This window comes from Hyla sarda, chromosome 9 (assembly GCF_029499605.1).
Source record: "Hyla sarda isolate aHylSar1 chromosome 9, aHylSar1.hap1, whole genome shotgun sequence".
In the NCBI taxonomy this organism is placed as follows: Eukaryota; Metazoa; Chordata; class Amphibia; order Anura; family Hylidae; genus Hyla; species Hyla sarda.
In genome coordinates this window covers 153,582,170-153,654,258 of record NC_079197.1, presented here as the reverse complement: position 1 = coordinate 153,654,258, position 72,089 = coordinate 153,582,170, and the positions used below count along the sequence as shown (strand labels likewise).

General features: G+C 44.1%; 2 protein-coding genes across 5 annotated transcripts in view; one reads left to right on the top strand and one right to left on the bottom strand.

Annotated features, from left to right (window-relative positions):
• Positions 1 to 3,602, top strand: part of LOC130291167 (SLAIN motif-containing protein-like) — a 45,529-nt gene extending 41,927 nt beyond the window's left edge. For all 3 annotated transcript variants that reach the window (XM_056539653.1, XM_056539652.1, XM_056539651.1), the window contains one exon: positions 1,366 to 3,602. In XM_056539653.1, the coding sequence (XP_056395628.1) occupies positions 1,366 to 1,429 (64 nt within the window). In that variant the 3' untranslated portion in view covers positions 1,430 to 3,602. The remainder of the gene's footprint in view (positions 1 to 1,365) is intronic.
• Positions 3,603 to 14,905: 11,303 nt separating this feature from the next.
• Positions 14,906 to 66,969, bottom strand: VAMP7 (vesicle associated membrane protein 7). Of its 2 annotated transcripts, XM_056539857.1 has the most exons (9): positions 66,842 to 66,946; positions 46,991 to 47,116; positions 39,646 to 39,799; positions 32,301 to 32,358; positions 30,724 to 30,861; positions 26,032 to 26,122; positions 23,572 to 23,639; positions 17,795 to 17,887; positions 14,906 to 15,978 (listed from the first exon to the last, which is right to left on the bottom strand). In XM_056539857.1, the coding sequence occupies exons 3-9, from the start codon at positions 39,789 to 39,791 to the stop codon at positions 15,910 to 15,912; spliced, it is 663 nt and encodes a 220-aa protein (XP_056395832.1). In that variant the 5' UTR covers positions 39,792 to 39,799; positions 46,991 to 47,116; positions 66,842 to 66,946; the 3' UTR covers positions 14,906 to 15,909. The 2 variants fall into 2 exon arrangements, with proteins under 2 accessions (XP_056395832.1, XP_056395831.1); XM_056539856.1 differs by lacking the exon at positions 46,991 to 47,116 and having other exon boundaries at positions 14,910 to 15,978; positions 66,842 to 66,969.
• Between the last annotated feature and the right edge of the window lie 5,120 nt (positions 66,970 to 72,089).

The window sequence follows — 72,089 nt, the reverse complement described above, 5'->3', positions numbered from 1 at the left end:
CATGTTTCACTACCGAAGTAGCTTTATCAAGAGGCAAGCGGGTGCCTTCAGCTGTTGCAAAACTTCATACATACGCGGCGCAAATGCGTCAAAATCGTTAGAGCAGTCTTTTGTAACTAGGGTGCCTCCAGCTGTTGCAAAACTGCAACTCCCAGCATGCCCGGACAGCCGAAGGCTGTCCGAACATGCTGAGAGTTGTAGTTTTGCAAAAGCTGGAGGCCCCCCGATTTGAAAACGTTGCTTTATAGAGGCAGAGAACTCTCTCCCTGCCTCTACTGACAAGTCTTCCTCTCAGCCTCTGGGGATTTCGACGCATACGCTGTGTGTCTGATGGGGTCAGAGACTGCATTTGCGCCGTCATCCTCACTGGTGGCGCATGCGCAGACAAAACATGCAGGGCTGCAGTTGGAGGCGTGTCCTGTGTGTCAATCAATGTCACATGACTTTTTAGGGAGGGGGAATCAAGACTCAATAAATAATGAAGGTATGTTTGGCATGGGGGTATTCCAGCTATAGATATCTTATCCCCTATCCAAAGGATACAGGGTTTAAGATGTCTGAGCGCTGGGGGGGGGGGGGGGGGGGGCCTGCCACTGGGGTAGGGGGATAATATGTCTATGGCTGGAATACCCCTTAAAGGGCTTGACTATGTATCATGGAAGGAGGTCGACTATAGCATCCACCTCATTCTGCATTACTCCCTGCAGACAAACATATCAGTCCCCATCTTGTTTCTTTTTGGGGGAATGCGGGTGCAGCAGGGGGACCCCTTAGTGGTGGTCAGCGCCGGCCTTCAGCATGTGTAGACAGTAGTCAGTTTCTGAAGATCTTGTTAGGAACAGATGTTACCGAAGTAGCTTTATCAAGAGGCAAGCGTGCACGCTTGCCTCTTGATAAAGCTACTTCGGTAGTGAAACATGTCGAGGGGGGCCGTGTAAAAGTTTTCAAATCTAGTGCCATCGTCCTACATTCTCCAAGTGTAGGGGTGTTTCTGCAGGCACCCCATATTGGAAAACGAATTGAACATACTCTATAGACCGGCTGGTCAGGATTGTCCTTTACATACAGGACTGTATGGCACCTGTATATTTTAAACTAATTTAGTGTGCAAATGAAATAAATATTGCACTTTTAATAATCACCTATATTATTTAGGTGTATGGGGAGAAACGTGTTTTTTTTTTTTTGTTTTTTTTTTTTTTTTTTTTTTGGGTTACCTGTTGATGACCTATAAGAAAATGGTTTAGTAATTTACCCTCCATATATCGGTCTCATTAACGTGTAAAATACGTGTAAACATACCCTCAAATAGTTTACGTTCACCTTCTACTTACTACTTCTGATTTCTTCTTTTTTGTAATACAGATCCCAAAATCCCTCAAGGACACATCCTCCGGACGACGACTCGTGGAAAGACGGTTGCTATTAAATCGCCCCAAAGATGAGCTTTCTTTACTGTTTTGACAGGTCCAGCGGGCTGGACCTAATATTTTAAAGGGGGTAAAAAAGAAATAAAAAAAGAAGAGACCCTTAACCTGTTTGCCGGATCTGAAGACCCTTTTTGCGTCTTTGCTACAGTTTACGTTTCAGGTTTTCGTTTTTCAGACTTTAAAAAAAAAAAAAAAAAAGACGAAAAAAATGAACATCCTGCTGTTTCTGTATTTTGTTGCTTGTTGTAGGAGAGGAGTCCGTTTCACCTTGACGCGGAGCCAATGGTTTTAGAAGGACAAAACAAAACGGATTTACGTTGTTGGACATTTTTGCACTATTGCTGTTGAGGTTCCGTGTGCACATGTTGAAGGCGGCCATCTTGAAAATGTTAATTTCTCGCCCCGCGCAAATCTTCTGTTTTTGCCATCTGAGTGGAGAGGGTTGGATGTTAGTGCTTACATGCTTACACTCCGTTTACATCTGTTCAAAAAGGAAAAAAACTCTTGGCATGTCATTGTCTTGTCAAAAATTTTGATTGCTCAGGGTCTGGGTACTGAGACCCCCACCAATTGCTAAAATGAATAGGGATAAGTGCTTGGCTAAGTGTTTCAGTCCTTGTCTCTCTTCTTGCTGCAGGAGATAGATTGACTATATAGTAAGTCTTTTCTCCTGTGACAAGGAGGCAGAGAGCGAGAGAAACGCTTAGTTTAGTGTTTCTCCCTGATCGTTCTTGCAATCAGTAAGGGTCTCAGCACCCAGACCCCGCCCAATCAAAATTTTTGACATTTTTTATCTGTAACATATATATTTTAAACATGTTTAAGTACATCTGAAACCGCTACTATAGCCTATCAGGGGGTTGGTCTCCCCATGCCAAACAAACCTTTTATTATCTCTGCGCGTGTCAAAATCTCTAGAGCAGCGTTTCCCAACCAGGGTGCCTTCAGCTGTTGTTAAACTTCATGCACGCAACGCATGCTTCAAAATCGTTAGAGCAGTGTTTTGTAACCAGGGTGCCTCCAGCTGTTGAAAAACTACAACTCCCAGCATGCCCGGACAGCCTTCGGCTGTCCGGGCATGCTGGGAGTTGTAGTTTTGCAACAGCTGGAGGCACCTTGATTTGAAAACGTTGCTTTATAGAGGCAGAGAACTCTCTCCCTGCCTCTAGTGACAAGTCTTCCTCTCAGCCTCTAGGGATTTCGACGCATATGCTGTGAGTATGATGGGGTCAGAGACTGCACTTGCACCGCCGTCCTCACTGGTGGCGCATGCGCAGACAAAACACGCAGGGTTGCAGTTGGAGGCGTGTCCTGTGTCAATCAACGTCACATGACTTATTAGGGAGGGGGAATCAAGACTCAACAATAAATAATAAAGGTATGTTTGGCATGGGGGTATTCCAGCTGTAGACATCTTTTCCCCTATTCAAAGGATAAGGGATAAGATGATCGCGGAGGGGGGGGGGGGGGCTGCCACTGGGGTAGGGGGATAAGATGTCTATGGCCGGAATACCCCTTTATGGGCTTGACTATGTATCATGGAAGGAGGTCGACTATAGTATCCACCTCATTCTGCATTACTCCCTGCAGACAAACATATCAGTCCCCACCTTGTTTCTTTTTTGGGGGGAATGCGGGTGCAGCAGGGGACCCCTTAGTGGTGGTCAGCGCCGGCCTTTAGCATGTGTAGACAGTAGTCAGTTTCTGAAGATCATGTTGTTAGGAACAGATGTTATGTAGATCGTCTGAACATTTTTATACAGTTTTCAGTTTTTTTTGCCCATTCAGGGAACTCGAAACATTTTTGTAAATTTTTTTTTTTTCTATTTCAAAGCAGAGATGTTTGTTTTTGTTGTTTCTTCATCTGCAAGTTTTTAAGGTTGTAGACCTGAAACGGTTCAATGTGTGAATACGTGTATATACATAGATCTATTCCAATATGAAGAAGTCACTGGAAAAAAAACAACAACAAAAAAACATTCCTTTGCCACAAGGACTGGCTTGAGCTGCGATCACAAATGACTGTGCACAATATTTGTGTGGTTATATAAAGTGGGGTGGTTAGTTGCGTTGTGTAGATGAGACTATGTTTTGTGGAACGTCACCTTTTTTTTGATTTCCTGCTCGACATCCTCTCAGTAAATGGAGAAATGTTACATGGCGTCGTGTGGTTACTGCTGGACTGTGCGCTCAGAGAAACACTCCAAATATACATGTATTAAAGGGGTACTCCGCTGCTCAGCGTTTGGAACAAACTGTTCTGAACGTGGGAGCTTGTGACATCATAGCCCCGCCCCCTCAGGACGTCACGCCCCACCCCCTCAATGCAAGTCTATGGGAGGGGGCGTGACATCCGTCACGCCCCCTCCCATAGACTTGCATTGAGGGGGTGGTGTCATGAGGGGCGGGGCTATGATGTCACCCACCCCCGCTTTGAGTATAGTTAGGCCCAGTTCACACTACAGCGATCCTACCCGGAATTTTCACACAGAAATGCTACTTGTACCGAGCAGCAAAATCCCATTGAGATCTAGAATCTGCGCAAAATTTCCTCGTGGAAATTCCTTAATGTGAACGAACCCTTACGTGGGCACTGTCATTAATTATTATTATTTTTTTTGCATAAATAAGATTTGACAAATACTTCCTTAAAACAAATGTCATCTTAGGTAATTTTCATGGCCACTAGGGGTCTCTCTTCTGGTCCAGACTGCATTCCATCTACTCAAAAGCACAGACTTTGGTCTCCTGCTGGACTGGCAGGAGACCAAGCTCAAGACGTGCTGTCTGGCCATAGGCAGTGAATAGCACTCGCTCTCTCTGCCTGTGTATAAAACAGCTATTCAACTGCCTATGGTCAGACAGCACTTCCTGAGTTTGGTCTCCTGCCATTCCAGCAGGAGACCAAAGTCTGTGCTTTTGAGTAGAGATGAGCGAATTTACAGTAAATTCGATTCGTCACGAAAAGGTGCTCCGGTGGGCTGGAAAAGGTGGATACAGTCCTAGGAAAGAGTCTCCTAGGACTGTATCCACCTTTTCCAGCCCACGGGAGCACCTGAAAGCTGAACTAATTTATGCAGGAAAAGTCATCAACTGCCGAGCCGAGAAGTTCGTGACGAATCGAATTTACTGTAAATTCGCTCACCTACTTTTGAGCAGATGGAATGCAGTCTGGACCAGAAGGGAGACCTCTAGTGGCCAGATATAGAAGGCAATGGAAGTGACATAAAAAATACTTTTACTCCCTGTAACAGAGAAAAAATTACAAATCTTATTTTACCTGCTGTATCATATGTAAAATAATAATTTTAATGACCGTGCCCATTTAAGCTAATGGCAGCAGATTTACCAGTAAGCCCATGTAGAACCTCCAATCACAATGACAAAGTAACAAGTTTGGCCTTACTACATTCTGAACATGGACTGTACAGATAGTGTAGTCTGTGACATCCTTACTTTGAGGCCTTATACTGAATCCCAAAAAGTGGATGTCCACCCCTGAAATCAAAACGGGTTCATAATGTTCACATGTACTGTATACACTGCAGATCAATTTACACAAAATCATCATGACATGAAGATGTTAAAAGCTATTATACAGAATATTAATAAATATTGTGAAGGAATAGAAAAACAGAGCACCAGGATAATAGCACCACACCTGTCTTCAAGTGGTTTATGGTACTGCAGCTCTGTTCCATTGAATTGAAATAAATGAGTTGTAATACCACAAACAACCTGACAGGACAGGGTGGTGCTGTTTTTGGAAGAAATACTGCTGAGGCCAGAGCAAGCAAAAAAGACTAAAAACAAAATAACCTATACATGGCAACAAAGAACGGCAAACCATGCTATATAAGTGACCTATGTATGTTACAGGGGTACTCCGGTGGAAAACTTGTCCACAGTGCTCTCTGCTGACACCTGATGCCCGTATCAGGAACTGTCCAGAGCAGGAGAAAATCCCCATAGCAAACCTATGCTGCTCTGGACAGTTCCTGATACAGGCATCAGGTGTCAGCAGAGAACACTGTGGACAAGACAAAAAAGAAATTCAAAAAGAAAAGAATTTCCACTGTATCATACATCTGCAAAAAAGTACTGGAAGAGTAAAGATTTTTTTAATAGAAGTAATTTACAAATCTGTTTAACTTTCTGGCACCAGTTCATTTAAAAAAAATTTTTTTTTCCACTGGAGTACCCCTTTAAGCAACAAGACTTAAAAGGGTACTCCACCCCTAGACATCTTATCCCCTATCCAAAGGATGGGGGACAAGATGTCTGATCGGGGGGGAGACCCCTGCAATTTTGGCTGTGGCACCCCAGACACTTTGTACTGGATGAATGGCGATGCGGGTTGGAGGCTTGTGACATCACGGCCACACACCCTCAATGCAAGTCCATGGAAGGTAGCGTGACTGCTGCCCTTCCCCTCCCATAGACTTTTTCATTGAGGGGGTGTGGCCGTGACATCAGAGCCTCCAGCGCTAGGAAGGAATGCTGGGTGCAGCAGGGAGATTGTGGGGGTCCCCTGTGCTCTCCCTGTTGCACCCAGTTTTGGTTTAGAGATCAGACATCTTCTCCCCTATTCTTTGGATAGGAGATAAGAGGTCTAGGGGTGGAGTACCCCTTTAAGCAATTTTACAGAACACAACTTACTACTTGATTAATAATTGCAAAGCTTCGATTGCTTGGCAGAATGCAGGGGCTTGATGGCGGTCCGGGCATTCTGGGGCCCCCTGGTTGGGAAGCGCTGGTCTATATGCTGCATACAGATGTAAGATGTCTGGACATTTTGAAGCCATGGGGGGGGAAGTTTTGTCTAGAAAGAAATTGAATTTTTGTGCAAATATTTGAAGAAAAAAATGCCGACTGGCGTAGTTTTATACATTTCTAAAATAATTTCTCACCATTTTTCTAAAAGGAGAAAATTAAACTAATTTTCTAGTCGGCCAGAAAACAGGTAAATATTATGTGATTGAGAAGACAATTTAATGGTCACCTTCAGGATCACAAACAGTTAATATGTTGTACATGTTGGGGAGAACAGGTAAATCTGGTGTCCCCTATAGCCAGCTGCTCCAGTAGGAATCTGTCCATAAATCAGTTTGAAATGAACTTGGCGCCAATTATAATGAAATCTTATTGGACAGGCCAACAACAATCGTTAATGTTTCGGTCCTATCCAGGCCTTCATCAGAACGGTACCGGACTGCTGCGGAAGGTAACATGCTGCGGAGATGAAATGGTCAGGTGATGTGCTGCTAGCGAGACAGGGCACAACTTCGGAAATGGCAGGAATTTTCGTGGCGCTGACTGGAATAGAAACAATCCAGTACGGTGGCTAGAAACAAACCTCTTTATTGAACAAGATGCAATGTGTTTTGCTGCGCTTGCGCAGTGAAGCATGTTGCATTTTGTTCAGTAAAGAGTGAAGTAAAACGCGTTGCATCTTCAGTAAAAAGCGCAGCGAAACGTGTTGCATCTTGTTCAGTAAAGAGTGCAGCGAAATGTGTTGCATCTTATTCAATAAAGAGCGCATTTTGCACAGAGAAACGCATTGCATATTGTTCAATAGAGCGCAGCTTGCGCGGCAAAACGCATTGCATCTTGTTCAATAAAGAGCGCAGTGAAACGCGTTGCATCTTGTTCAATAGAGGTTTGTTTCTAGCCACTGTACCTGGATTGTTTCTGTTCCAGTCAGCTCCTGCCACTTCTGAAGTTGCGCTCTGCGTCCCAAGTCTCATCAGGAGGGCTGCAGACGGAACCCGACTACTTCTATTACTCACCTGCTGACGCTGTCCATTGTTGTGTATGTTGGTACATAGCTGGAGTGGGTAAGTGACCACCTGTATCCCCTCCTCTGCATTTCTTATAATCCAGCGCGTGTGATCCTCCACATGAGGCGCCTTTGTCTTTTGTTTCTGTGCTGCTAGAAGTGATAATGACCTGAGAGGCTCTTGTGACTACGGTCACTACCACTTCTAGCAGCACGTTACCTCCGCAGCAGTCTGGTACTGTTCTGATGAAGGTCCGGATAGGACTGAAACGTTAACTATTGTTGGACTGTTGGTCCCTCAACATACGATGGTTTCAATATACAATGGGCTCTGAGAACACATGTTGAATACCGCCTCAACTTATGATGCATCTGAAAGCCGAGGCCATCCTGGAAAACAGTTCTCTGGTAGTGCTGACGGCTGCAGCTTGGCTGTTTGATCTGCTGTTATGCTGTTCAGGCCGTCAGTGCGCCGCCCCTGCATCCAATTACTGATGTCTGTGGCGCCCTCGTCACTACGCCACCTCGGCGTCCAATCCCTGCTGCCCTCGTCACTACGCCACCTCGGCATCCAATCCCCGCTGCCCTCGTCACTACGCCACCTCGGCATCCAATCCCCGCTGCCCTCGTCACTACGCCACCTCGGCGTCCAATTCCCGCTGCCCTCGTCACCACACCGCCCCCTCCGTCCAATAAGCCTGCTGCATCCAATCATAGCTGCCCTGCTCATCCCTCGCACACTAGGGTCCAAATGTACATCTAGTGGTGACCTAGGCAACCTTCAGCACTACATTTCCCATGATGCTTTGTCGGCGTTTTGGCTGTTACAGCATCATGGGAAATGTAGTCCAAAACATTGCAGTGCCGAAGGGTGCTTATGTCTGATCTAGTGTGTGCGCACAGTTGCAGGGATATCAGCAAGGTAGTAAGTACAGTAATGTGTACAAAACAGTACACACATTCACAACATTATTCAATACAGTACTGTATATAGGGGCAGAGGGTGAGGTCAGCACTAGAGATGAGTGAACTTGCAGTAAATTTGATTCGTCACGAACTTCTCGGCTCGGTGGTCGCTGACTTTTCCTGCATAAATTAGTTCAGCTTTCAGGTGCTCCTGTGGGCTGGAAAAGGTGGATACAGTCCTAGGAGAGTCTTTCCTAGGACTGTATCCACCTTTTCCAGCCCACCGGAGCACCGGAAAGCTGAACTAATTTATGCAGGAAAAGTCATCAACTGCCGAGCCGAGAAGTTCATGACGAATCGAATTTACTGTAAGTTCACTCATCTCTAGTCAGCACTGTATGCAGTACTGTACTGGTTAAACTATTTTGAGTTGCTCCTGACTAATAAAAGTAAGGACATATTTTAGCTGTATTCTTTTTATGGTTATTTTTACCTTTTATTCTTCATATTTTATTTCTGTGGGTTAAAATTTCAAGGACTCGGGAACCAATTACCAGTTTTCCATGGAGTAATTGACTCAACATACAATGGTTTAAACATACAATGGTCGTCCTGGAACCAATGAATATTGTATGTTGAGGGACCACTGTACATTTTTTTTTTGGGGGGGGGAAGAGGAGAATATTATCTTTATAGAAATTATGGCTTATATTTAATTAATAAATAAATAAAACACACTAGAGGTCCCCCATAACATCCAGCATCATCTTTGTCCCAACTGAAGGACACCCTAGGACAAAGTCCAGGAAGGGAGGGGGGGGGGGGACTAGCACTCCTCTGTGCTCACTCCTGTCCTATCAGACTGCAGCATGAAAACAGAGAGGAGGGGGTTACAGAGCAGCCTGCAGTGATTGGATGAAGAGACCCAGCACAGCACAGCAGACTCAGGGAGGAAGTGAATGAATGGTAATGAAGGGCTCAGTGCTTGCCTCAGACACTCCCCTTCCTGAGCAGTGGATGTCAGAATGAGTGAGCAGCAGAACAGAGGGATTTGTGAGTGAAATATGACCTAGTGAATAACATATAGTAGCATTATTTGTTTCTGATATGACAGGTTCCCTTTAATAATGTCATTTGTATCAAAAGTTTAGTCTGCACTGACCTGCTACTAGCATAGTTTGCCAACCAGGGTGCCAGTCAAAAGTATTAATCCTACCAGTACTACCAAGTTCAGCTGCTGCTGAAGTTGAGTTCTTTTCTGTCTGACCACAGTGCTCTCTGCTGACACCTCTGTCCGTGTCAGGAACTGTCCAGAGCAGGGAACGTTTGCTATGGGGATTTGCTCCTGAGACAGACAGAGGTGTCAGCAGAGAGCACTGTTGTCAGACAGAAAATAACTCAACTTCAGCAGCTGATAAGTACTGGAAAGATTAAGATTTTTAATAGAAGTAATTTATATCTGTTTTTCACCGGAGTACCCCTTTAAAGCCTGCTGCATATGAAGCAAAAATACAGAGGTGTCCGTGCCCAGACCTTAGTTGTTCCCCTAGGCTGGCAGCATATTCATATATACTATTTACAATATGGGTACGGGCAACGTATAAGCTCCCGTCTCCCAGGTTTTTACCTCTGCCCATTATGTGCCTAGTGACCGGGATGGAGTAAATAGATGCCACGTCTGTGAAAGTGATGCCGTGCTTTTTTTTGTTTTTTCCTTTTATTTTCAGCGATCTAAGATATACAATAATTACAAAACACATATACAGAAAGCAAACATCCCGAAAGGAACACAAACCATGGATGTAGAATCTGCTCCAACAGAACAGTGTAAAACAATCCCAACAAACCAACACTTTATCCCAGCGGGGTAAACAATCGGCCGTGCCCACCGTACCCGCCTATAGCAGCAGACACAATGGCCTCTGGCTCAAAAGAAATGGAGTTGTCCTCTTCTGCCACATTCTAGTTCCTTCCATCTACCATTACAGCCCCCAGGGTTAAAGGGGTACTCTACTGCCCCAGCGTTCGGAATATTTAGTTTAGAACACTGGCTGTGGGGTGGGGTCATGACATCATGCCACGCCCCCCTCAATGCAAGTCTATGGGAGGGGGCGTGGCGGCCGCCACGCCCCCTCCCATAGACTTGCAGTGAGGGGTGTGGCGCAACATCACGACCCCCCACAGCCCACATCCAGCCTTCAGAACAAAACGTTCCAAACACTGGGGCAGTGGAGTACCCCTTTAAGGGCTGTATGGGCTCAAAGGTCATGTGAACAGGGTCCATGCCATACTTTTGTTGGCAGTATACTAGAGAGTCCGAGAGCCGCCAAACACCATGGCAGAATTGGCCGACTTTGGTATAAAGGTGCGTGGACACCTTAAAGGGGTACTCCGGTGGAAAACATTATTTTATTTTTTTTATCAACTGGGGCCAGAAAGTTAAACAGATTTGTAAATTGCTTCTATATAAAAAAAAAAAAAAAAAATCTTTATCCTTCCAGTACTTTTTAGCAGCTGTATGCTACAGAGGAAATTCTTTTCTTTTTGAATTTCTTTTTTTTCTTGTCCACAGTGCTCTCTGCTGACACCTGATGCCCGTATCAGGAGAAAATCCTCATAGTAAACCTATGCTACTCTGGACAGTTCCTGATACAGACAGAGGTGTCAGCAGAGAGCACTGTGGACAAGACAAAAAAGAAATTCAAAAAGAAAAGAATTTCCGCTGTAGCATACAGCTGCTAAAAAATACTGGAAGGGTAAAGATTTTTTTTTTTTTTTTTATAGAAGTAATTTACAAATCTGTTTAACTTTCTGGAAAAAGTTTTTCCACCGGAGTACCCCTTTTAAGTTGTGACCTTTTATTGTTACCCTGGCATCTTCTGGGGCTTTGTTGTATAGAATAATAATTTCTTTCAAAAACAGCACCACCCTCGGATTGTGAGTGGTATCGCAACTCTGTTAAATTTAAAGAAAAAATGTTTTCCACCGGAGTACCCCTTTAAAGTGGTACTCCAGTGTTTAAAAACCTATTCCCTATCCACAGGATAAGTGTTTGATCGAACCGAGGAATCGGACGTCTGGAACCCCATGCTATCTGCAGAATGGGGCCATGAATCCCCCCACTGCATCTCTCCAGTGCTCCCATAGAGAGTCCATGGGACAGCAGGGGGGCCCAGAGACTGGTCCCCCTTTGCAATCAGACCCTTATAATTTATCCACAGGATTAGTTTTTAATGTTTAATTTTAAGTGTATGACTGCGAGAAGGGGGTGTGGACAGTCAGTCAAAGATCCGACCTCCCAAACCCCTGTGACCTCCAGAATTGGGCCCTGAATCTCCTAGCTGCCCCACACTCCATGCATTCCCTATGGGAGCACAAAAGATATGCAGCGGGGAGATTCAGGGCCCCATTATGGAAATAGATGGGGGTCCCAGAGGTTGGAACCCCCCATCCTGCAATCAGATAGTTATCCCCTATCCACTGGTTACGTTTTTAAACACTGGAGTACCCCCTATAGTTCGCACACTATCTTGTTTTTCACTTTTTTTTTTATTAAAAGGGAAAAACTTATATATATATATATATATTCAACTGGCTCCAGAAAGTTAAACAGATTTGTAAATTACTTAATCCTTCCAATAATTATCAGCTGCTGAAGTTGAGTTGTTCTTTTCTGTCTGACAACAGTGCTCTCTGCTGACATCTCTGCTTGTCTCGGGAACTGCACAGAGTAGAAGAGGTTTGCTATGGGGATTTGCTTCTACTCTGGACAGTTCCCAAGACAGGCGTCATCAGAGAGCACTTAGACATAAAAGAACAACTCAACTTCAGCAGCTCATAAGTACTGAAAGGATTAAGATTTTTTTTTATAGAAGTAATTTACAAATCTGTTTAACTTTCTGGAGCCAGTATTATATATAAAACACATTTTTTTCCTGGATAACCCCTTTAATACAAGCATTCAAAAATGCATTAAAAAAAAAAGAAAAGAAAAGTGGTGTGTGAAGGAGCCTAATGCTAGGTGGACATCTGCATTGAGAGTCACATAACGCAGCATGGAGGATTTTCTTGTCCAGTCAAATTGATGGACACTAATGAAAATCAGTCGAACCCTTTTAAAGTCAACGGGGTCTGCCAACGCAGTTGGTGTTCTGCGCGCAGCAGAACCGCTAGTTGTTTTTGTTTTTCTACTCCGATGATGGAAAGAAAAAGAAAAAACAGATGCAGAGGTGAACCTAGCCTGATATATGTAATAGCTGTCATCCAGCTTTCCCGGACTCCTGCACGGCAAAACCGTGCCGAGTCAGCGATACATTCCCCACTGTCATATTTCTAACTGGGCCAATAGTTTCATTCAGTGGTCACCCAGCTTTCCGAGGACCGGATACAATTACCAAACAAACCCAAAAGAGTTTAAAACTACTTGGCAGAAGAAGACAACTCAGCTTTACTGCTCTTTAGTTGACGGCTTATCCCGTCCATTACTAGAATTCAAAGGGGCCACATGCACGCTGGAGCCCTTTATTGTTTATCCAGGTGCAGCGCCATACATATCGCGGTGGCTGTGCCTGGTACTGCAGCTCAGCTCAACCCCAGTGGAGGAGCACAGACCCCCGGATAGGCCATCGACTTATAGTCCTGGATAACCCCCTTAGAAAGGGAAATAGTCTGTAAATTATACGAGAGAAAGTGCAACAGAAACCCATTAGGTGAGTAACTGGAAACAGCAGCAACAAAGCGATAAAACAAGATGGAAGCCAGCGCACCTATGGATTATACACACACGCGGTTAGTTTCCTAGTGGCGTTAGTTCATTAAACAAAGCAGGATGAGGGAATCTTAGTGAAAAGTGTATGTATGTGTGTATATATATATATATATATACACATACACATATATACACACACTTACTGCCATATGTTATATCTCTCTTCTGGGTGACAACCGATATCACAGCTCCACGCTTTCCTAGACTCCTGAATGGCCACTATGGTATATTGCTGTGTTTCCCAACCAGGGTGCCCCCAGCTGTTGCAAAACTACAACTCCCAGCATGCCCGGACAGCCTTCGGCTGTCCGGGCATGCTGGGAGTTGTAGTTCTGCAACAGCTGGAGGCACTCTGGTTGGGAAACACTTTACAGAGACACACACCAGCAATCTCCAAACTGTGGCTCTCCAGCTGTTGCATAACTACAATTCCCAGCATGCCCCGACAGAACTGTAGTGACATGAACAGGGTTGGTGCATGAACAGGGTTGGCACCGAATTTTCCTTTGAAGTGACAATCACCATGGACGCCATCACATCTCCAGAATTAGAAAAGAAAACTGAGCAACTTTCTTCCAAAAAACAGCACCACCCCTGTCCTCAGGTTGTGTGTGGTATCACAACTCGGCTCCCTTCATTCAGTTTAACCTAGTTGCAATACCACACACAAACTGAGGGTGGTGCCGTTTTGGAAAGAAATTATTATGCTTAGTTATACAACAAAGCCCCAGAAGATGCCAGGGTAACAATAAAGGTCACAACAACTTAAAGAACGCCCCCCCACCCCAAAGGGGTACCCTAATTAAGAACCCTCCCAATAAAATGTAACTTTTATTGTAAACTTTAAAAATATCTAAAAAAAAAATTTAAATTACGTGTAATACACAATAACACCACTAGGTGTCAATACCAAACCATTATTAAAATAAAAGCTCCAGTCTAGCTCAGTATTACTATCCTAAAATGTATTGATCGCTCATAGAAGATGTGCACTTGATTTGTATGGCCACTCATAGAGCTGAGGTAAGTGTTGATAACAGGGAGCTAACTGGTAGGGCTGCAATTAAAATGTCACTCTAGACAGTGTCCTGACGTTTCGCTGGCAACCCAGCTTTATCAATTTCACTCTAGACTGTGTCCTGACGTTTCGCTGGCAGCTTTATCAAAGGACTGATGGCTACTGAGCTTTGGACATTCGGCGTTACCTTATATAGATTATTATGTGATGTCATAATTGAGTGTGTCACTAAATCCACCAATCAGGTGCCGGCTCCTCCATCACATGTGTAGGGATGCTTGCGGTGTCAAAATAATGCGCCGCGCATGATCGCTTACTTAGTGAATATCCGGAGATATAGAAGTCACTGTGCATGTACTGATCTCCGTGCAGGACACCGGACTTAAACACAGGTACTCATGGATATCTTTTTGCTGCGCATGTCACCAAACGTAGAAATAAATAGCTCCGCACATCTCCTTATTGAGCGTGACACAGAACTTTTAAGAGTTAATAATAGTAGCCCCGCACATTTGATGTGTGGCTATGCGCATACATAGCGTTCAACTTGTAATATTGTCAGCGCTACCTATATCAGTGCATATGTGCCGGAACTCGGGCTCACGGGCGCTCCGGTCCTCATAGGTATATATTGAATATATCTATGAGGACTGGACCGTCTATAAGCGCGTAGTAAACGATCATGTGCGGCGCATTATTTTAACCCTGCAAGCATCCATACACGTGATGGAGGAGCCGGCACCTGATTGGTGGATTTAGTGGCCCACTCAATTATGACATCACATAATAGTCTATATAACGTCCAAAGCTCAGTAGCCATCAGTCCTTTGATAAAGCTGTGTTGCCAGCGAAACGTTAGGACACTGTCTAGAGTGACATTTTATTTGCAATCCTACCAGTTAGCTCCCTGTTATCAACAATTACCTCAGCTCTATGAGTGGCCATACAAATCAAGTGCACATCTACGAGTGATCAATACATTGTAGGATAGTAATACTGAGCTATATTGACACCTAGTGGTGTTATTTTGTATTACAAGTAATTAGATTTTTCACATATATTTTTTAAGTATATAATAAAAGTTAAATTTTATTGGGAGGGTTCTTTGTTAAGGAGAAACCCCCCCCCCCCCAAAGGGGTACCCTAAATTGTTGTGACGTTTTTGAAAGAAAGCAGCTGTTTTTTTCTAATCCTGGATAACCTCTTTAAAAGGTGTTATCCAGCATTAGAAAAACAGCGCCACACCTGTCCTGAGGTTGAGTGTGGTATTGCAGCTCACTTCCACTGAAGTGAATGGAGCCAAGTTGTAATACCACACACAACCTGATGACAAGGGTGGCGTTGTTTCTGGATAAAAGCAGCTTTGTTTTGTGCTATCCTGGATAACCCCTTTAATGGAATCCTGAATGAGAAATCTGTATACAAATGACAGATACTCCATTGGTGATCACCCAAGACATATTTAGAATAGCGACGTAACCTCATGGAAATACTACCTACCTACACTTCCCAATAGTGAAAATGCCGCATGGGCAACCAAATGTCCTATAAATTGTGTGGAAGACAAGCCTATGGATGGCCGTGTAGGTGCAACTGGGCCAAAAAAAAAAAAGTTAAAAAACAAAATTGGATTCCCCCCATAGGTTAAAACATGAACCAGTCCAACATACACATATATTATATAAAGAAAGAAAACAAATGTACGTAAATGAAGAAATGATGTAATGGCGTAGACGACGTCTCTCCCGTTACGGTCCTTCATCTCCAGTAGATGCCTGGCTGTAGAGGACGGCTCCTGGGGTGAGGGAGGTATAAGGCATAAAGATACATTGTCCGGTCAGGATGGAGGGATGGAGAGAACTTCAGACACCGCGGCGTCGGGGGGAGGAGGGAAGGAAAAGGCTTTGCTGTCAAGTCTCTTTTCTGCGGGACGCTACGTGTGTGTGAACAGGTAGTACGTTATGTTCTGGTTCCTGTTGATGGTCTTCATGCATCAGAGGAGAAGGGGTTACTTGTTCACACAGCTTTGCCATGTCAGCCCTCCGCATGCTACCGACACGATGATATAGATGATGACCTGCAGAGGAAACGCATCAGATCAATCCGTGTCCGCATTTATTTCCAGATTTCATTACCTTAAAGGGGTACTCCAGTGGAAAACGTATTATTTTTTTTTTCCCTTTCTTAAATCAACTGGTGCCAGAAAGTTAGACAGATTTGTAAATTACTTCTATTAAAAAAATCTTTACCCATCCAGTACTTTTTAGCAGCAGTATACTACAGAGTAAATTATTTTTTGTCTTGTCCGCAGTGCTCTCTGCTGACACCTGATGCCCGTATCAGGAACTGTCCAGAGCAGGAGAAAATCCCCATTGCAAACCTATGCTGCTCTCGACAGTTCCTGATACGGACAGAGGTGTCAGCAGAGAGCACTGTGGACAAGACAAAAAAGAAATTCAAAAAGAAAATAATTTCCTCTGTAGCATACAGCTGCTAAAAAGTACTGGATGGATAAAATTTTTTTAATAGAAGTAATTTACAAATCTGTTTAACTTTCTGGCACCAGTTCATTTAAAAAAAAAAAAAAGCTTTCCACCGGAGTACCTCTTTATAAGGGGTACTCCACTGGCCAGTGTTCCGGCTGCGTTCGGAACATTTAGTTCTGAACGGAGACTGAACACTGGCCAGTGGAGTACCCCTTTAAGGGTCTGTTCACACATTAAGGATCCTGCACATGTTGGATGTGAAGGATCTTAAAGGAGAACTCCAGCAAAACTAAATATATCCCCTCTCCGCAGGATAAGTAGATGATCGCGGGTGGGGGTCCGACTGCTGGGGCCCCCTACACTCTCAGTAACGAGCATATGTCGTCTGACCGGTAGATGGCATGCACTCCATTCATTTCTATGGGAGAGCTGATGATGCCTGAGAGCTTTACTCAGATCTTTTCGGTGCTCCCATAGGAAGGAATGGAGCGCGCGCCGGCTGCAGCATGTGCTCCTCACTGAGTGACGGGGTCCCGTCCCGGTAATCACGGAGGACCCCAGAGGTCACACACCGCCCCCCCCCCGTGATCAGCTACTTAGGGGATAAAATATTTTTCGCCAGAGATCATCTTCAAGCTGCAGACTTCAATGTAAACTAAATGTCTGAATATGGCTTCAAATCCTGCACGTCACATATGCGCAGGTGGTACTCCAGTGTTTAAAAAGTTGACCCCCATCAGGAGAGGGAATATAAAAGGGTCAAATCATGGGGGGCCTCACCTCTGGAACTCCCTCGATCTCCAGAATGGGGCCCTGAATCTCCCCCGTTTTATTGAGCACAGGGTTGGCCTGCACTTGTATTCTCTATGGGAGCGCCGGACATACCAGAGGACAACGCTCCAGCACTCCTATAGAGTATGCACTGATGTTCCAATGCTCCATGCAGCGGGGAGATTTGGGGTCCCATAGGTCGGACCCCTCACGATCAGGATAAGTGTCTGGAGTACCATCTTTGAAGTGAGTTTCCAACTTTTAGCACAGCCTTTCTCAGGATTAACATACTGTCCCCATTTACTTTATGTGGTAGATAAGAGAACTGCACACCAAAGGCTGTCTGGGCATGCTGGGAATTGTGGTTTTGCAACAGCTGGAGACACTTTTAGTCTCCCTAGGGCAGTGCTTTTCAAACAGTATGTAAAATGTAAAAATAAATAAATAAATAAAAAACCTAGTCCAGTGTTTCCCAACCAGGATGCCTCCAGCTGTTGCAAAACTACAACTCCCAGCATGCCTGGACAGCCTTCGGCTGTCCAGGCATGCTGGTAGTTGTAGTTTTGCAACAGCTGGAAGCACCCTGGTTGGGAAACACTGACCTAGTCACTAGCTGACCAGATCTTTAGTACTTACTATAGTTACAATAACAATAATGATGGTCAGCTTCAGGTTCTTCATGCACATAGCCCTGGCGAGGTTTCTGCTTGTAGTCTTGAAGGTGACGGACTGCAAAAGATAATACAAAGGGTTAAAGAGCGACAGTAACAATTCAATAAGTATTTTTGGATACCTTTTTTCCCCAACCAAATTACATGTAAAATAATAGGTTAGAACCAAAGAGCCCCAGAGATGCCAAGTTTAAAGATCGTCTGGAAAGAGTGTGGAAACATCTTGCGATGGCAATGTCTGTCTACAGGAGGAGGACGAAAACAATTCTTAATCCCGAAGGAGCGGTAAAAATAAAAGAGCGCCGATCCACTTTCTATTTCCTTGAGCGGCATTTATTATGGGCAATTCATTTCATCAACACTGCAACAATAAAGGTGGCCACCAGATGGCAGTCTTGAGTCACACTTTGAATATGTGGTAGAATAAGGCCTCATGTATGAAAATATAAATCAAATACAACTGCATGAAGTTGATAACAGTGTACCTCTTGTCAACAAAACTTTATATACAATGTAGATTATACCGCTATATGTATATTTGTAATATACATTGGTTAAAAAATGTGTATATTTATGGGTCCTCAGTGTACAGAGCCCTGCTTGTCCTCAGTGTACAGAGCCCTGCTTGTCCTCAGTGCACAGAGCCCTGCTTGTCCTCAGTGCACAGAGCCCCGCTTGTCCTCAGTGCACAGAGCCCCGCTTGTCCTCAGTGCAGAGCCCCGCTTGTCCTCAGTATACAGAGCCCCGCTTGTCCTCAGTGCACAGAGCCCCGCTTGTCCTCAGTGCACAGAGCCCCGCTTGTCCTCAGTGCGCAGAGCCCCGCTTGTCCTCAGTGCGCAGAGCCCCGCGTGTCCTCAGTGCGCAGAGCCCCGCTTGTCCTCAGTGCACAGAGCCCCGCTTGTCCTCAGTGCACGGAGCCCCGCTTGTCCTCAGTGCACGGAGCCCCGCTTGTCCTCAGTGCACGGAGCCCCGCTTGTCCTCAGTGCACGGAGCCCCGCTTGTCCTCAGTGCACGGAGCCCCGCTTGTCCTCAGTGCACGGAGCCCCGCTTGTCCTCAGTGCACGGAGCCCCGCTTGTCCTCAGTGTACGGAGCCCCGCTTGTCCTCAGTGTACAGAGCCCCGCTTGTCCTCAGTGTACAGAGCCCCGCTTGTCCTCAGTGTACAGAGCCCCGCTTGTCCTCAGTGTACAGAGCCCCGCTTGTCCTCAGTGTACAGAGCCCCGCTTGTCCTCAGTGTACAGAGCCCCGCTTGTCCTCAGTGTACAGAGCCCCGCTTGTCCTCAGTGTACAGAGCCCCGCTTGTCCTCAGTGTACAGAGCCCCGCTTGTCCTCAGTGTACAGAGCCCCGCTTGTCCTCAGTGTACAGAGCCCCGCTTGTCCTCAGTGTACGGAGCCCCGCTTGTCCTCAGTGCACGGAGCCCCGCTTGTCCTCAGTGTACGGAGCCCCGCTTGTCCTCAGTGTACGGAGCCCCGCTTGTCCTCAGTGTACGGAGCCCCGCTTGTCCTCAGTGTACGGAGCCCCGCTTGTCCTCAGTGTACGGAGCCCCGCTTGTCCTCAGTGTACGGAGCCCCGCTTGTCCTCAGTGTACGGAGCCCTGTAAATATACATATTTTATAACCAATGTATATTACAAATATACATATTATTGTATTATCTACATTAAATAAAAAGTTTTTGTTGATGACTTTAACAGTACGTTCCGTCATTGTTGGTTCAATATCGCTGTTTTTGTCCGTTTTCACCTATATTTGCCATGGGTTTATTTATTACATTTTTTACCTATTTATGTATTTATTTAAATGTATTTATTTATTTACTTAGTATTTACTATTTACTGTTTTCGGTGATTATACTAAAACACAAATATGAAAAATTTTTTAACAAATATACACTTTTTGCGCACAAGCGTTAGGCCACAGATTGTTGCACCGGCCTGACATGTGGTCTCTAAAACAGCATCAATCAATGTTGCAAAACTACAACTCCCAGCATGCCCGGACTGCCAAAAGAATTAAAACATTCATCCTTTCGGCGGAATCCAGATCCGCGTTAGAACTTCTATGATGTGCACTGAGCAGCAGAATTCCAATGAGACAAATGAGAATCTGCTTTCTAGGAAAGCCTCATAGTTAACCCCATGACACTTCTCCCCACCTCCTCACTGGAAGAAGGAAGAACACCACAGGAGTGGCGGCAAAGATACAACTGCTACAGTGCCGGAAGATCAGATGAGGAGAGTGTGGGGGTTTGTTGCTTTAATGCACAGTAAGGCAAAGGGTTAATAGTGGGGATTCCCTGGAAAACTCCTATAAGCTATGGGCATCTTTAAAGGCAATTTGTTTTATATGGCATTGTATTTTAACCCCTTAAAGGGGTACTTTGGCACTAAGACATCTTATACCCTATCCAAAAGATGCCTGATCACAGGGGTCTTGCCGCTGGGGACCCCCCGTGATCTTCCACGCCGCACCCCGTTAGAATCAGCCCAATCCGATTACTAGCGATCACGGGGACAGAGCATAGTGACGTCACTGCTTCGACCCCGTATGACATCACGCTCCGCCCCCTCAATGCAAGCCTATGGAGGGGGCGTCACGCCCCCTCCATAGGCTTGCATTGAGGGGGCGGAGGCGTGACGTCACTATGCTCCGTCCCCGTGATTGCTAGTAATCAGACCCGGAGCGAGCACGCTCCGGGGGCTTATTCTAACGGGGTGCGGCGTGGAAGATCACGGGGGGGTCCCCAGCGGCGGGACCCCCGCGATCAGGCATCTTGTCCCCTATCCTTTGGATAGGGGATAAGATGTCTTAGCGCCGGAGTACCCCTTTAAAGACCACAGGTGTTTTCATTTTTGCACTTTAGTATTTTCCACCTCGCCTTCTAAAAAAAAATCAGAACATTTTCAATTTTGCACCTACAGAGCCATATGAGGGCTTGTTTTTTGGCCCACCAATTGCACTTTGTAATGACATCAATCATTTCACCACAAAATCTAAGGCAAAACCAAAAAAAAAATAAAAAAAATAAAAAAGATATTTGCAGGTCAAAACAGGAAAAAATAAACAAAAAAACATTTTGTAACATTTGGTGGGCTTCCAATTCGACGCAGTGCACTTTCTGGTAAAAACGACACAATCTTCTTTCTACAGGTCCATACAATTGCAAGGATAACTAATTGATGTAGGTTTTATTTTATTTTACTACTTACAAATTTTTTTTTTTATAACTACATGCACCAAAATTAGTACGTTTAAAATTGTCATATTCTGACCCCTATAACGTTGACATTTTTCCACATATGTATGAGGGCTAATTTTTTTGGGCCGTGATCTGAAGTTTTTATCAGTACCCTTTTGTTTGGATGGAAAATTTTGAGCGCTTTTTACCACATATGTTTATTTTTGTTTACGTATATATTATTTTTATTTAAAGGTTTTTAAATAGAAGTAATTTACAAATCTGTTTAACATTCTGGCACAAGTTGATTTTAAAGGGGTACTCCGGTGGAAAACTTTTTTTTTTTTTTAAATGAACTGGTGCCAGAAAGTTAGTTAAACAGACTTGTAAATGACTTCTATTAAAAAATCTTTACCCTTCCAGTACTTATTCGCAGCTGTATGCTACAGAGGATATTCAATTTGAAATTCCATTCTTTTTGAATTTCTTTTTTTTGTCTTGTCCACAGTGCTCTCTGCTGACACCTCTGTTCGTGTCAGGAACTGTCCAGAGCAGGGAAGGTTCCAAAAGAATAGAATTTCCTCTTTAGTATACAGCTTCTTAAAAGTATTGGAAGGGTAAAGATTTTTTAATAGAAGTAATTTACAAATCTGTTTAACTTTCTGGCACCAGTTGATTTAAAAAAAAAAATAAATAAATAAATGTTTTCCACCGGAGTACCCTTTTAACCCCTTAAGGACTCAGCCCATTTTGGCCTTAAGGACTCAGACAATTTAATTTTTACGTTTTCATTTTTTCCTCCTCGCCTTCTAAAAATCATAACTCTTTTATATTTTCATCCACAGACTAGTATGAGGGCTTGTTTTTTGCGCGACCAGTTGTCCTTTGTAATGACATAACTCATTATATCATAAAATGTATGGCGCAACCAAAAAACACTATTTTTGTGGGGAAATTAAAACGAAAAACGCAATTTTGCTAATTTTGGAAGGTTTCGTTTTCATGCCGTACAATTTATGGTAAAAATGACATGTGTTCTTTATTCTGAGGGTCAATACGATTAAAATGATACCCATTATTATATACTTTTATATTATTGTTGCGCTTAAAAAAAATCACAAACTTTTTAACCAAATTAGTACGTTTATAATCCCTTTATTTTGATGACCTATAACTTTTTTATTTTTCCGTATAAGCGGCGGTATGGGGGCTCATTTTTTGCGCCATGATCTGTACTTTTTTTTGATACCACATTTGCATATTAAAAACTTTTAATAAATTTTTTATAATTTTTTTTTAAATAAAATGTATTAAAAAAGTAGGAATTTTGGACTTTTTTTTCGTTCACGCCGTTAACCGTACGGGATCATTAACATTTTATTTTAATAGTTCGGACATTTACGCACGCGGCGATACCAAATATGTCTATAAAAAAAAAAATTTTACGCTTTTTGGGGGTAAAATAGGAAAAAACGGACGTTTTACTTTTTTATTGGGGGAGGGGATTTTTCACTTTTTTTTTACTTTTACTTTTACATTTTTTTACATTTTTTTTTTTACACTTGAATAGTCCCCATAGGGGACTATTCATAGCAATACCATGATTGTTAATACTGATCTGTTCTATGTATAGGACATAGAACAGATCAGTATTATCGGTCATCTCCTGCTCTGGTCTGCTCGATCACAGACCAGAGCAGGAGACGCCGGGAGCCGCACGGAGGAAGGAGAGGGGACCTCCGTGCGGCGTTATGAATGATCGGATCCCCGCAGCAGCGCTGCGGGCGATCCGATCGTTCATTTAAATGGCGAACTGATGCAGATGCCGGGATCTGTATTGATCCCGGCACCTGAGGGGTTAATGGCGGACACCCGCGAGATCGCGGGAGTCGGCCATTGCCGGCGGGTCCCTGGCTGCAATCATGCTTATGCTTAGGACGTAAATGTACGTCCTGGTGCGTTAAGTACCACCGCACCAGGACGTACATTTACGTCCTGCGTCGTCAAGGGGTTAAATAAAAAATAAAAAAAAATTTGAAACTTTTTTTTACTCCCCATTGGGGACTATTACATGCAATCCTTAGATTCCATACACTGATCAATACTATGCCATAGCCTAGTAAATATACGTCCATTGTCGTTAAGGGGTTAATTGAATTACCCTTCAATTCCCTGGTTGAACTTGATGGACATATGTCTTTTTTCAACCGTACTATGTAACTATGAAATCTAATAGGTGAAGCAGCCTGATAAATCAGTCTCCAGTCCTTATCTGTCTTCTCCTGAATTAATTTCTGAGCGGTTTAATGACCAGATCAGCTGAGTTTATCCCGGAATAGCAGCCACCTGGCTTGCAAAACTACAACTCCAAGCATGCCCGGACAGCCAACGGCTGTCCGGGCATGCTTGGAGTTGTAGTTTTGCAACCGCTGGAGTTGCACTGTTTGAGATCACTGGAGTTGAACCACAGGGTGGCGCTCACATGATGGCCTCGACAGAAGTCACATGTCTGCCTCGAGGGGTGGAAAGTAGAAGCAAGAGTCTGGAATTCGTGCACATACTCACCGAGTCCACCAGGTTCTCTGTCTTATCTATTAACAATTCTAACCGCTCTCCTCTTTGGGCTACAAGATCTGTGGAAGAGAAAGGTAAAACCTATTACTATGAAGTCACATTTCTAATATGGTCATCAATACTCTGCTCTAGTTACAGAGCGCTGCTCCCCACCGCCCCCATCAGGCCGCAGCGGCACTGGCTCACAGTTACTAGGACCAGAAATGTTAACAAGATGCGCACCAAAATGTTCAGGCTTTGTTCTTAAAGGGGTATTCCAGGCCCAAACTTTTTTTTATATATCAACTGGCTCCGGAAAGTTAAACAGATTTGTAAATTACTTCTATTAAAAAATCTTAATCCTTTCAATAGTTATTAGCTTCTGAAGTTGAGTTGCTGTTTTCTGTCTAACTGCTCTCTGATGACTCATGTCCCGGGAGCTGTGCAGTTCCTATGGGGATATTCTCCCATCATGCACAGCTCCCGGGACGTGACATCATCATTGAGCAGTTAGACAGAAAACTTTAGAAGCTAATAACTATTGGAAGGATTAAGATTTTTCAATAGAAGTAATTTACAAATCTGTTTAACTTTCCGGAGCCAGTTGATATATCTAAAAAAAGGTTTTGCCTGGAATACCCCTTTAACCCCTTGGAAAACTTTTTTTTTTTAAATCAACCGGTGCCAGAAAGTTAAACAGATTTGTAAATTACTTCTATTAAAAGAATCTTAATCCTTCCAGTACTTTTTAGGGGCTGTATACTTCAGAGGAAATTCTTTTCTTTTTGGATTTCTCTTCTGTTACGACCACAGAGCTCTCTGCTGACCTCTACTGTCCATCTTATGAACTGTCCAGAGTAGGAGAAAATCCCCATAGCAAACATATGCTGCTGTGGACAGTTCCTAAAATGGACAGCAGAGGTCAGCAGAGAGCACTGTGGTCGTGACCGAAGAGAAATCCAAAAAAGAAAAACATTTCCTCTGTAGTATACAGCCCCTAAAAAGTACTGGAAGGATTAAGATTTTTTTTAATAGAAGTAATTTACAAATCTGTTTACATTTCTGGCACCAATTAATTTAAAAAAATAAAATAAAAAAAATTTAAAAGTTTTCCACCGGAGTACTTCTTTAAGGATTCAGCCCATTTTCACCTTAAGGACCCAAAAATGTTTAGTTTTTGCACTTCCATTTTTTCCTCCTCTCCTTCTAAAAATCATAATGTGTTAAATTTTTCACCTACAGACCCATATAAGGGCTTTTTTTGTGTCACCAATTTTACTTTGTAATGACATTACATTTTAAAACAATCTGCGGTGAAACCCAAAAAAATTATTTGTGGGGTGAAAAAAAAAATGCCATTTTGCAACTTTTTAGGGCTTCCGTTTCTACACAGTGCCCTTTTTGGTAAAAATGACACCCTATCTTAATTCTGTAGGTCCATACGATTACAGGGATACCCAATTCATGTAGGTTTTATTTATTTTACTACTTTAAAAAAAATGATAACTACATGCACCAAAATTAGTATGTTTACAATTATCATTTTCTGACCCCTATAACTTTTTTATTTTTCCCCATATAGGGCTATACGAGGGCTAATTATTGACACCGTGGTCTGTAGTTTTTATTGGTACCATTTCTGTTTTGATGGGACCTTTTGATCGCTTTTTATTAATATATTTATGGTATATGAAGTGACCAAAAATTCACAATTTTGGACTTGTATTTTTTTACGTGTACGCCATCGACCGTGCGGTTTAGCTAACCTTATATTTTAATAGTTCGGACATTTAAGTACGCGGTGGTACCACATGTGATTATTATAATTATTTTTTTATTATTATTACATTATTTTATTTAAAAAATATGAAAAGGGGCGTGATTCAAACTTTTATTAGGGGGGGGGGCTTATTCACACACATATTTATTTATTTATTTATTTATTTTTTTAATACATAAATCTGCAAGATATTAGCCCAGATTACCTTATGTAAAAAAAACAAAAAAAAAAAACACAACAGTTTCTTGTTGCATTTCAAGAGTGGTTACATTTATTTATTTTTTTTTTTGGCTTAATTTTGCACCTGCCTAGAAAATTCTGCTCAGAAACCTAAAAAGCGGCGAGGCCTCTGTATCTGTGTTTTACACATTTATTATAGGTATCCCCACAATTTCCGGTGCATGGTATTTGCACTTTTCCCACCAACTTTAACTTGGTCTGTTTTCACATTAGTGACGTGATTGGCGCAATTTACTGCATAATGATACAAAAAAGGCAAAAAAAAAAATTGTGCAAAAAAAAAAAAATAATAATAATAAAAAAAAAAACGGCCAAATACACTAAGCGGCAATCCGAAAATGAATCTAGCTGGATGTGAATCTTAAACTCTAATGTTATGGGATTTTGAATACCGGACAATCTTAGTAAGTCTGGGCCGCCATATACGTTTCTGTCTTGCACATAGACTGTACCTATATTCCGGACCATAATTCCTTTCAGCTCATCCACCTGGGCTTGTGTCTCCACTACACGGTCTACAGTCTTGGTTTCTGAATGATGTTTCTAAAGAAAAAGGAAGGAGAGAAAACATTACATTCAATCTTATGCAAAATTAACAGTAAATTCAGTAAGTGTCAGTTACTGATGAGACCGCCCACTGGACTCCTAAGCCCAGAATGAGCAAAGGTTTAGATAAATAAACAACTAGGAATACTCAACCTGTTAAGGTCACACAGACATGTCGAAAGGTTTGATCGGTGGGGGTCTCAGACCCGATCAGAAGATTGAGAGAAGCTTGCAGCTGAGCACTTCTCTCCCAGTCTCTCTGCAGGATACGGGCTCTATCGACTTACTATAAAATCCATCACCTGCAAAGAACTGGGGAGAGAAGAGTTCAGCAGCAAACTTCTCCCAGCTCGATCTAATGATCGTTGCGAGTCCAAGCACCCTGACCACAACCAGTCAAAACTTTTGGCACATCTGCGTGAAATGACAAATGTGTGTATATACGGTATATATTTTTTTTTAAAAGGTGACAGTAATGCTTTAAAGGGATACTCCACTGCCCCAGTGTTCAGAACATTTTGTTCCGAACGTTGGGTGCGGGCTGCGGGGGTCGTGATGTCTCAGCCACGCCCCTTGTGATGTCACACCACGCCCCCTCAATGCAAGTCTATGGGAGGGGGCGTGGCAGGCGCCACGCCCCCTCCCATAGACTTGCATTGTGGGGGGCGTAGAGTACCCCTTTAAGAGTTGAGTATTCACATGACGATTTTTTTCATCTGCTGAGTTAATGCCATTCTATCCTTGTAAACCGCATTTCAACACATATCAATTGATCTCTATTGACAAAACGTCTGATTATGAGGGTCCCGCCACTGGGGATCCCCGCTATTTCGGCTGCGGCACCCCAGGCATCCGGTGTACAGAGTGAACTTCGGTCCGTGCCGGATGACTGGCGATGCGGAGGCTCGTAATGTAACAGTCACACCCCGCTCGTGAGGTCATGACTAAGCCCCCTCAATGCAAGTTTATGGGAGGTGGCGTGATAGCCCCTCCCATAGACTTGTATTGAGAGGGCGTGGCCGTGACCTCACAAGTGGGGCGTGGCCGTGACATCACAAGCCTCTAGTGGCGGGCCCCAGCAATTAGACATCTTATCCTCTATCCTTTGGGGATAGGGGATAAGATGTCTATGGGTGGAGTACCCCTTTAAGGTATAGCTGCATTAAACATGTAGACAACGATCACACAGTGTGCACAGTTTTAAAGGGGTACTCCTGTGGAAAACTTTTTTTTTTTTTTTTTTTTTTTATCAACTGAGGCCAGAAAGTTAAACAGATTTGTAAATTACTTCTATTAAAAAAAAATCTTAATCCTCCCAGTACTTAATCAGCTGCTGTATACTACAGAGGAAATTCTTTTCTTTTTGAATTTCCTTTCTGTCTGACCACTGTGCTCTCTGCTGACACCTCTGTCCATGTCAGGAACTGTCAAGAGCAGGAGAAAATCCCCATAACAAACATATGCTGCTCTGGACAGTTCGTAAAATGGACAGAGGTGTCAGCAGAGAGCACTGTGGTCATGACAGAAAAGAAATCCAAAAAGAAAATAATTTCCTCTATAGTATACAGACGCTAATAAGTACTGGAAGGATTAAGATTTTTTTATAGAAGTAATTTACAAATCTGTTTAACTTTCTGGCACCAGTTGATTTAAAAACAAAAAGTTTTCCACCGAGTACCCCTTTAAAGGGTCAAGTCAAGTGACAGCGGTGCTTTAAATGGGCGCTGTCATGGAAAAAAACTTTAGATGTGTTGTCAAAACTCTTGATCGGCTGGGGTCTAAGTGTTCATATCCCGACCTATCACGAGAATGAGAACGAGCGAGAACAGGGCCCACTTGGCACATTCTCTCCCGATTCTGTGTCACATGACCAGGACGGAATCATGATGTAAATCCTGGTTGGCACTTCTCTTCCTACTTGTTCGCATGATTGGTCGGGGTTTGAACGCTCAATAAAAACTTTTGATATGCGTCTAGGACAGTGTTTCCCAACCAGCGTGCTTCCAGCTGCTACAAAACTACAACTCCCAGCATACCTTGACAGCCGAAGGGGGTTGCAGTTTTGCAACAGCTGGAGGCACGCTTAAAGGGGAATACTACTGCAGAACGTGAATTTTTTTTTACATTTTAAAAATTTTTATTGACAGGTACACTTTAACATTTCCAAAAATTTTGCAATAAACTAAAGTAAACATCAACTATGAGCAACTGACTCAGTGTTTCCCAACCAGGGTGCCTCCAGCTGTTGCAAAACTATAACTTCCCAGCATGCCTGGACAGCCGAAGGGAGCTCCAGTTTTGCAACAGCTGGAGGCACACTTAAATGGGAATACTACTGCAGAACATGTGGGAAAAAATTAAATTAAATAAAAAACTGCAGCTCCCTTTGGCTGTCCGCGCATGCTGGAAAGTTGTAGTTTTGCAACAGCTGGAGGCACCCTGGTTGGGAAACACTGCTATAGTGAGTCAATTGTTCATAGTTGATGTTTCCTTTAGTTTATTGCAACATTTTGGGAAATGTTAAAGCGTACCTGTCAATATATAAAAAATAAAAAATTGACAGGGACGCTTTAACATTTCTTAAATTTTGCAATAAACTAAAGGAAACATCAACTATGAGCAACTGACTCAGTATAGCAGATTTTCCCAACCAGGGTGCCTCCAGCTGTTGCAAAACTACAACTTCCAAGAATGCCTGGACAGCCAAAGGGAGTTGCAGTTTTAAATTTTTTTATTTTACTTAATTTCCCCCCCCCCCCCACATGCTCTGCAGTAGTATTCCCATTAAGTGTGCCTCCAGCTGTTGCAAAACTGCAACTCCCTTCGGCTGTCCGGGCATGCTATGAAGTTGTAGTTTTGCAACAGCTGGAGGCACCCTGGTTGGGAAACACTGCTACACTGAGTCAATTGTTCATAGTTGATGTTTCCTTTAGTTCATTGCAAAAAATTTTTGGAAATGTTAAAGCGTACCTGTCAATATAAAAAATTAAAAATTAAAAAAAATTATTGACAGGTACGTTTTAACATTTCACAAATTTAGCAATAAACTAAAGGAAACATCAACTATGAGCAACTGACTCAGTATAGCAGTGTTTCCCAACCAGGCTGCCTCCAGCTGTTGCAAAACTACAACTACCAGCATGGTGGACTATATAGTAGTATGCAGTATATGTCAGTGTTTCCCAACCAGGGTGCCTCCAGCTGTTGCAAAACTACAACTCCCAGCATGTTGGACTATATAGTAGTATATAGCATAGGTCAGTGTTTTCCAACCAGGGGGGCCTCCAGCTGTTGCATAACTACAACCCCCAGCATGCCCGGACAGCCAACGGCTGTCCGGGCATGCTGGGAGTTGTAGTTTTGCAACAGCTGGAGGCACCCTGGTTGGGAAACACTGCAGTATAGGGTGTTGTATATCAGTCTGGGGGTTGCTGGACAAGGCTATAGGTAATTTTTATAATCCAATAATAACTATAGGACATATCTGCTATATTTGTATAAGACTCTTCAGTCCATTGTACTAAAATTCCGAAGATAAAGACACAAAGCAAAAAAAATAAGTCTTCTGTGTGTGGTCACATGGAGGCCGGTATGTATTCACTGTGGTGGTCACATGCTCCCATGTGAACGGCTTATAGAGATTGTGATCATCACATGACCAATGGCGGCCCCCTTCCCCCATAGCTGGGCTCAGGCCTCCTCCTTAGCTTCTATTCTGTTCATTATCTCCCCTAATCCATGGTGCTTTTTATATTTCGTGTAACAGATTTATGTACGTATGCTTTTATTTATTTATTTATTTTTTAAATATTTAATTTCAAATTTTCACATACAGCTTCAACATTAAGATCGTAATACATAACAATATTACTTAAAAACCAAAACAATAATCCACAACCATGCCGTATTTTAACCCCTAACACCCCCCCACCACCCCTGGAACACGGAGAGAGAGAAATGAAAAAAAAAAAAATTTCTCACTTCCATCTATGCCACCGTTCATTAAACCGTTTCATAGATTTTCCAGAATTGTTTCTCAAAGCTCTATGTACGTATCCTTAAAGGGGCACTCCGCCCCTAGACATCTTATCCCGTATCCAAAGGATAGGGGATAAGATGTCAGATCGCCGCGGTCCCGCTGCTGGGGAGCCCCGGGATCCCCGCGCTATCATTACTGCACAGAGCGAGTTCGCTCTGCACGTAATGATGGGCGGTACAGGGGCCGGAGCATCGTTACGTCATGGCTCCGCCCCTCGTGATGTCACGGCCCGCCCCTTTCAATACAAGTCTATGGGAGGGGGCACGGCGGTCGTCACACCCCCTGCCATAGACTTGCATTAAGGGGACGGGCCGTTATGTCACGAGGGGCGGAGCCATAACATCACGCGGCTCCGTCCCCTGTATAGCCCGTCATTACGCACAGAGCGAACTCGCTCAGTGCTGTAATGATAGCGCGGTGCCGTAGCGGCGATCCCCGGGGTCCCCAGCAGCGGGACTGCGGCGATCTAACATCTTATCCCCTATCCTTTGGATAGGGAATAAGATGTCTAGGGGCGGAGTACCCCTTTAACATTTTTCGTTTTCTTAGATCCACTTACCAGCTGCGCTGCCAGGACGCTAGAGAATTCGCTGTTCATGGCGTAGGGGAGCGCGGTCTGTGCCCTGGATCCATACGTTGTCTGAAACCTCTTCTTTACTTCATTTAAGAAATTAAAGGCCCGGGAGCGCTCAAAATCCTGAAAATGAGAAGCGCTCAATACGTTAATGGACGTAACGCAGCGATTTTTTATTTTTCTGTTTTTTGTTTTTTTCCTCCTCGCCTTTTAATCCCAAACACTTTCAGTTTGCCACCTACAGACCCATACGAGGTTTGTTTTGTGCGCTAACAATTCTACTTTGTAATGACATCACTCATTTTATCACAAAATCTACAAAATCTATGGCGAAGCCAGGAAAGAAAAGAAAACCTAAACTTTGGAACTTTTGTTTTTTTTTCGTTTCTACATAGTGCACTTTGCTGACCTTATCTTTAGTCTGTGGGTCATTATGATTACAACAAAATCCAATTTATATAGGTCTCATTCTATTTAAGAATATTAGTAGGTTTAAAGGGGTACTCCGGTGGAAAACTTTTTTTTTTTTTTTTTAAATCAATTGGTGCCATAAAGTTAAACAGATTTGTAAATTACTTCTATTAAAAAAAATCTTAATCCTTCCAGTACTTATTAGCTGTTGCATACTACGGAGGAAATTCTTTTCTTTTTGGAACACAGAGCTCTCTGCTGACATCACAAGCACAGTGCTCTCTGCTGACATCTCTGCCCATTTTAGGAACTGTCCAGAGCAGCACATGTTTGCTATGGGGATTTTCTCCTACTCTGGACAGTTCTTAAAATGGACAGAGATGTCAGCAGAGAGCACTGTGGTCATGATGTCAGCAGAGAGCACTGTGTTCCAAAAAGAGAAGAATTTCCTCTGTAGTATTCAACAGCTAATACTAAGTACTGGAAGGATTAAGATTTTTTAATAGAAATAATTTCCAAATCAGTTTAACTTTCTGGCACCAGATGATTTAAAAAAATAAATAAATAAATTTCCACCAGAGTACCCCTTTAAAATTGCTATATAGATAGAGATAGATATATCTATAGATATATTATATATATAACCCCTATAACTAATACATTTTTCTGTATACAGGGCTTTGTGAGGACTCATTTTTTGTGCCGTGGTCAGTATCATTTCTGTTTAGATGGGGCTTTCTGATCGCTTTTTATTTAGAATTTTGATGATCAAAAGTTTACGCTGTTCACCGTGCGGAATCGTAAACATTATATTTGAATAGTTCGGACAAGTGGCGATACTAAAATATGTGTGTATGTCTTTTTTTTTGTTTTGTTTTTTTAACATGTTTTTACTTGGGAAAAAAAGTGATTTTACATTTTATTAGTGGTGGAGCCTATTACATTATATTTTTTTTTTTTTTTTTTTTTAATTATTTATTAGGTGTTTTTTTTTTTTTAAAGTCCTTATAGGGGACAATTATATGCTATCTTTTCAATTGCTATGACTGTACAGTGCTATGCCAGAACATAGCATTGATCAGTGTTATCGGCGCCTAAGCCGACTGTATAGAGTGACTATCCCAAGACTCCATAAAACAATAAGTACTCACGTCATCTGTGATGCAAAGGTAGATAATTCTATCCTGACAGATGTAATGGAATAGGTAACTGTAATAAGAGCAGACACAAAAGACAAGTGTAAGTGAGTATAACAATCATACATAACATTGAAGATGAGTTCATCACTGGGGGACTGCTACTCCCTCCCCAACCACAATGCAAACCAGAAGCCACTGATAAGTGACTATACCCTCCTACCTAAGAGTCCACTGTATTCTTTATTAGGCCTAAAGCCTTGGTCTCCAAACTGTGGACCTCCAGCTGTTACAAAACTATAATTCCTGGGATGTCTGGACAGCCAACAGCTGGAGGTCCACAGTTTGGAGCCCACTGGGTAAAATCTACCAGAACTGGTTCAGCCAACAGCTCTTATTCCTGATCCCAACATACACATGCAACAAGTGCGCGTCTGAGCGGGTGTCTGAATAGGGAGCGGGAAGAAAGACGATGCCAGACTCTTCCGGTTTATCTCCCAAAGAACAAAAGGATTGGGCAGTTGAAACCCAACATGTCTGATCCTTCTCTCCAACATGGGCTGTTGGCCTGTCCAGCAGAAATCCGCAGGTTTGGCTGATACATAGTAGTGCAGACCTGTCCCAATACATTCAGTTGTAGATCTCTGACTTGGAACGTGTCCTGTTGACAATGCAGTCCAGTGGGTGGTCCTACTCCATGTTTGACCGCTATTTGTATAAAAGTGTACACAAAAAGAGGACTGACACTCACTGAGTAGGACCGTGGCTACATAGCCCAAGATGAGCAGAGATTTAGATCGATTTTTAATATGCAACCTCCATACTGAACTGCAGTTCAATTGCCTAGAACAGTGTTTCCTCAACTAGAGTGCCTCCAGCTGTTGCAAAACTACACCTCCCAGCATGCCCGGACAGCCTTTGGCAGCCCCCCTGGTTGGAAATACTGGCCTAGAAATAGGCCATCGGAGTATGATCAGTAGTATTTTGACCCCACAATGCTAATACAGTGATCCCTCAACATACAATGGTTTCAACATACAATGGTTTTTTCTGGACTATTGTACCTTGAAATCAGACTCAACATACAATGTACAGACAGTCCAGAACTGCGAAACGTGTCAATGTCTGGAAGTACTGACCAATCAGAATGGGCATTCACTGGTAAAACCCCTGTATTACTGAAGTGTATGCACTGACTGGTGTCTGGTAGCGTCCCCTACAGTACAGGGAGGTATTACATGTTCTGTACTCTTTACCTGTGCCAGGGTTAGCTGCTCCTTAGGACACCAGGTGAGGACGGCTCCATGTTAAATTTTTAGGACATTGTGTACTGTACAGGACCCTGAAGAAGCTCCTGTCCTCTACATAGACAGTGATTACAGCTCCCAGCAGATCTTTATTACTTTTATATGTAAGGATTTGCTTTATCTGTATTAGTTATCTACTTATTTTTGTTTAATCCTCACTTTTTTCCTATTTTTGGATGACATTTTGGGGCTTCAGAACCAATTATCAGGTTTCCATAGAGTTCTGGTCTCAACATACAATGGTCTCAACATACAATGGTCGTCCTGGAACCGATTAATATTGGAACTTGAGGGACCACTGTACAGGCACAGCGCTGTCCATACAGCTGTGGCTGTCCTTAGTATTGCATTTCAGCACCTTATAAATTAGGAGTCCTTACTCCAAGAACAATGTTTTAAAGGTGTACTCCGGCCCTAAGACATCTTATTTCCTATCTAAAGGATAGGGGATAAGATGTCTGATCGCGGGGGTCCTGCCGCTGGGGACCCCTGCAATCTAGCATGAAGCACCCCCCTGTGAGCACTGTAGGAAGTCTTATGCCTCCAGGCCATGGGGACGAAGTATTGTGACATCGGACTCCACCCCCGTGTGATGTCACGCCCCGCCCCTCAATGCAAGTCTATGGGAGGGGGCGTGACGGCCATCACACCCCCTCCCATAGACTTGCATTGAGGGGGGGGACGTGAAGTCACAATACTCCAGCCCTGTGGTCGGGAGGCATAAGACTCGGAGCCTCCAGCGCTTCCTGCAGTGCTCACAGGTGGGTGCTGCATGCTAGATTGCAGGGGTCCCCAGCGGCAGGACCCCCGCAATCAGACATCTTATCCCCTATCCTTTGGATAGGGGATAAGATGTCTTCGGGCCAGAGTACCCCTTTAAGGAGAACTCCAGCAAAAATTTGCTCATCCCCTATGCACAGAATAGGGGATAAGTAGCCAATTGCGGGAGTCCCAGTGAGGAGCGCAGACGGTACGCGCTCCATTCATTTTTACTAGAGTGGCGAAAAGACCCGGGCATTATGGGCACTCTCATAGAAATAAATGGAGTGCGTGTTGTCTACCAGTAATCTACACGTGCTCCTCACTGACAGTGCCTGGGTCCTGTCCACAGGGATCATGGGAGGTCCCAGCAGTCGGACCCCTGCGATCAGCTACTTATCCCCTTATCCTGCAGATAAGTTAATGTCTCTGCTGGAGTTCTCATTTAACTGATTTTTATTTTATTCTGTATTACAGTGATCCCTCAACTTACAATGGCCTCAACATACAATAGTTTCAACATACAATGGTCTTTTCTGGACCATCGTAAGTTGAAACCAGACAATGCTACAGACAGTCCAGATCTGTGAAACGTGTCAATGGCTGGAAGATCTGACCAATCAGAATGGACATTCACTGGTAAAACCCCTGTATTACTGAAGTGTATGCACTGACTGGTGTCTGGTAGTGCCCCCTACAGTACAGGGAGGTATTACATGTTCTGTACTCTTTACCTGTATTACTGAAGTGTATGCACTGACTGGTGTCTGGTAGTGCCCCCTACAGTACAGGGAGGTATTACATGTTCTGTACTCTTTACCTGTACCAGGGTTAGCTGCTCCTTTGGACACCAGGTGAGGGCGACTCCATGTTTCTTTACTCCATGTTACAGTACTACCTGTACTGTACAGGACTCCGAAGAAGCTCCTGTCCTCTACATAGGCCATTGTTTCCCCAAGCAGGGTGCCCCCAGCTGTTGCAAAACTACAACTCCCAGCATGCCCGGACAGCCTTTGGCTGTCCGGGCATGCTGGGAGTTGTAGTTTTGCAACAGCTGGAGGCTCCCTGCTTGGGAAACACTGACATAGACAGTGATTACAGCTCCCAGCAGATCTTTCTTACTTTTATATATAAGGATTTGCTTTATCTGTATTAGTTATCTACTTATTTTTCTTTAAATTCTCACTTTTTCCTATTTTTGGATGACATTTTGGTGCCTTTAGAACCAATTACCAGGTTTCCAAAGAGTTCTGGTCTCAACATACAATGGTTTCAACATACAATGGTCGTCCCAGAACCAATTAATATTGTAACTTGAGGGACCACTGTATAGGGCTAAAAGGAACAGGTCTGCTGGTAGCAACTAAGGGTTTAACCCTAAGACTAGGTTCACACTACGGAATTTCCGCCTGCAATTCTACTTTGAAATTGCAGGCAGAAATTCCGCTTGCTAAAATGTACTGTATAGTGAATGGGTTTCCGTTCACAAATTCACACTTCGGAATTTGTGAACGGAAAATCCGCTTGGAAATTTCCGCCTGAAGAATGGCGTTGCTCTTTCTTCAGTCGGAAATACTCGCGGAACACATTGCAGTCTATTGGAGACCGCAGTGTCCACACGGTCCTAGCGCCGACTGATTCAGTCAGCCCTGGCCACACTCCAAATCTACAGGCGGAAATTTTCTGCCCGGAGATTCCGTAGTGTGAACCTAACCTAAAAGGTTTCAAAGCCTAATCCCCTTATCCACTGAAAACCATGGCTAAAGCATGACAGTGTGCTCCATAACGGAGCTAGATAATACAAGCTCCATAGTGAAAAGTAGTAAAGTAGTAGTAAAGAAATAGTAACTTATACATCTAATAATGCAAAATAACATCAGATCTTAGGTTGAGACTAGAGATGAGCGAACTTACAGTAAATTCGATTCGTCACAAACTTCTCGGCTCGGCAGTTGATGACTTTTCCTGCATAAATTAGTTCAGCTTTCAGGTGCTCCGGTGGGCTGGAAAAGGTGGATACAGTCCTAGGAGACTCTTTCCTAGGACTGTATCCACCTTTTCCAGCCCACCTGAGCACCTGAAGGCTGAAATAATTTACGCAGGATAAGTCATCAACTGCCGAGTCGAGAAGTTCATGACGAATCGAATTTACTGTAAGTTCGCTCATCTCTAGTTGAGAGCATGCGGCTGAAACGTATGCAAGTAAATCCAAAAAATGTCTCTGTAATGTAAGATTTTAATGCGGTCACCACCTCTTTCTGGTTGCTGAACTACTTCAATACTACGAAACATTGGAAGAATTGTTATAGAGTAGACCTCTCGAGTGTTCCTGAATCCTTTCCTTCGATGACCTTTTTGTACTGCCGATGTAGGAGATTAGAGTTGAGCGAACTTACAGTAAATTGACTCGTAGTAAATTGACCTGGCAGCTCGGCTCTTGATTATTTTAGTCTGCGTAAATTGGTTCAGCTTTCCAAGGGCTCCGATTTCCTGGAAAAGTCTGGGATGACAGTCTTAGATCTCCTAGGTCTGTATTCACCTTTTCCAGGCAACTGGAGCCCTTGGAAAGCTGAACTAATTTACGCAGACTAAACTAATCAACAGCCGGGCTGCGAGGTTCACTATGAGGAAATTTACTGTAAGTTCGCTCAACTCTATAGTAGATATTGCAGCATATCCTATATACCACATGGCCGACTGGCCATTAATGAATTGCTGTTTAGCAGACATTTTGGATTCAGTCACATTGATGGTGGTGGTTATAAGCGTGTGTCCACATTAGTGCTGGGTGGTATACCGGTTCATACCGAATACCAACATTTTTTCCTGCACGATATTAATTTTTCCCATACCGCACTACCGGTTTGGCCCCTTCCCCCCCCCCCCCCCCCACCTTGAATGAATTATCAGCCGAAGCGCGCTGTCCCCACGTCGGGGAACTAATCATATGTGACTCGCGGGCGCTGTTCTGCTTCTCTTACCCCCACCCCCTCCATCATGTAACCAGTGGGCACTGCTTCTCTCCCCCCCCAATGAATTATCAGCCCAGCCTGCGCTGTCCCCCACATCGGGGAACTAATCATGTTACCCACCAGCGCTGCTCTCCTCGTCCTCCTGTGAGTTGGGGGCCGCCGGTACTCTGTACTGTACCACATATTCCTTGTGCTCGGGCTGCCAAAATGACAGTGCACTCAGCCTATCACTGGCAGAGGCGGAACATCGCTGCGGCTGGTGATAGGCTGACGGCTCTGTGACATTCCCATCCCAAGCGTGAAGCAGTTACTGGAGCAACGGGGGAACGTAGGAAGGCGAGTTAAAGTTTATTTTGTTTATTTTGGCAGCCCGGGCACAAGGAATATGTGGTACAGTATAGAGTACCGGAGGCCCGCAACTCACAGGAGGACGAGGAGGGTAATCTGGCGGGTAATCTGCTGGCGGGTAATCTGATTAGTTCCCGATGTGGGGGACAGCGCAGCGCTGGACTGATAAACTGGGGGGCGGGGAGTTAGAGAAGCAGCGCCCATTGGTCACATGATGGGGGGGGGGTGGAAAATACAGTTAAATACTGTGGAACTGCCATAACTTACAAAATACAGTGATACATATTTTTCTTGGTACCGCCCAGCTCTAGTTCACATAAAACGCACCTCGCTTGACCGCATTTAAAAAAAAAAATAATCCTCTCATAGATGACCAGGAAGAATGGGCTTTGGAACTGCGCGAGGATGGAAGGGCACTAGGAGATAACAGATCAGTTAGATTCGGGGCCCGTCTACTTGAGAAATTGACACCGGATTGTAAGTATTTATTTAATACAGGATCCTGTTGTAGTACTGGCAAAAACTTTGCTATGATATTAAAGGGGTACTCCACTGCTCAGCGTTTGGAACAAACTGTTCCAAACGCTGGAGCGTTTGTTCCAAACGCTGAGCAGCGGAGTACCCCTTTAAATTGTAAGCGGTATGTAGTGACAAAAGTGGGCTTAAATGGGGAAGGCAGCAAAGAAGATTGTTGAGGTTTGACCGTGAGAAGACCTGTTCTAGATGTAAGTTGGACTTTACGTTTAGCTCTATTCAGTGACCAGGGCTGATAGTCCCCGTCATGCAAACTGTGACAGACCGTGTCCGATTCTGCTTGGTAAGCGTCTTCAGACAAACAATTCCTCCGGGCTCGAGTCAGCTCACCAACAGGGACGGCAAGAACCGTATGTTTAGGGTGGCATGACTCGGCCCGGAGGATAGTGTTGCCCGAAGTAGGCTTCCTGTATGTGGTAGTGTGAACACATCCCTCATTGGCTTGTAAAAAAAATATCCAAAAATGGAGTGGTAGATTTATCCCAAGAGTGTGTAAAAAACACAATTATGGGGAGTTATTATCTTAACTAACAAAAGGATGATGCCTCATGTTCTGAGGATGACCAAATCACAATGACGTCATCCACGTACCTTACAAATCTGTTTAAAGGGGTACTCTGATGGAAAACTTTTTTGTTTTTGTTTTTTTAAATCAACTGGTGCCAGAAAGTTAAAACAGATTTGTAAATTACTTCTATTAAAAAATCTTTATCCTTCCAGTACTTATTAGCTGCTGTATGCTACAAAGGAAATCCTTTTCTTTTTGAATTTCTTTTTTGTCTTGTCCACAGTGCTCTCTGCCGACACATCTGTCCGTGTCAGGAACTGTCCAGAGCTGCATAGGTTTGCTATGGGGATTTTCTCCTGCTCTGGACAGTTCCTGATACGGACAGAGGTGTCAGCAGAGAGCACTATGGACAAGACAAAAAAAAGAAATTCAAAAAGCAAAGGATTTCCTCTGTAGCATACAGCTGCTAAAAAGTACTGGAAGGGTAAAGATTGTTTTAATAGAAGTAATTTACAAATCTGGTTAACTTTCTGGCACCAGTTGATTTAGAAAAAAAATGATTTCCACCGGAGTACACCTTTAACTTTCTGAAATTTTTTTTTTCCAGGGGGGGGGGGTTCCCTTTAAAAAAAAAAATAATACCGTAATTAAATAAGGGCCTAACGGATCTTTTGATAGGGGCACAACGGCAGTGTGAAAGGGGCTTTAGAAGATAGTACTGGTAGTGGCTCAGAGACCCCCACCAGTTGTTAGGATAATCCACAGCATTCTCCTTCCACTGACGCTCCTGGCACTTGCTATGCAATTTCAAAAAGTAGACATATGCACAAAAAAAATGCAAAAAATAAAAAAAATATGGAATACACATGCAAGTCATAATCGCAACTTCCAGAGAGAACAAGAACAGTATAATAATACATGCAGCGCCTCACCTGCCATGAGAGTAGGTCAACTTGTTATTCTCCGATGGGATCTTGGCCAGGATTTGCTCCGTCACCTCCAGGAAGTTTCCTCCGCACCAGGCATGTTTCGCCAATATGGTGGTTCCCCTCGCAACAACAGCGAACAGGATGGCCATATCTTCCCCTGCCAAGAACAGAAGGGACATTAGCGCTCAACCACATAGAAGCGGCGAGGTCTGCGCTCTGCGACTCATTACGTAGATTCGGCATCTCCAACGTCAAGTGTCGACTTGGATTCCTCAAGTCTTTATCTAGTGCCACGTAATATCTTTTTCCACCAAATAATGGGATTTAAAGGGGGTACTCAATTTCTTTTAAATCATCTGGTGCCAGAAAGTGAAACACATTTGTAAATGACTTCTATTTAAAAATATTAATCCTTCCAGTACTTATCAGCTGCTGTGTGCCCCGCAGGAAGTTCTTTTCTTTTTTTAATTTATTTTCTCTGTCTGACCACAGTGCTCTCTGCTGACACCTCTGTCCATGTCAGGAGCGAATCCCCATAGCAAACCTATCCCACGCTGGACAGTTCCTAACATGGACAGAGGTGTCAGCAGAGAGCACTGTGGTCAGACAGAAAAGAGATTCAAATAGAAAAGAACTTCCTGTGGAGCATATAGCAGCTGATAAGTACTGGAAAGATTAAGATTTTTAAATAGAAGTCATTTACAAATCTTTTTTTTAACTTTCTGGCACAAGTTGATTTAATAAAAAAAAAAATTGTTTTCCACCGGAGTACCCCTTTAGGTCGAGTTTGAACCATCTAAAGCAGTGGTTTCCAAACTGTGGACCTCCAGATGTTGCAAAAGTACAAAATGTACAAAAAAGAAAGTTGCGACAGCACTCTAGGTTAAAAAATGGAGGCTCTTAGCGCACTTTCTGATCAAAATGTGTGTCCCCCCCATCCACCACGTGGTGTATGGGGGGGGGGGGGACACATTTTGATCAAAAAGTGCGCTAAGAGCCTCCATTTTTTGACCTAGAGTGCTGTCGCAACTTTCTTTTTTGTACATTTTGTATTTGCCACAGCAGCGGGCACCTGTGTATTAGGTTGTTTTGCAACAAAAGGAAAAATAGCCAGCACAACTACAACCCTTAGCATGCCCGGACAGCTGTTGGCTGTCCGGGCATGCTAAGAGTTGTAGTTTTGCAACATCTGGAGGTCCACAGTTTGGAGACTACCGGCCTATAGGAGTGCTTGCTTGGAGACTATAAAGGTTGAATGCTATTATGTGTTTACATTGTGGTTACACAGCGGGCATCACCTTGCTACTTGTACCTTGTACTTTGGTACTGACGTAGTTACCGATACCAAAAGGTGACCAAATAACTTCAGAGGCAATAAGAACAGAAGAAAAAACAGAAAGAAAATTATTGATTGGATGGTGGAAAACCCCTTTAATTCTGGCCTATAACTACCTGGCAGTGAGAAGTTCCAGAATAGAAGCAATGAGGACAGGGCCGGCTCTGCCTATAGACAAAATAGGGAGCCGCCTAGAGCGCCCTCTTGATGGGGGGCGCTGCCCTGTCTGCTGCAAAAAAAAGTAAGAAAACCAGCATCCGAACCACTTGTTCAGCCAGCAGCATGAGGAGGAGATTGGTTACAGTGTGTCACCCCAGTAGTAAGGAGATTACATGAGGAGGAGGTTACAGTGTGTCACCCCAGTAGTAAGGAGATTACATGAGGAGGAGGTTACAGTGTGTCACCCCAGTAGTAAGGAGATTACATGAGGAGGAGGTTACAGTGTGTCACCCCAGTAGTAAGGAGATTACATAAGGAGGTTTGTTACAGTGTGTCACCCAAGCAGTAAGGAGATTACATGAGGAGGAGGTTTGTTACAGTGTGTCACCCCAGTAGTAAGGAGAATACATGAGAAGGGGGTTTGTTACAGTGTGTCACCCCAGTGGTAAGGTGATTATATGAGGAGGAGGTTTGCTACAGTGTGTCACCCCAGTAGTAAGGAGAATACATGAGAAGGGGGTTTGTTACAGTGTGTCACCCCAGTGGTAAGGTGATTATATGAGGAGGAGGTTTGCTACAGTGTGTCACCCCAGTAGTAAGGAGAATACATGAGAAGGGGGTTTGTTACAGTGTGTCACCCCAGTGGTAAGGTGATTACATGAGGAGGGGATTTGTTACAGTGTGTCACCCCAGTGGTAAGGTGATTATATGAGGAGGAGGTTTGCTACAGTGTGTCACCCGAGTAGTAAGGAGAATACATGAGAAGGGGGTTTGTTACAGTGTGTCACCCCAGTAGTAAGGAGATTACATGAGGAGGAGGTTTGTTACAGTGTGTCACCCCAGTAGTAAGGTGGGGTGGACCAATGGGCAGAGTCAAGGGGGCTGCAAAATTAGCTTTTGCCTAGGGTGGCAAAAACCCTTGCACCGGCCCTGAATGAGGACTAAGTAGAATGGGTGAACATTCGAGATCTGTCAAAACCTTCTCAGCTTTTAAAGGGGTACTCCGGTGGAAAACATTTTCTTTTTAAATCAACTGGTGCCAGATAATTAAACAGATTTGTAAATTACTCATATTAAAAATCTTTACCCTTCCAGCACTTTTTAGCAGCTGTACGTTACAGAGGAAATTCTTTTCTTTTTTGACTTGTCCACAGTGCTCTCTGCTGACACCTGATGCCCGTATCAGGAACTGTCCAGAGCAGGAGAAAATCCCCATAGCAAACCTATGCTGCTCTGGAGAGTTCCTGATACGGGCAGAGGTGTCAGCAGAGAGCACTGTGGACAAGACAAAAAAGAAATTAAAAAAGATAAGAATTTCCTCTGTAGCATACAGCTGCTAAAAAGTACTGGAAGGGTAAAGATTTTTTTTTTTTTTTTTTTTATAGAAGTAATTCACAAATCTGTTTAACTTTCTGGCACCAGTTGATTTCCACCAAAAAATTTCCACCGGAGTACCCCTTTATAGACAGTCAATAGTAAAACTAACATAGTCAATGGCAAAGGGAACGGAGATCTCCTGTTATGTGTATGCAGTTCCTATGCAGATCTTTGGGTCTCCTTGGTAACAAGCCCAGTGGAGTCTGACTCTGCAGTCATACTCTCGAGTGGTTTTCAACCTAGTCCTCAAGGTCCACCAATGGTTTTTTCAGGTACTCCATTGGGTGTTGGGCCTCGAGGACTAAGTTGGGGACTTCTACTCTATTTCATCTTTACTGACATACATTTGGTAGGTTAGCCAAAAGTGGGGGGAGGGCAGATGGTTGGTATTCTTTAGTACTGTATCCTATAAAACGTGTCTGACTGGGTGGGCAGCTGATACCCCTAGTTTCTGGGACCACCAAACAGCTGAGCTTGTCAGGAAAAGACATGGCCAGATGTATGGCAGCTTGAAAGCACCACAAAAGCAGCTGATCATACATAGTGGTTCTCCATTTTGGTTCAAAGACAGGGATTGGGGGGGGGGGGGGGGGGTCCCCACAACTGAGAGGCCTATGATGTCCATACACCCCAGTACGGCTGGAGAAAAAGGTCCAGACATGCCAAATTTGTCCCTCAAAGACCGATCACTAAAGATGGTCCCATACATTTTCAATAAGGTTTGCCGAACAGTTATCACTCCTGGCATGGCCGGGTGTTCATGTGTACTCTATAGGGTATAGGGAGGAGAGGGGTAAGCCACAGCCAGACAGCTTGGGTGATGACCTATCGCTCAAGTGGAATGCCGCTGGCTAAATGTCAAGGCCAATTTCACAGCTGTAACAATGGCCATAAAACGTATGTTTGTATGAACAAATGGCGGATTTACTATGGAGTTCAACAGAATATCCATTTTACAACCCAAAAAACTGGGCTAAAGAACTGTGTGAACTCAATTGTGCCGCTGACTAAAAATTATTCCCCCTTCAGGAGTCAAACAATAGATCGAACACAGGCTGAAGTTGAATAACTCTCCACAAATAAGGTCTATAGTCTATCTACCGCAGCGAGTGAAATTGGCTGCGACCTCAGGAATCCCCGGAATAGAACTACAAGGACTTCACTGATCGCTGGTAAATTACTGTTTTGCCTGTACTTCTTCACGGCCTGTTAGACGTCTATTGTTACTAATCTGCAATCTACTAAAGAGAATAATTACACAGCGAGGCGGCTCGGAATACAGAACAGGCCCTGTCACTAGGGATAAGAGACTCCACTGGAAAATATCTCCGACATCCAATAGTCTGGCAATGAGTGCAATGGGAAGATCCCTTTAAGGGTGCGTTCACACGTACAGGATCCTGCGCAGATTTGATGCGCAGGATTTGTAACTGCAGATTTGAAGCTCAGTCATTTAGTTTACATTGAAATCTGGAGCAGAAAATCCTGTGCATCAAATCTGCGTACGTGTGAACGTACCCTTAAAGGGGTACTCCACTGGGAAAAAAAATGTTTTAAATCAACTGGTGCCAGAAAGTTAAACAGATTTGTAAATTACTTCTATTTAAAAATCTTAATTCTTCCAGTACTTATCTGCTGCTGTTATAATCCACAGGAAGTTCTTTTCTTTTTGAATTTCCTTTCTGTCTGAACACAGTGCTCTCTGCTGACACATCTGTCCATTTTAGGAACTGTCCGGAGCAGGATAGGTGTTCTATATGGATTTTCTCCTACTCTGGACAGTTCCTGACATGGACAGAGGTGTCAGCAGAGAGAACAGAAAAGAACTTATAACCTCAGTCCGTTTCAGGAACTGTCCAGAGCAGCATAGGTTTGCTATGGGGATTTTCTCCTGCTCTGGACAGTTCAGTTCCTGATACGGACATCAGGTGTCAGCAGAGAGCACTGTGGACAAGACAAAAAAGAAAAGAATTTCCTCTGTAGCATACAGCTGCTAAAAAGTACTGGAAGTGTAAAGATTTTTTAATAGAAGTCATTTACAAAATCTGTTTAACTTTCTGGCACCAGTTGATTTAAAAAAAAAAAAATAATAATAATATATACGGTATATATATATATATATATATATATATATATATATATATATATGTGTATGTTTTCCAGTTGAGTACCCCTTTTAAAAGATCTTAATCCTTCCAATACTTATTAGCTGCTGAATACTACAGAGGAAATTTTGCAACACAGAGCTCTCTGCTGAATCATGAGCACAGTGCTCTCTGCTGACATCTCTGTCCATTTTAGGAACTGTCCAGAGCAGCATATGTTTGCTATGGGGATTTTCTCCTACTCTGGACAGTTCCTAAAATGGACAGATATGTCAGCAGAGAGCACTGTGCTTGTGATGTCAGCAGAGAGCTCTGTGTTCCAAAAAGAAAACCATTTCCTCTGTAGTATTCAGCAGCTAATAAGTACTGGAAGGATTAAGATATTTTAATAGAAGTAGTTAACAAATCTGTGTAACTTTCTGGCACCAGTTGATTTAAAAAAAAAAAAAATAATAATAATAATTTTTTCCACAGGAGTACCCCTTTATGGTGCCACTACAGGAAAAATGAGGCATTACATGGTGTCCATTGAAATCAGTGGCTGTCTAGGTCCTCCAGAGAGATAGATACTCTTTGGAGCAAGATGCCACTTAGGATCTCCATTACGAAAGTCTAAGTCAGTGTTTCCCAACCAGGGTGCCTCCAGCTGTTGCAAAACTACAACTCCCAGCATGCCCGGACAGCCGTTGGCTGTCCGGGCATGCTGGGAGTTGTAGTTTTGCAACAGCTGGAGGCACCCTGGTTGGGAAACACTGGTCTAAGTACACTGAATACATCCCACTGACCTACAGGGTAACTACCTGGTGGCACTAGAGAATCAGCTTTCTTCTTTCTGGGGGAGAGCTTATTTGCATGCCCATTTCCCAAGGAGCATTGCATGGCCTGTAAGACTCATTATGAGAACTTATTAGTCTAAAAAAGGAGGAACACTACCACGTCAGACCTACAAAGTCCCCTAACCCAACCAACCAGCACTTTACTCTGTACTGACAAGGTGCCAGCGGTCTACAGATGGGTCCTTTCATGTTTAGAGGAGATTCTGGTTTAGCAGATAATCCCCAGTCATGTTTCAAGGCTCATATTTCAGACTTACAGGAAGCCACCTCCGAAGTTATGAAATAGTTTGGGAAACAAAGTTCAATTAGTTTGGCAAAGATAGTTAAAGAAACACTCCAGGTTGTTTGTTTATTATTCATATCATGCACACTCACCATCAGCTAAAGCACAGCTGCATCCATACAATTCATTAATGTAACTGTGTCATGTGGTCGCCAGCCTGACCCCCAGAAAATCAGTGTGTTTAAGGAAGTAGCCAGCCCTGAGTCAGCTGACTTCCTGTAAACTACAGGATGACAACATCACCTATCACAGTGGTCTCCTATCTATGGACCTTTAGATGTTGCAAAACTACAACTCCCAGCATGCTCGGCGAGCCAACAAATGTCCAGACATGCTGAAAGTTGTAGTTGTGCAACATCTGGAGAACCACAGTTTAAAGACTATTGACCTACCAGATCCCTTCTGGCTGCTCCCAGTCCCCTCCTCTCTCAGCTCTATCTGTATACTGCTGCTGCTATCTCTATGGGATCAGGATACATAGTAGTTATACACCTCCCCTCCAGCTCTGTCTGTATACTGCCACTACTGTCTCTATAGGATGAGGATATAAAATAGTTATACATCTCCCCTCCAGAATAGATAGTAGTTGTACACCTCCCCTCCTGCTCTATCTGTATACTGCTGGTATCTCTATGGAATCAGGATACATAGTTGTTGTACACCTCCCCTCCAGCTCTATCTGTATACTGCTGCTGCATTCTCTATGGGATCAGGTTATAAAGTAGTTATACATCTCCCCCTCCAGCTCTATCTGTATACTGCTGCTGGTATCTCTATGGAATCAGGATACATAGTTGTTGTACACCTCCCCTCCAGCTCTATCTGTATACTGCTGCTGCATTCTCTATGGGATCAGGTTATAAAGTAGTTATACATCTCCCCCTCCAGCTCTATCTGTATACTGCTGCTGGTATCTCTATGGAATCAGGATACATAGTTGTTGTACACCTCCCCTCCAGCTCTATCTGTATACTGCCACTACTGTCTCTATAGGATGAGGATATAAAGTAGTTATACATCTCCCCTCCAGAATAGATAGTAGTTATACACCTCCCCTCCAGCTCTATCTGTATACTGCTGGTATCTCTATGGAATCAGGATACATAGTTGTTGTACACCTCCCCTCCAGCTCTATCTGTATACTGCTGCTGCATTCTCTATGGGATCAGGTTATATAGTAGTTATACATCTCCCCTCCAGCTCTATCTGTATACTGCTGCTGCTATCTCTATGGAATCAGGATATATATTACCTCCCCTGAGGCGGTGTGTGAATTGACAACAATCCACTTATGGATATGGTTTGCTGGAGTCTAACCAGGCAACTATGTTAGTCTCATTAGGAAAATTGCAGTGATGAGACTCTTCCTCCCCTCTCTCTGCAAAGCCAAAAGGAAAACGGTAGAAAATCATTTCTGTTCTGAAATCTGAATGAATATGGCTAAAAAAAACTCATGCCTGCCACATCAGCAAAAAACAGGTAAGCACTAGGCATACACAAGAACCTCTATATTATTCTCCAATGATAGCCAATGCTGCACTATAGAAGCAAAGAACCATTTCCGGAGTGCTTCTTTAATCCTGATAACATTTCACGTCCTGCACTTTAGCTGTGACTCGCTGATCCCTTTTTATCTGATCATCCTGACAGTGGTTTAACCAGTTCTTCAGGAAAGTGATAGCAAAGCCAAATTCCCTCGTCCCAGGCGAAAGAATGTGAATAGACAAAATGTGTTTGCGCAAAAAATGATCTAATCAGTCTGGCTGCCGCGCTCCTGTATAATTGCCGTCCATTTATCAGTCCAGGCGGGTGCAGAGTTTTGATTTAGGGAAATGCGTTTTATTTCTTCCATTACGGAGGAAGCAGAACGTTACTGCACAGGATTCTAGGCCTGATGGCTCATGTCTGAGGAGCGCTAATTTATACTCCCAGATTACCGAGGAGTAACGGTAGGGGAATTCTCGAAACGCCATTGGCACCGGGATGAACCCAATAATAGTTATACAAGGCTTTGCTTTATAGGGTGGATTATATATTAGGGCAGGATGTGTATGACGATCTATGACTGTGGTCTCCAAGCTGCTGTAGTAAAACTACAACTCCCAGCATGCCCGGACAGCCAACGGCTGTCCGGGCATGCTGGGAGTTGTAGTTTTACAACAATTAGAGGTCTATAGCTTAAAAAACCATCTGCTCCAAGGCACCTCCCCTCCAGCTCTCTCTGTATACTGCTACTATCTCTATGGGATCAGGATTTATAGTAGTTATTCACCTCCCCTCTAGCTCTACCTGTATACTGCTGCTATCTCTATGGAATCAGGATATATACTGTAATAGATATACACATCCCCTCCCAGCTCTATCTGTATACTGCTGCTGCTGCTGCTGCTATCTCTATGGTATCAGGATATATAGTAGTTGTACACCTCCCCTCTAGCTCTACCTGTATACTACTGCTATTTCTATGTAATCAGGATATATAATAGATATACACATCCCCTCCCAGCTCTATCTGTATACTGCTGCTGCTATCTCTATGGGATCCAGATTTATAGGAAATATACACCTCCTATCCCAGCTCTATCTGTATACTGCTGCTGCTGTTGCTATCTGTATGGTATCAGGATATATAGTAGTTGTTCACCTCCCCTCTAGCTCTACCTGTATACTGCTGCTGCTGCTGCTATCTCTATGGGATCCAGATTTATAGCAGTTATACACATCCCCTCCCAGCTCTATCCGTATACTGCCTCTATGGGATCAGGATATATATTGTAGTTATCCATCAACCCTCCAGCTCTACCTGTATGCTGCTGCTGCTAACCTCTATGGGATCAGGATATATATTGTATTTATCCATCACCCCTCCAGCTCTACCTGTATACTGCTGCTGCTGCTGCTGCTGCTATCTCTATGGGATTAGGATTTATAACAGTTATAAACCTCCTATCCCAGTTCTATCTGTATACTGCTGCTGCTATCTCTATGGTATCAGGATATATAGTAGTTGTACACCTCCCCTCTAGCTCTACCTGTATACTGCTGCTGGTATCTCTATGGAAATCGGATATATAATAGTTATATACATCCCCTCCCTGCTCTATCCATATACTGCAGCTATCTCTATGGGATCAGGATATATATTGTAGTTATACATCACCCCTCCAGCTCTACCTGTATACTGCTGCTGCTGCTGCTGCTATCTCTATGGGATTAGGATTTATAACAGTTATAAACCTCCTATCCCAGTTCTATCTGTATACTGCTGCTGCTATCTCTATGGTATCAGGATATATAGTAGTTGTACACCTCCCCTCTAGCTCTACCTGTATACTGCTGCTGGTATCTCTATGGAAATCGGATAAATAATAGTTATATACATCCCCTCCCTGCTCTATCCATATACTGCAGCTATCTCTATGGGATCAGGATATATATTGTAGTTATACATCACCCCTCCAGCTCTACCTGTATACTGTTATCTCTATGGGATCAGGATAAGTAGTTATACACCTCCCCTGAGACTGTGTTCACATGTTGCATTCTTGCTGCCCCCCCCCCTCCCCCTTTTCTCAAAATTGCAGCATAAATTGTGCTACTGTGTAAATCCTGGTAAAAAAAAACAATAATGGAAGTTGTAGTTTTGCAACAGCTGGAGGCACGCTGGTTGAGAAACACTGCGATAGGGCATAATACCGACCATATTAACTAGCAAAACACTTTACATACCCAGGATACTAGACATTGTACAGATGAATAACCAGATACAACCAAACTACAAGGACAAGCAGGAACATATCTCTAATAGAATCCAAACCAGACCATTAGAGAACAAGTGCACTGGTCACATTCATCCAGGATTATACTGGTGGGAAAAAAAAATGTCTTTTAAATCAACTGGTGCCAGAAAGTTAAACAGATTTGTAAATTACTTCTATTAAAAAAAATGTTAATCCTTCCAGTAGTTATTAGCTGCTGAATACTACGGAGGAAGTTCTTTTCTTTTTGGAACACAGTGCTCTCTGCTGACATCTCTGTCCATTTTAAAAACTGTCCAGAGTAGGAGAAAATACCCATAGAAAACATATGCTGCTCTAGACAGTTCCTAAAATGGACAGAGATGTCAGCAGAGAGCACTGTGTTCCAAAAAGAAAATAATTTCCTCTGTAGTATTCAGCAGCTAATAAGTACTGGAAAGATTATACAAATCTGTTTAACTTGCTGGCACCAGTTGATTTAAAAAAAAAATGTTAAAAAAATAATAAGGTTTTCCACCGGAGTACCCCTTTAAACAGATTTGTAAATTACCGTATATACTCGAGTATAAGCCGACCCGAGTATAAGCCGAGACCCCTAATTTCAACCCAAAATCCCAGGAAAAGTTATTGACTCGAGTATAAGCCTAGGGTGGGAAATACCTCATCCCCCCCTGTCATCATCCAGACCCGTCATTAACATCCTCATCATCCCCTTGTCATCATCCCACACATCCCCCCTTCATCATCCCCTTGTCATCATCCCACACATCCCCTTATCATCCCACACATCCCCCCTTCATCATCCCCTTGTCATCATCCCACACATCCCCCCTTCATCATCCCCTTGTCATCATCCCACACATCCCCCCTTCATCATCCCCTTGTCATCATCCCACACATCCCCTTGTCATCATCCCACACATCCCCCCTTCATCATCCCCTTGTCATCATCCCACACATCCCCCCTTCATCATCCCCTTGTCATCATCCCACACATCCCCTTATCATCCCACACATCCCCCCTTCATCATCCCCTTGTCATCATCCCACACATCCCCTTATCATCCCACACATCCCCCCTTCATCATCCCATTGTAATCATCCCACACCCCCCCCCCCCCCTTCATCATCCCCACCCCCCTTCATCATCCCCACCCCCCCCCCCCCTTCATCATCCTCTTCTCATCATTCGCCCTCAGTGGTCTTCAACCTGCGGACCTCCAGAGGTTTCAAAACTACAACTCCCAGCAAGCCCGGGCAGCCATCGGCTGTCCGGGCTTGCTGGGAGTTGTAGTTTTGAAACCTCCGGAGGTCCGCAGGTTGAAGACCACTGCGGCCTTCAACATGCGGACCTCCAGAGGTTTCAAAACTACAACTCCCAGCAAGCCCGGGCAGCCATCGGCTGTCCGGGCTTGCTGGGAGTTGTAGTTTTGAAACCTCCGGAGGTCCGCAGGTTGAAGACCACTGCGGCCTTCAACATCATCCAGCCCCCTCTCACCCCCTTTAGTTCTGAGTACTCACCTCCGCTCGGCGCTGGTCCGGTCCTGCAGGGCTGTCCGGTAAGGAGGTGGTCCGGTGAGGAGGTGGTCCGGGCTGCTTTCTTCACCGGGGGCGCCTCTTCTCCGCGCTTCCGGCCCGGAATAGAGCCGTTGCCTTGACAGCGACGTATCTGCGTCGTTGTCAAGGCAACGTGACTATTCTGAGGCCGGGCCCGAAGCGCTTAGAAGAGGCCTCCCCGGTGAAGATAGCAGCCCGGACCACCTCCTCACCGGACCACCTCCTCACCGGACAGCCCTGCAGGACCGGACCAGCGCCGAGCGGAGGTGAGTACTCAGAACTAAAGGGGGTGAGAGGGAGCTGGATGATGTTGAAGGCCGCAGTGGTCTTCAACCTGCGGACCTCCGGAGGTTTCAAAACTACAACTCCCAGCAAGCCCGGACAGCCGATGGCTGCCCGGGCTTGCTGGGAGTTGTAGTTTTGAAACCTCTGGAGGTCCGCAGGTTGAAGACCACTGCGGGTGGGGGAGTTCACTCGAGTATAAGCCGAGGGGGGTGTTTTCAGCACGAAAAATCGTGCTGAAAAACTCGGCCTATACTCGAGTATATACGGTACTTCTATTTAAAAATCTTACTCCTTCCAGTACTTATCAGCTGCTGTATGCTCCACAGGAAGTAGTATAGTTCTTTTCTGTCTGACCACATTGCTCTCTGCTGACACCTCTGTCCATGTCAGGAACTGTCCAGAGTAGGAGCAAATCCCCACAGCAAACCTCTCCTGTTCTGGACAGTTCCTGACTTGGACAGAGGTGTCAGCAGAGAGCACTGTGGTCAGACTGGAAAGAACAACTCAACTTCCTGTGGAGCATAAAGCAGCTAAGTACTGGAAGGATTAAGATTTTTTAATAGAAGTAATTTACAAATATGTTTAACTTACTAGCATCAGTTGATAAAAAAATAAAATAAAATAATAATAAAAATAATAATATATATATATATATATATATATATATATATAATGTGTGTATATAGGGGAATATGCAAAGCAGCTCATTACACAACCTTTTCAGGTAATGTTCCCTGGTATCAGCTTAGCTCCTGTTAAGGAATATAAAAAGCTGACCGGGAGTTATGCCAAGCCAGACTACTCCCCAAAAGGGAAGTTTTGACCCATCTGCAGACAGCTGTTTCGGGGTTTTTGCCCCTCGTCAGTACAGAGCAGGGTGATCTGGCTTGGCTGTGGTGAGAGGCCTGAGGCTTTAAACGGGGTCAGTACTTTCCTCAGGGAGAGGACACGGAGATTCAGGTTAGGCCATTTAGCACTCCGCAGGTGTCCTCTCCCTGAGGAAAGTACTGACCCCGTATATATATATATATATATATATATATATATATATTCCCTTTAATGTATACAGGAGGGTCAAATTCAGCAGAGTGCCCATGGACAAGTCACACATACAGTGAACCTGCGGTGGTTACTCTGTGAAGAGTTCACCCGGGACAAAAGGTCCTGATATAAACCAGGAGACCTCCAAAAGAGCAGGATATGTCAGTCGCAGTGTGACCTCGTAGCCTTTGCTTATTTAGGCTCCCGGTGGCAGTGTGACCTCGTAGCCTTTGCTTATTTAGGCTCCCGGTGGCAGTGTGACCTCGTAGCCTTTGCTTATTTACGCTCCCGGTGGCAGTGTGACCTCGTAGCCTTTGCTTATTTAGGCTCCCGGTGGCAGTGTGACCTCGTAGCCTTTGCTTATTTAGGCTCCCGGTGGCAGTGTGACCTCGTAGCCTTTGCTTATTTAGGCTCCCCGGTGGCAGTGTGACCTCGTAGCCTTTGCTTATTTAGGCTCCCGGTGGCAGTGTGACCTCGTAGCCTTTGCTTATTTAGGCTCCCGGTGGCAGTGTGACCTCGTAGCCTTTGCTTATTTAGGCTCCCGGTGGCAGTGTGACCTCGTAGCCTTTGCTTATTTAGGCTCGCGGTGGCAGTGTGACCTCGTAGCCTTTGCTTATTTAGGCTCCCGGTGGCAGTTTGACCTCGTAGCCTTTGCTTATTTAGGCTCCCCGGTGGCAGTGTGACCTCGTAGCCTTTGCTTATTTACGCTCCCGGTGGCAGTGTGACCTCGTAGCCTTTGCTTATTTACGCTCCCGGTGGCAGTGTGACCTCGTAGCCTTTGCTTATTTAGGCTCCCCGGTCGCAGTGTGACCTGGTAGCCTTTGCTTATTTACGCTCCCGGTGGCAGTGTGACCTGGTAGCCTTTGCTTATTTAGGCTCCCGGTGGCAGTGTGACCTCGTAGCCTTTGCTTATTTACGCTCCCGGTGGCAGTGTGACCTCGTAGCCTTTGCTTATTTACGCTCCCGGTGGCAGTGTGACCTCGTAGCCTTTGCTTATTTAGGCTCCCGGTGGCAGTGTGACCTCGTAGCCTTTGCTTATTTAGGCTCCCCGGTCGCAGTGTGACCTCGTAGCCTTTGCTTATTTAGGCTCCCGGTGGCAGTGTGACCTCGTAGCCTTTGCTTATTTAGGCTCCCGGTGGCAGTGTGACCTCGTAGCCTTTGCTTATTTAGGCTCCCGGTGGCAGTGTGACCTCGTAGCCTTTGCTTATTTAGGCTCCCGGTGGCAGTGTGACCTCGTAGCCTTTGCTTATTTAGGCTCCCCGGTCGCAGTGTGACCTCGTAGCCTTTGCTTATTTAGGCTCCCGGTGGCAGTGTGACCTCGTAACCTTTGCTTATTTAGGCTCCCGGTGGCAGTGTGACCTTGTAGCCTTTGCTTATTTAGGCTCCCGGTGGCAGTGTGACCTCGTAGCCTTTGCTTATTTAGGCTCCCGGTGGCAGTGTGACCTCGTAGCCTTTGCTTATTTAGGCTCCCGGTGGCAGTGTGACCTCGTAGCCTTTGCTTATTTAGGCTCCCGGTGGCAGTGTGACCTCGTAGCCTTTGCTTATTTAGGCTCCCGGTGGCAGTGTGACCTCGTAGCCTTTGCTTATTTAGGCTCCCGGTGGCAGTGTGACCTCGTAGCCTTTGCTTATTTAGGCTCCCGGTGGCAGTGTGACCTCGTAGCCTTTGCTTATTTAGGCTCCCGGTGGCAGTGTGACCTCGTAGCCTTTGCTTATTTAGGCTCCCGGTGGCAGTGTGACCTCGTAGCCTTTGCTTATTTAGGCTCCCGGTGGCAGTGTGACCTCGTAGCCTTTGCTTATTTAGGCTCCCCGGTCGCAGTGTGACCTCGTAGCCTTTGCTTATTTAGGCTCCCGGTGGCATTGTGACCTCGTAGCCTTTGCTTATTTAGGCTCCCGGTGGCAGTGTGACCTCGTAGCCTTTGCTTATTTAGGCTCCCGGTGGCAGTGTGACCTCGTAGCCTTTGCTTATTTAGGCTCCCGGTGGCAGTGTGACCTCGTAGCCTTTGCTTATTTAGGCTCCCGGTGGCAGTGTGACCTCGTAGCCTCTGCTTATTTAGGCTCCCGGTGGCAGTGTGACCTCGTAGCCTTTGCTTATTTAGGCTCCCGGTGGCAGTGTGACCTCGTAGCCTTTGCTTATTTAGGCTCCCGGTGGCAGTGTGACCTCGTAGCCTTTGCTTATTTAGGCTCCCGGTGGCAGTGTGACCTCGTAGCCTTTGCTTATTTAGGCTCCCGGTGGCAGTGTGACCTCGTAGCCTTTGCTTATTTAGGCTCCCGGTGGCAGTGTGACCTCGTAGCCTTTGCTTATTTAGGCTCCCGGTGGCAGTGTGACCTCGTAGCCTTTGCTTATTTAGGCTCCCGGTGGCAGTGTGACCTCGTAACCTTTGCTTATTTAGGCTCGCGGTGGCAGTGTGACCTCGTAGCCTTTGCTTATTTAGGCTCCCGGTGGCAGTGTGACCTTGTAGCCTTTGCTTATTTAGGCTCCCGGTGGCAGTGTGACCTCGTAGCCTTTGCTTATTTAGGCTCCCGGTGGCAGTGTGACCTCGTAGCCTTTGCTTATTTACGCTCCCGGTGGCAGTGTGACCTCGTAGCCTTTGCTTATTTAGGCTCCCGGTGGCAGTGTGACCTCGTAGCCTTTGCTTATTTAGGCTCCCGGTGGCAGTGTGACCTCGTAGCCTTTGCTTATTTACGCTCCCGGTGGCAGTGTGACCTCGTAGCCTTTGCTTATTTAGGCTCCTAGGCTCCCGGTGGCAGTGTGACCTCGTAGCCTTTGCTTATTTAGGCTCCCGGTGGCAGTGTGACCTCGTAGCCTTTGCTTATTTAGGCTCCCCGGTCGCAGTGTGACCTCGTAGCCTTTGCTTATTTAGGCTCCCGGTGGCAGTGTGACCTCGTAGCCTTTGCTTATTTAGGCTCCCGGTGGCAGTGTGACCTCGTAGCCTTTGCTTATTTAGGCTCCCGGTGGCAGTGTGACCTCGTAGCCTTTGCTTATTTAGGCTCCCGGTGGCAGTGTGACCTCGTAGCCTTTGCTTATTTAGGCTCCCGGTGGCAGTGTGACCTCGTAGCCTTTGCTTATTTAGGCTCCCGGTGGCAGTGTGACCTCATAGCCTTTGCTTATTTAGGCTCCCGGTGGCAGTGTGACCTCGTAGCCTTTGCTTATTTAGGCTCCCCGGTCGCAGTGTGAGCTCGTAGCCTTTGCTTATTTAGGCTCCCGGTGGCAGTGTGAGCTCGTAGCCTTTGCTTATTTAGGCTCCCGGTGGCAGTGTGACCTCGTAGCCTTTGCTTATTTAGGCTCCCGGTGGCAGTGTGACCTCGTAGCCTTTGCTTATTTAGGCTCCCGGTGGCAGTGTGACCTCGTAGCCTTTGCTTATTTAGGCTCCCGGTGGCAGTGTGACCTCGTAGCCTTTGCTTATTTAGGCTCCCGGTGGCAGTGTGACCTCGTAGCCTTTGCTTATTTAGGCTCCCGGTGGCAGTGTGACCTCGTAGCCTTTGCTTATTTAGGCTCCCGGTGGCAGTGTGACCTCGTAGCCTTTGCTTATTTACGCTCCCGGTGGCAGTGTGACCTCGTAGCCTTTGCTTATTTAGGCTCCCGGTGGCAGTGTGACCTCGTAGCCTTTGCTTATTTACGCTCCCGGTGGCAGTGTGACCTCGTAGCCTTTGCTTATTTAGGCTCCCGGTGGCAGTGTGACCTCGTAGCCTTTGCTTATTTAGGCTCGCGGTGGCAGTGTGACCTCGTAGCCTTTGCTTATTTAGGCTCGCGGTGGCAGTGTGACCTCGTAGCCTTTGCTTATTTAGGCTCCCGGTGGCAGTGTGACCTCGTAGCCTTTGCTTATTTAGGCTCCCGGTGGCAGTGTGACCTCGTAACCTTTGCTTATTTAGGCTCGCGGTGGCAGTGTGACCTCGTAGCCTTTGCTTATTTAGGCTCCCGGTGGCAGTGTGACCTCGTAACCTTTGCTTATTTAGGCTCCCGGTGGCAGTGTGACCTCGTAGCCTTTGCTTATTTAGGCTCCCGGTGGCAGTGTGACCTCGTAGCCTTTGCTTATTTAGGCTCCCGGTCGCAGTGTGACCTCGTAGCCTTTGCTTATTTAGGCTCCCAGTCGCAGTGTGACCTCGTAGCCTTTGCTTATTTAGGCTCCCAGTCGCAGTGTGACCTCGTAGCCTTTGCTTATTTAGGCTCCCAGTCGCAGTGTGACCTCGTAGCCTTTGCTTATTTAGGCTCCCAGTCGCAGTGTGACCTCGTAGCCTTTGCTTATTTAGGCTCCCGTGAATATTTTCAGCAAGACTGTGACATCTCACTATGGTCAGGTCATCCTCAACCGGCTCTAAGGACATTACGATGAGTACACTAGAGTCCAGGAGAATACCTCAACCCCATTTTGGATGTGGTGGTAAGTGGGTATAAACCCTGTCTTACATGAGGCCCTTAAAGGGGTACTCCAGTAGAAAACACACACATATATTATTTTTATTTTTTTTTCTTCTTTTTTTTTTTATTTTTTTTTTTAAATCAACTGGTGCCAGATTTGTAAATGACTTCTATTAAAAAATCTTTACCCTTCCAGTACTTTATAGCAGCTGTATGCGACAGAGAATATTCTTTTCTTTTTGTATTTCTATTTTTGTCTTGTCCACAGTGCTCTCTGCTGACATCTGATGCCGTACCAGGAACTGTCCAGAGTAGGAGAAAACCCCCATAGCAAACCTACGCTGCTCTGGACAGTTCCTGACACGGACAGAGGTGTCAGCAGAGAGCACTGTGGTCAGACAGAAAAGAAATTTAAAAAGAAAATAATTTCCTCTGTAGCATACAGCTGCTAAAAAGTATTGGAAGGGTAAAGATTTTTTTTTTAATAGAAGTCATTTACAAATCTGTTTAACTTTCTGGCACCAGTTGATTAAAAAATATATATGTTTTCCACTGGAGTACCCCTTTAGCACTTACTGCCAGGCTTCCCAGTTGTTCGATAATATTATGTACTAGATTGAGCTTTGGGGGTTGCGTCTAACAAAAGGTATGGTTCAGAGTGGACAACCCCTATTAAAGGGGTTATCCACCATAAGGTGAGTACCCCTTTAAGCCTAGCGCCATAGTGCGTAATACAAGTCACTCATTATTGTCGTTGTGAAGGCCAAAGCTGCTTCTTGGTAGAGAAGTTATAACTGGTGATTTAAAGGGGTACTCCAGTGAAAACCTTTTTTCTTTTCTTTTAAATCACCTGGTGGCAGAAAGTTAAACATATTTGTAAATTACTTCTATTAAAAAATCTTAATTCTTCCAGTACTTATTAGCTGCTGAATTCTACAGAGGAAATTCCTTTCTTTTTGAAACACTGATGACATCACAAGCACAGTGCTCTCTGCTGACATCTCTGTCCATTTTAGCAACCGTGCATAGCAGATGCATGCTAAGGGCAGCATGGTGGCTCAGTGCTGCCTTGCAGTGCTGAGGACTTGGGTTCAAATCCCACTAAGGACAACAATAAATAAAGTGTTATTATTATTATAATAACGTCAGCAGAGAGAACTGTGCTGGTGATGTCATCAGAGAGTGTTCCAAAAAGAAAAGAAAGAATTTCCTCTGTAGTATTCAGCAGCTAATAAGTACAGGAAGGATTAAGATTTTTTTAATAAAAGTAATTTACAAATATGTTTAACTTTCTGCCACCATTTGATTTAAAAGAAAAAAGGTTTTCACCGGAGTACCCCCTTGAAATGGGCACTGTCAGATACTAAAACCTTTGATATGTTGTAAAGCATGTATAACCAATAGGTTTTGCATTTGCTTTCATTAGAAAATGTTCAGTATTTCATACAGAAAAATCCAGTCAAACAACTGCCCCCCTGCCTGGACACATACTAGTCCTGCTGTGTCCATGAGTCATCACCTATGTCATGGACACACTTCCTTGATTGACAGCTGTGAGTGCAGGGCTCATAGCTGGAAGAAAACTCCTCCCACTGTCAGCTTGTATCCCACTACTGTCAGTGAGGACAAGCTGGGAGTTGTAGTTTTGCTAATGCTAGAGGAGATGTGAGCAGACAGCATAGTGAGGGAGGGGGCGGAGACCTGCACAGTGAGGCCACGCCCCCTTCCTTTGAGAAGAATTCAGACTAGTGAGCTAAACTAAAAGTGTAATAAAAAAAGAAAAAAAAAAGGTGCTAGACACATAAAAATTAGATGTACATGGTCCGGATTAGGTGATTGATTTAAAAAAAAAAAATGCTTTTTTTTGTTGGATCTGACGGGTACACTTTAACCCCTTAAGGACTCAGGGTTTTTCCGTTTTTGCACTTTCATTTTTTCCTCCTTACCTTTTAAAAATCATAACCCTTTCAATTTTCCACCTAAAAATCCATATTATGGCTTATTTTTTGCGTCGCCAATTCTACTTTGCAGTGACATTAGTCATTTTACCCAAAAATGCACGGCGAAACGGAAAAAAAAATCATTGTGCGACAAAATCAAAAAAAAAACGCCATTTTGTAACTTTTGGGGGCTTCCGTTTCTACGCAGTGCATATTTCGGTAAAAATTACACCTTATCATTATTCTGTAGGTCCATACGGTTAAAATGATACCCTACTTATATAGGTTTGATTTTGTCGCACTTCTGGAAAAAATCATAACTACATGCAGGAAAATTTATACGTTTAAAAATGTCATCTTCTGACCCCTATAACTTTTTTATTTTTCCACGTACGGGGCGGAATGAGGACTCATTTTTTGCGCCGTGATCTGAAGTTTTTAACGGTATGATTTTTGTTTTGATCTGACTTTTTGATCACTTTTTATTCATTTTTTAATGTTATAAAAAGTTACCAAAATACGCTTTTTTGGACTTTGGAATTTTTTTGCGCGTACGCCATTGACCGTACGGCTTAATTAATGATATATTTTTATAGTTCGGACATTTACGCACGCGGCGATACCACATATGTTTATTTTTATTTTTTTTTACACTGTTTTATTTTTCTTATGGGAAAAGGGGGGTGATTCAAACTTTTATTAGGGAAGGGGTTAAATGACCTTTATTAACACTTTTTTTTTACTTTTTTTTTGCAGTGTTATAGGTCCCATAGGGACCTATAACACTGCACACACTGATCGCTCATCCTGATCACAGGCGTGTATTAACACGCCTGTGATCAGCATTATCGACGCTTGACTGCTCCTGCCTGGATCTCAGGCACGGAGCAGTCATTCGTCGATCGGACACCGAGGAGGCAGGTAAGAGCCCTCCCGGTGTCCGATCAGCTGTTCGGGACGCCGCGATTTCACCGCGGCGGTCCCGAACAGCCCGACTGAGCAGCCGGGATACTTTCAGTTTCACTTTAGAAGTGGCGGTCAGCTTTGACCGCCGCTTCTAAAGGGTTAATACCGCACATCGCCGCGATCGGCGATGTGTGGTATTAGCCGCGGGTCCCGGCCGTTGATTAGCGCCGGGACCCACGCGATATGATGCGGGATCGCGGCGCGATCCCGCTTCATATCGCGGGAGCCGGCGCAGGACGTAAACATACGTCCTGCGTCGTTAAGGAGTTAAAGGGGTTATCCAGGCAAAAACTTTTTTTTATATATCAACTGGCTCCGGAAAGTTAAACAGATTTGTAAATTACTTCTATTAAAAAATCTTAATCCTTCCAATAGTTATTAGCTTCTGAAGTTTTCTGTCTAACTGCTCAATGATGATGTCACGTCCCGGGAGCTGTGCATGATGGGAAAATATCCCCATAGGAGCTCCACAGCTCCCGGGACGTGAGTCATCAGAGAGCAGTTAGACAGAAAACAGCAACTCAACTTCAGAAGCTAATAACTATTGGAAGGATTAAGATTTTTTAATAGAAGTAATTTACAAATTTGTTTAACTTTCCGGAGCGAGTTGATATATAAAAAAAAAAAGGTTTTGCCTGGAATACCCCTTTAAGGAAGCTGGTAATAGGAGTGAGCGTATGTACTGAGATGGTATTAACATGAGGAGGAACTGAGCATTGTGTAACCTTCCTTCACCAAACCACAGTTTTAAGCATCTCAAATGCCATTTCTAAATTTCGGCCTTTTTGCTTAAGAGAAGACAACTGCCCGCCTGAGTGGAGCCCCGTGTCAAATACACAACATGAACCCCTAAACTAGAAATAATAGGAGACCTTCCTACTTAAAGGGGTACTCCACCACTAGATATCGTATCCCCTATCCAAAGGATAGGGGATAAGATGTCTGATAGCGGGGGTCCCGCTGCTGGGGCCCCCGTGATCTCTCTCTGCTGCACCAGGCATTCGTTTAGAGCATCAGGTGAAGCGCAGGAGACTTGTGACGTTATGACCACGCCCCCTCAATGCAAGTCTATGGGAAGGGGCGGGGCTCCGTCCCGCCCCCTCCTATAGACTTGCATTGAGAGGGTGTGGCTCTGACAGCACGAGCGGGGCATGAACGTGACGTCACGAGCCTCCGACACTGTACCCGACGCTCTAAACGAACGCCGGGTGCAGCAGGAAGATTGCGGAGCATCAGGTGCAGCGCCCGAGGCTCGTGACATCACGGCCACGCCCCCTCAATGCAAGTCTATGGGAAGGGGGCCCCGGCGATCAGACATCTTTTGGATAGGGGATAAGATGTCTAAGGGCAGAGTGCCCCTTTAAATCATGTTGCACACCTAGACAGTGGCAGGGACGTAAAATAGATCAGGGCTTGACAAATTTGTCTTAAAGGGGTATTCCAGGAAAAACATTTTTATATATCAACTGGCTCCAGAAAGTTAAACAGATTTGTAAATTACTTCTATTAAAAAATATTAATCCTTTCAGTACTTATGAGCTTCTGAAGTTGAGTTGCTCTTTTCAGTCTAAGTGCTCTCTGATGACACGTGTCTCGGGAACCGCCCAGTTTAGAAGAGGTTTGCTATGGGGATTTGCTTCTAAACTGGGCGGTTCCCGAGACACGTGTCATCAGAGAGCACTTAGACTGAAAAGAGCAACTCAACTTCAGAAGCTCATAAGTACTGAAAGGATTAAGATTTTTTAATAGAAGTAATTTACAAATCTGTTAACTTTCTGGATCCAGTTGATATATAGAAACAAAAAGTTTTTTCCTGGATAACCCCTTTAATTCTATGAGGCAATGTTCACATGTCGGGAAATTTGCGAAAAGTCCGCCTAAAAAAAAAAAACAGGCAGACATTCCACAAATAACATGTTCTGGAGGCGCTGGGACCACTTGGAAATGTGTCGTCTCCATAGATGGCAATGAATTTCCAAGCGGATTCTGCCAAAAAAATAAACATGTTCATTCTTTTAACCTCTTCAGGACACAGGGCGTATGGATACGCCCTGCATTCTGAGTCCTTAAGGACCGAGGGCGTATCCATACGCCCGTGGGAAATCCGGTCCCCACCTTGGGGACCGGAGCCGGATGCTTGCTGAAATCATTCAACAGGCACCCCGGCACATCGCCCAGGGGGGTCCTGAGACCCCCCCCCCCCCCATGTCGGCGATCGGAGAAAATTGCATGTCAATTCAGACATGCGATTTTCTCCAATTCCGGGCTGATCAGGTCTCTGGTGACCCGATCACCCGGAAAATAGGGCTGATCGGAGTTGTCAGTGACAGTCCCGATCAGTTTAAGGGATAGGAGTGAGGTCGCAGAGCTGCGATCTCCTCCTATCCCCTGCCATTAGCAGAACGGTGTTCTGACCAATAGCAGTGCAGGACAGGGGGTTGCCATGGCTACCCCCCCCCCCCCCCCGTTCTGCCCGCCCCTGGATGTCGAGGGGAAGAAGATGGAGGCCGTACCTGCAGGAGAAGATGCCTGGGGACCCGGTATCTTCGCTGGAGCCTGCTGGATACTTGCTCAGGTAGGGAATCGACGGTGGGAGCGGGAAATTGAAAGTGAAAGTAAAACGATCTTTACTGTGGCAACCAATATGAAGGCCAAACTTGGCTGTCTGGGCATGCTGGGAGTTGCAGTTTTGCAACATCTGGAGGGTCACAGTTTGGAGACCACTGTTACAGTGGTGCCCAAACGGTAGCCCTCCAGATGTTGCCAAACTACAACTCTCAGCATGCCTCGACTGCCCAGGCATGCTGGGAGTTGTAGTTCTGTAACATCTGTCCCTTCAGATTTAGCAATTTTCATAAATTTTTTGAAAATTGCTGCTATACTTTGAAGCCCTCTAATTTTTTCAAAAAGCTAAAATATGTCCATTTAATGATGCCAACATAAAGTGGACATATTGTATTTGCGAAGAAAAATAAAATTTTTTTGGAATATCCATTTTCCTTACAAGCAGAGAGCTTCAAAGTTAGAAAAATGCTAAATTTTCAAAATTTTCATGAAATTTTGGGATTTTTCACCCAAAAAGGATGCAATTAATGCCGAAAATTTACCACCAAAATAAAGTAGAATATGTCACGGAAAAAAAAAATCTCAGAATCAGAATATTCGGTAAAAGCGTTTTCGCGTTATTAATTCGTAAAGTGACGGTGGTCAGAATTGCGAAAAAGGGCTGCGTCCTTAAGGGGTTAAGTGAGCATGGAACTTCTGCGGCGGAAACATCTGCCATGTGCGCGGTGCAGCGGAATCCCACTGAAAACAACAGGACGCCGCTGTAACGGAATTTCCCCAAAAAAATAAAAAATTTCCTGCTGGATTCCACTTGAAAATGTGTGTTCTGCCTCTTATCTATCCACCTATGGAGCTGTTTGATCCCTTTTTGATCCCTTTTTGATCCCTTTTTATAAGTGCTGTTTTTTTTTCCTGGGAAGTGAAGTCACCAAAAATCTGCAATTTGGTTGCTTAGAATTTTATTTTATTTTTATTATTAACGCCAATGAATTCGCAGTCTAGAAACATGATAATTTAATAGTTCGAACAATTCCGCACGCAGCTATACAATTTTTTTATTTTTTTATTTATTTTTTATTACTTGGAAAAGGGTTATTAAAATTTCTGATAGGGTTGGGAAGAGGGTTAGTGGTTGTATTTTATTTTATTTTCTTGGCCCAATTCCACAGAGGCCTAGCTGGGGCCTCAGGCAGGCCTGAAAAATGATCTGCACCTTGCAATTATGGGGGATCGGACTACTGGACCACCACGTATGGCGCCCAAACTGTTTTAATGCTGCAACTGCGGCATTTTAATAATTAAAGGGGTATTCCAGGAAAAAACTTTTTTTTATATATCAACTGGCTCCAGAAAGTTAAACAGATTTGTAAATTACTTCTCTTAAAAAATCTTAATCCTTTCAATAATTATCAGCTGCTGAAGTTAAGGTTGTTCTTTTCTGTCTTAGTGCTCTCTGATTACACGTGTCTCGGGAACCACGCAGTTTAGAAGAGGTTTGCTATGGGGATTTGCTTCTAAACTGGGCGGTTCCCAAGACAGGTGTCATCAGAGAGCACTTAGACAGAAAAGAACAACCTTAACTTCAGAAGCTCATAAGTACTGAAAGGATTAAGATTTTTTAATAGAAGTAATTTACAAATCTGTTTAACTTTCGGGAGCCAGTTGATATAAAAAAAAGTTTTTTCCTGGATAACCCCTTTAAATGACAGACATTGGATTGATCCCTCCCAGCCGGTGTCAGCTGCAGATAACGGGTATGACACGGGCCCAAGCAGATGTCTTACTCCCGCACCAGACCCATGATGTAAAACATACATTATGTGTCAGTAAGGGGCTGACAAAAACTTAGGCGCCAGGATGAAATGATCAGTCGCCATGGTGACCTGGTGCCTAGGATTTGTCAAGCCCTGCAATATAAGAAGTATAGAATAGAAGCTTATACACTGGATCTCGGCCAGTTTAGGGCCGTATTCACATCACACAATGGCCTGCCCCGTAAACAGACATCATTTTTTATGTATATTTTTGCACTGTATAACGGATGTTTTATAGTGCAAAAACAGCTTAAAATGCTGAGTGGAAACATGGCCCAGTTGTTTCAAAACAGCATAAAAGACACAATGTAACACTCTGCCCTATGATGTGCCAGTGCTTTCACTTTGCACAGGACTTCAGTGTCCCCAGAGACCGGCTGCACAATGTTTTCCTCTCTAACACTGGGTATGAGCCAAGAGCAGCGCGTCCTGGCACCATATTACAGTATTGTGTCCTACAGTCATATAAGAGCCACAGGGACCATTCCCTCTAGGTAATATAATGTACACACCACCAGCAGAAGAGTGAGTGCAGCTCTGGAGTATAATACAGGATAAGTAATGTAATGTATGTACACACTGACCTCACCAGCAGAAGAGTGAGTGCAGCTCTGGAGTATAATACAGGATATAACTCAGGATCAGTACAGGATAAGTAATAAAATGTACACAGTGATCCCATCAGCAGAATAGTGAGTACAGCTCTGGAGTATAATACAGGATAAGTAATGTAATGTATGTACACAGTGACCTCACCAGCAGAAGAGTGAGTGCAGCTCTGGAGTATAATACAGGATATAACTCAGGATAAGTAATGTAATGTATGTACACAGTGACCTCACCAGCAGAATAGTGAGTACAGCTCTGGAGTATAATACAGGATATAACTCAGGATAAGTAATGTAATGTATGTACACAGTGACCTCACCAGAAGAAGAGTGAGTGCAGCTCTGGAGTATAATACAGGATATAACTCAGGATAAGTAATGTAATGTATGTACACAGTGGAATAGTGAGTGCAGCTCTGGTGTATAATATAAGGATAAGTAATGTAATGTATGTACACAGTGACCTCACCAGCAGAATAGTGAGTACAGCTCTGGAGTATAATACAGGATATAACTCAGGATAAGTAATGTAATGTATGTACACAGTGGAATAGTGAGTGCAGCTCTGGTGTATAATATAAGGATAAGTAATGTAATGTATGTACACAGTGACCTCACCAGCAGAATAGTGAGTGCAGCTCTGGAGTATAATACAGAATATAACTCAGGATCAGTACAGGATAAGTAATGTAATGTATGTACACAGTGACCTCACCAGCAGAATAGTGAGTGCAGCTCTGGAATATAATACAGAATATAACTCAGGATCAGTACAGGATAAGTAATGTAATGTATGTACACAGTGACCCCACCAGCAGAATAGTGAGTGCAGCTCTGGTGTATAATACAGGATATAACTCAGGATCAGTAAAGGATAAGTAATGTAATGTATATACACAGTGACCTCACCAGCAGAATAGTGAGTACAGCTCTGGAGTATAATACAGGATATAACTCAGGATCAGTACAGGATCAGTAATGTAATGTATGTACACAGTGACCTCACCAGCAGAATAGTGAGTACAGCTCTGGAGTATAATACAGGATAGAACTCAGGATCAGTACAGGATAAGTAATGTAATGTATGTACACAGTGACCTCACCAGCAGAATAGTGAGTGCAGCTCTGGAGTATAATACAGGATATAACTCAGGATCAGTACAGGATAAGTAATGTAAGTACACAGTGACCTCACCAGCAGAATAGTGAGTGCAGCTCTGGAGTATAATACAGGATAAGTAATGTATGTACACAGTGACCCCACCAGCAGAATAGTGAGTACAGCTCTGGAGTATAATACAGGATATAACTCAGGATCAGTACAGGATAAGTAATGTAATGTATGTACACAGTGACCCCACCAGCAGAATAGTGAGTACAGCTCTGGAGTATAATACAGGATATAACTCAGGATCAGTACAGGATAAGTAATGTAATGTATGTACACAGTGACCCCACCAGCAGAATACTGAGTACAGCTCTGGAGTATAATACAGGATATAACTCAGGATCAGTACAGGATAAGTAATGTAATGTATGTACACAGTGACCTCACCAGCAGAATAGTGAGTACAGCTCTGGAGTATAATACAGGATATAACTCAGGATCAGTACAGGATAAGTAATGTAATGTATGTACACAGTGACCCCACCAGCAGAATAGTGAATACAGCTCTGGAGTATAATACAGGATATAACTCAGGATCAGTACAGGATAACACAACTACTCAGGAAACCGGGCAAATCTGAATCAATACTGCTTGCAACCAATTCAATTAATTTGGACCCAAAAGAAATTTCAGGAAACGTTGTCCTTTAAGGATCAGTAGAGGGGTCGTCCTTATCCCCTAAGGATGATGTGTTGGTGTCATGGTTACCAAGACGATCACATGGTGTCATTCCAATACACTGTGTTGCCTCTAACAACCAATTAGATACATCATGCCCCTATCTTCTTTAGTGGGCTCTGACTGGTTGCTATGGGCAACACTGACTATAAGAGTAATTGTTGTAACGGATATAAACATAATCCACATACAATATACACTGCATGTCCTGTTATTTCAAAACTCCCTCCCCTACCTGTGTACATGTCACATCCCCCAGTATCCCCCTCACAGTCCCCTACTGGGCACTGGGCCCTACCTGACCATGACAACTGCCCCCGCCCCCCTCAGTTCCCCCATAATGGTGTGCGCCGCTCCCCCCGTACCTGGAATGGCTCAGGCCGTGTGGTGCAGATACAGACAGGGCGTTAATACATGTCAGCTCCCTCAGCCGCTTCCTCCTGCACTGAGCTCAGATCAGATGACTTCCGCAGGTGACTCTATGCCACAGTGAAGCATCATGGGAAATGTAGTGCTGTCCGGTGATTGACTCCTCTGTACACTCCCCCGTCTGTGAGCGGAGCAGCAGAGCTGAGTATGTGCGGTATATAGTGCGGTCAGAGCTGGAGAAGAGCTGTAATGTGAATAGGGGTGTGGAGAAAAGAGCTGATCACACTGTATGGACACTACTATGCTGATCACACTGTATGGACACTGCTATGCTGATCACACTGTATGGACACTACTATGCTGATCACACTGTATGGACACTCCTATACTGATCACACTGTATGGACACTACTATACTGATCACACTGTATGGACACTACTATGCTGATCACACTGTATGGACACTACTATGCTGATCACACTGTATGGACACTACTATGCTGATCACACTGTATGGACACTACTATGCTGATCACACTGTATGGACACTTCTATGCTGATCACACTGTATGGACACTGCTATGCTGATCACACTGTATGGACACTACTATGCTGATCACACTGTATGGACACTGCTATGCTGATCACACTGTATGGACACTACTATGCCGATCACACTGTATGGACACTGCTATGCCGATCACACTGTATGGACACTACTATGCTGATCACACTGTATGGACACTACTATGCTGATCACACTGTATGGACACTGCTATGCTGATCACACTGTATGGACACTACTATGCTGATCACACTGTATGGACACTACTATGCTGATCACACTGTATGGACACTACTATGCTGATCACACTGTATGGACACTGCTATGCTGATCACACTGTATGGACACTACTATGCTGATCACACTGTATGGACACTACTATGCTGATCACACTGTATGGACACTACTATGCTGATCACACGGTATGGACACTGCTATGCCGATCACACTGTATGGACACTACTATGCCGATCACACTGTATGGACACTGCTATGCCGATCACACTGTATGGACACTACTATGCCGATCACACTGTATGGACACTACTATGCCGATCACACTGTATGGACACTACTATGCCGATCACACTGTATGGATACTACTATGCCGATCACACTGTATGGACACTACTATGCTGATCACACTGTATGGACACTGCTATGCTGATCACACTGTATGGACACTACTATGCTGATCACACTGTATGGACACTCCTATGCTGATCACACTGTATAGACACAACTATGCTGATCACACTGTATGGACACTACTATGCTGATCACACTGTATGGACACTACTATGCTGATCACACTGTATGGACACTACTATGCTGATCACACTGTATGGACACTACTATGCTGATCACACTGTATGGACACTACTATGCTGATCACGCTGTATGGGCACTGCTATGCTGATCACACTGTATGGACACTACTATGCTGATCACACTGTATGGACACTGCTATGCTGATCACACTGTATGGACACTACTATGCTGATCACACTGTATGGACACTACTATGCTGATCACACTGTATGGGCACTGCTATGCTGATCACACTGTATGGACACTACTATGCTGATCACACTGTATGGACACTACTATGCTGATCACACTGTATGGACACTACTATGCTGATCACACTGTATGGACACTGCTATGCTGATCACACTGTATGGACACTACTATGCTGATCACACTGTATGGACACTACTATGCTGATCACACTGTATGGATACTGCTATGCTGATCACACTGTATGGACACTACTATGCTGACCACACTGTATGGACACTCCTATGCTGATCACACTGTATGGACACTGCTATGCTGATCACACTGTATGGACACTGCTATGCTGACCACACTGTATGGACACTCCTATGCTGATCACACTGTATGGACACTGCTATGCTGATCACACTGTATGGACACTACTATGCTGATCACACTGTATGGACACTACTATGCTGATCACACTGTATGGACACTGCTATGCTGATCACACTGTATGGACACTGCTATGCTGACCACACTGTATGGACACTGCTATGCTGATCACAGTGTATGGACACTGCTATGCTGATCACACTGTATGGACACTACTATGCTGATCACACTGTATGGACACTACTATGCTGATCACACTGTATGGACACTACTATGCTGATCACACTGTATGGACACTGCTATGCTGATCACACTGTATGGACACTACTATGCTGATCACACTGTATGGACACTCCTATGCTGATCACACTGTATAGACACAACTATGCTGATCACACTGTATGGACACTACTATGCTGATCACACTGTATGGACACTACTATGCTGATCACACTGTATGGACACTACTATGCTGATCACACTGTATGGACACTACTATGCTGATCACGCTTAATGGGCACTGGTATGCTGATCACACTGTATGGGCACTGCTATGCTGATCACACTGTATGGACACTGCTATGCTGATCACACTGTATGGACACTACTATGCTGATCACACTGTATGGACACTACTATGCTGATCACACTGTATGGGCACTGCTATGCTGATCACACTGTATGGACACTACTATGCTGATCACACTGTATGGACACTACTATGCTGATCACACTGTATGGACACTACTATGCTGACCACACTGTATGGACACTCCTATGCTGATCACACTGTATGGACACTGCTATGCTGATCACACTGTATGGACACTGCTATGCTGATCACACTGTATGGACACTACTATGCTGATCACACTGTATGGACACTGCTATGCTGATCACACTGTATGGACACTACTATGCTGATCACACTGTATGGACACTACTATGCTGATCACACTGTATGGACACTACTATGCTGATCACACTGTATGGACACTGCTATGCTGATCACGCTTTATGGGCACTGCTATGCTGATCACTCTGTATGGACACTGCTATGCTGATCACACTGTATGGACACTGCTATGCTGATCACACTGTATGGACACTGCTATGCTGATCACACTGTATGGACACTGCTATGCTGATCACACTGTATGGGCACTGCTATGCTGATCACTCTGTATGGACACTGCTATGCTGATCACGCTTTATGGGCAGCGTTTCCAAACCAGTGTGTCTCCAGTTATTTAAATACTACAACTCCCAACACGCCCGGACATCCTTTGTCTGTACAGGAATGTTAGGAGTTGGCACTCTGGTTGGAAAACACAGCTTATTATTGGCAGTGTTTCCCAACCTGTTGCTCTATAGCTGTTACAAAACTACATTTCCCAGCATGCCCTGACAGTCGCTGTTGCACAACTACAACTCCCACCCTGACAGCGGGTGATGCAAAACTACTATTCTCAGCATGGCCAGACAGCAGCTGTTGCACAACTACAAAACCCAACAATTATCCCAGCTAGTGTCCCTCTAGTTGTTGCAACACTACATCTCCCAGCATGCCCGGACAGCCAAAGGCTGTCCGGGCATGCTGGGAGTTGTAGTGTTGTAACAGCTGGAGGCACACTGTTGGGAAAACATTTGGTTTTATGTAATATTAAATAAAATAAAAAATTAATTATTATTATTTCACTTTTAATGATACAATAGAAAAAAGTAAATTTATTAATAAAAAAATAATTAAAAGTTATTATTATTGTTTAACTTTTTAAAATATAAATTTAAAAAAGTTAATTTATTAATTAATTAATAAATGGGACTCCAGGAATAGAAAAAACAGCACCACCCCTCTTCTCAGGTTACATAGTTACATAGTTACATAGTTAGTACGGTCGAAAAAAGACATATGTCCATCAAGTTCAACCAGAGAATTGAAGGGTAGGGGTGTGGCGCGATATTGGGGAAGGGATGAGATTTTATATTTCTTCATAAGCATTAATCTTATTTTGTTCCAGGAATGTGTCTAATCCTGTTTTAAAGCTGTTAATTGTTCCTGCTGTGACCAGTTCCTGAGGTAGACTGTTCCATAAATTCACAGTCCTCACGGTAAAGAAGGCGTGTCGCCCCTTGAGACTAAACTTTTTCTTCTCCAGACGGAGGGAGTGCCCCCTCGTCCTTTGGGGGGGGGGGGGGGGGGTTTAACCTGGAACAGTTTTTCTCCATATTTTTTGTATGGGCCATTTATATACTTATATACGTTTATCATATCCCCCCTTAAACGTCTCTTCTCAAGACTAAACAATTGTAACTCCTTTAATCGCTCCTCATAACTAAGATGTTCCATGCCCCATATTAGTTTAGTCGCACATCTCTGCACCCTTTCCAACTCTGCAGTGTCCCTTTTATGGACAGGTGACCAAAACTGAACAGCATATTCCAGGTGAGGCCGTACCAATGCTTTATAAAGGGGGAGTATTATGTCCCTGTCCCTTGAGTCCATGCCTCTTTTGATACATGACAATATCCTGCCGGCTTTGGAAGCAGCAGCCTGACATTGCATGCTATTCTGTAGTCTGTGATCTACAAGTTCACCCAGATCCTTCTCTACCAGTGACTCTGACAGTTTAATCCCCCCTAAGACATACGATGCATGCAGGTTATTAGTACCCAGATGCATAACTTTACATTTATCCACATTGAACCTCATTTGCCAAGTGGATGCCCAGACACTTAGTCTATCCAAGTCATCTTGTAACTTATGCACATCCTCTATAGACTGTACCGTGCTACAAAGCTTGGTGTCATCTGCAAAGATAAGGTTGTGTGTGGTATTACAACTTGGCTCCATTCACTTCAATGGAACTGAGCTGCAATACCACACGCAACCAGAGGAAAAGGGTGGCGCTGTTTTTGGATGGAATCAGCTCTATTTTCCTAATCCTGGATAACCCCCTTTAATATTTCCATATACGGGGCTGTATGAGGGCTCATTTTTGGAGCTGTGATCTGTGGTTTTTATCGGTACTACTTTTGTTTAAATGGGGGTTTTTAATCCCTTTTATTTATTAATTTTTTTCTGATATTTTGGGGCCCCAGGGTATCCTCAAATAATTCTCCATACTGAAATCCTTTTTCTGCTCCATGGTAAAATGGAGCAGAAATTATGCGGAATTTAGCTCAAAAATGGACTAAATGGGATTTTACTTGCAGAACAGCTGATGTTTAGTCACGTCATGTATCAGAAAAAATAAAAATAATAAAAAGTGATCAAAAAGCCC

Bases quoted from the DNA above. Each gene is read 5' to 3' on its own strand.
- VAMP7 (XM_056539856.1), bottom strand. From the start codon at position 39,791: ATGGCCATCCTGTTCGCTGTTGTTGCGAGGGGAACCACCATATTGGCG. The intron at 32,359-39,645 runs GTGAGGCGCTGC...CTCTTATTACAG, and splicing joins TTGACCTACTCTCATGGCAG to TTACCTATTCCATTACATCT. The intron at 17,888-23,571 runs GTGAGTATGTGC...TATCTTTTGCAG, and splicing joins CAGAGAACCTGGTGGACTCG to TCCGTCACCTTCAAGACTAC.